Source organism: Humulus lupulus, chromosome 5, assembly GCF_963169125.1.
Source record: "Humulus lupulus chromosome 5, drHumLupu1.1, whole genome shotgun sequence".
Lineage (NCBI taxonomy): Eukaryota > Viridiplantae > Streptophyta > Magnoliopsida > Rosales > Cannabaceae > Humulus > Humulus lupulus.
Window position 1 is genome coordinate 20,373,669 of NC_084797.1, and position 71,194 is coordinate 20,444,862.

At 35.9% G+C, this 71,194-nt stretch overlaps 5 protein-coding genes and 4 long non-coding RNA genes across 10 annotated transcripts; 6 read left to right on the forward strand and 3 right to left on the reverse strand.

Moving 5' to 3' along the window:
• The first annotated feature begins 20,725 nt into the window (after positions 1 to 20,725).
• On the forward strand, positions 20,726 to 21,935 carry LOC133780305 (uncharacterized). Its single transcript, XR_009869221.1, has 4 exons — positions 20,726 to 21,091; positions 21,204 to 21,331; positions 21,440 to 21,556; positions 21,822 to 21,935. It is a non-coding gene; the product is annotated as an uncharacterized LOC133780305 (long non-coding RNA).
• A 355-nt stretch (positions 21,936 to 22,290) lies between these two features.
• LOC133778931 (uncharacterized) lies at positions 22,291 to 22,929 on the reverse strand. Its single transcript, XM_062218941.1, has one exon. The coding sequence runs from the start codon at positions 22,927 to 22,929 to the stop codon at positions 22,291 to 22,293; it is 639 nt and encodes a 212-aa protein (XP_062074925.1).
• Positions 22,930 to 23,668: 739 nt separating this feature from the next.
• Positions 23,669 to 26,245, forward strand: LOC133780306 (uncharacterized). The gene is made up of 2 exons (XR_009869222.1): positions 23,669 to 23,944; positions 26,016 to 26,245. It is a non-coding gene; the product is annotated as an uncharacterized LOC133780306 (long non-coding RNA).
• Positions 26,246 to 27,961: 1,716 nt separating this feature from the next.
• LOC133780307 (transcription factor SPEECHLESS-like) lies at positions 27,962 to 30,529 on the reverse strand. Its single transcript, XM_062220124.1, has 3 exons — positions 29,941 to 30,529; positions 29,264 to 29,860; positions 27,962 to 28,368 (listed from the first exon to the last, which is right to left on the reverse strand). Exons 1-3 carry the CDS (start codon positions 30,415 to 30,417, stop codon positions 28,303 to 28,305), a joined length of 1,140 nt encoding a protein of 379 aa, XP_062076108.1. The 5' UTR covers positions 30,418 to 30,529; the 3' UTR covers positions 27,962 to 28,302.
• A 6,942-nt stretch (positions 30,530 to 37,471) lies between these two features.
• LOC133780308 (uncharacterized) lies at positions 37,472 to 38,379 on the forward strand. The gene is made up of 3 exons (XR_009869223.1): positions 37,472 to 37,745; positions 37,858 to 37,934; positions 38,026 to 38,379. It is a non-coding gene; the product is annotated as an uncharacterized LOC133780308 (long non-coding RNA).
• A 1,513-nt stretch (positions 38,380 to 39,892) lies between these two features.
• On the forward strand, positions 39,893 to 41,059 carry LOC133780309 (protein MOR1-like). Its single transcript, XM_062220126.1, has 6 exons — positions 39,893 to 39,993; positions 40,115 to 40,239; positions 40,319 to 40,429; positions 40,511 to 40,660; positions 40,820 to 40,894; positions 40,979 to 41,059. Exons 1-6 carry the CDS (start codon positions 39,909 to 39,911, stop codon positions 41,003 to 41,005), a joined length of 573 nt encoding a protein of 190 aa, XP_062076110.1. The 5' UTR covers positions 39,893 to 39,908; the 3' UTR covers positions 41,006 to 41,059.
• A 269-nt stretch (positions 41,060 to 41,328) lies between these two features.
• LOC133780312 (uncharacterized) lies at positions 41,329 to 42,691 on the forward strand. Its single transcript, XR_009869224.1, has 5 exons — positions 41,329 to 41,636; positions 41,827 to 41,893; positions 42,006 to 42,068; positions 42,234 to 42,335; positions 42,421 to 42,691. It is a non-coding gene; the product is annotated as an uncharacterized LOC133780312 (long non-coding RNA).
• Positions 42,692 to 51,217: 8,526 nt separating this feature from the next.
• On the reverse strand, positions 51,218 to 55,602 carry LOC133834589 (dihydrofolate synthetase). 2 transcript variants are annotated; one of them, XM_062264254.1, is made up of 10 exons: positions 54,998 to 55,602; positions 54,445 to 54,542; positions 54,176 to 54,326; positions 53,715 to 53,777; positions 53,377 to 53,538; positions 52,851 to 53,042; positions 52,634 to 52,733; positions 52,284 to 52,424; positions 52,029 to 52,166; positions 51,218 to 51,724 (listed from the first exon to the last, which is right to left on the reverse strand). In XM_062264254.1, the coding sequence occupies exons 1-10, from the start codon at positions 55,289 to 55,291 to the stop codon at positions 51,372 to 51,374; spliced, it is 1,692 nt and encodes a 563-aa protein (XP_062120238.1). In that variant the 5' UTR covers positions 55,292 to 55,602; the 3' UTR covers positions 51,218 to 51,371. The 2 variants fall into 2 exon arrangements, with proteins under 2 accessions (XP_062120238.1, XP_062120239.1); XM_062264255.1 differs by having other exon boundaries at positions 52,284 to 52,415; positions 54,998 to 55,600.
• Positions 55,603 to 59,659: 4,057 nt separating this feature from the next.
• On the forward strand, positions 59,660 to 63,114 carry LOC133834590 (uncharacterized). The gene is made up of 4 exons (XM_062264256.1): positions 59,660 to 59,794; positions 60,143 to 60,724; positions 61,091 to 62,225; positions 62,549 to 63,114. Exons 2-4 carry the CDS (start codon positions 60,199 to 60,201, stop codon positions 62,730 to 62,732), a joined length of 1,845 nt encoding a protein of 614 aa, XP_062120240.1. The 5' UTR covers positions 59,660 to 59,794; positions 60,143 to 60,198; the 3' UTR covers positions 62,733 to 63,114.
• The last annotated feature ends 8,080 nt before the right edge of the window (positions 63,115 to 71,194 follow it).

The window sequence follows — 71,194 nt, forward strand, 5'->3', positions numbered from 1 at the left end:
AAATTAAGTTCCTGGTCTTAACCAGGTCATAAAACTTAGAAGTTGATTTAAATCTATTGATCGTTGTTCTTCTTAAAGAGCTCGAGATATGGATAAAAGTTAACGTGAACTAAGTTTTCAAATTAAGTTCCTGGTCTTAACCAGGTCATAAAACTTAGAAGTTGATATAAATCTATTGATCGTTGTTCTCCCTAAAGAGCTCGAGATATGGAAAAAGATCAGCATAAACTAAGTTTTTCAAGAAATTGTAGCCGAAATGCGTAAAGGCAAAAAAGAGAAGATCAATTAAAAGCGTTAAAGAAAATTGTCTCGAGGTGAAAGCACCTCATGAAAAGGTTACATAAAAATTATTTAAAAAATATTGGGGGGCACAAGAAAAGAAACGCCCTAAGCTCCGCCAGGTGGTCCCTTGGAGGTCGCCGTCTCGCCTTGCTCGGCGGCACCAGAGCCTTCCCCGGTCTCCGAGGGCGCCTCTTTATCAAGGCGAGCTTGGAACTTCACCAGCAAGCGCGCCCAGAGACTCACTGACATGAAAGAGAAGTCTACATCTGGATTGTAGACCCAACAATGGTAGAACAGATCTTCCATGGACTTTTCCGAAGTTGTCCGCTCGGCCTCTAGGGCAGCCTGGGCGACCTGGACCTCAGTCTTCGCGGCGTCTAGGTCCGTCCTCGAGGTGGCAAGGGAGGTCTCAAGCTCTTGGACCTTCGAACGAGTTTTCTCCAGCTCGACCTGCGAGGCCGCCAGGGCATCCTTGGCCGCTTGCAGGGTAGTCTGATGCTCGTCCCTCATGTCCCCGAGCTGAGTTTTAGTCCTGATGATGCTCTGATGAAGGGCAACAACGCTCTGCGAGGACGGAAAGAAAATTTCCTTAGAAAAAAGTAGGGCAAAATATGACAATGTAAAAAAACCACAAAAAGGGTAAGGTTAGCTTACCGTCATGGCCATGCCTAGTGAAGACTACAGCACGCCCATCGGGCTCATTGTCTCGATGGCCCGAAGCTCCTTCTCGGTGAACTTGTATATGTGGCTGACGGCGTAGTTCGCCGACTCATACACCGTTCCCCGAAAGGCCTCAGGGATCTTCTCCAGGTCCTGGGGATTGACTGGGATGCGTACATCGGAGGGTACGATGGCCGAAGTCCCGACCTCCGTTCCTGCGTCCCGGGCAGCGAGTGGAGCTCGCGGAGCTGGTGGAGGAATATTGCTTCCCCCTGCAGCAGGAAGGACCGGTCCCGCGACCTGTGCAGTTGGGGCTTGATCCTTCTCCTTCGCAGGGGTCCCGGCGGCGTTCCCTCCGAAGACCGCACCTCGCAGGCTCTCCTCAGGCTGAGACATCTCTTCTGCCAAAGCAAAAAAAATGGTTAGTACGAGAATTAATGATTATGCAAAAACAAAATCGAAGGGGTAAAGAAAAATTTAAGTATGTGTACTAAGGGAATCCTACCCCCCGAGCTAGAAGAAGAATCTAAGTCGATTACTTCCCGAGCTGGCGCAATTTCTGGGTCCGGGTCTGACTCAGGGCTAGATTCCTCTACATATTGCCTAATCCCTAGGGCTACGACACCCCTCCGGAGTGATGGCCATGTGCGAAGGTTGGTCCCATACTCCTCGAATAGGATCGACCTAAAGGCTAGGGTGTTATCTACTACTACGATACCCCTAGGTCGGCTATCTTGGTAGTCCAGCACAATCCGGTCGACGCAATGGAGCAGAGTTGTGTTCAGGTCCGGATCACTTCGATGATGATGGACGAGCTGCCTAGGATTGAACCTAGCCAGCCGGGGGTCTGCTGTGGCCCTATCTAGACTCCTAAACATGTAAGGGTTACCTTGGCCAGAAGGACCCGCGGCTGCTCCGAATTGGATCCTCTCCTCGCCCGTCCCTGGGACGACCTCTAAGGTTCACTTCCTATTCCTCACGAGGGGAACTTCGTCGCCCTCGTCCTCCTCATCCTCGTCTTCCGCGACCTCCTCCACGATGATGGGTCTAGTGTCGCGAGTTGGGGGAAGCCCCCGGGGCCTCCTGAGGTTCATATTAGCGACGACCACCCAAGATGACATATTGTCTTCCACTACACAAGCTTAAAGTACAAGTAAATCAGATTTACCTTTCTTTTTCAACTCTGAGAGATACTTTTTACAGTTTCTCTTCCAGTGACCTTCAACTCCATAGTGGAAACATTGTCTTTTTGGTTCTTTTGACTTTGAGTTATTGTCATTCTTGTTCTCCTTGGCTTTTGGTGCCTTCTTGTTTTTTCTTGGACTTCTTGCCCTTTCCTTTGTCCTTATCATTGCTCTTCTTCATCTTCTTGGATTTATCCTCAGAGTTTGAAGGTTTCTCCTCTACCACATTTTCCTCAGCCTCTTTTCACTACATCAAAATACCCATTTTGTGTCAGTCAAACGTGTCGGTCAAAGCAGTTGACTAATGTAGTTTACATAGTTTGAGCATTTGTGTTAATTGGCAAGTGACACGAAATAAAGGGCATTTGTGTCATTTATAAGACTGACGCAATTAATCGAGCGTGTTTGTGGCGGTTTGCAACTGATGCAAACGAGCTCATTTGTGTCAGTTTTGCACTGACATAAATGAGCTCATTTGCGTCAGTTGCAAACTGCCACAACTGTTATTTTTCAATTTTTTTTAATATTTAAAAAAATATGGGCCCATTTATCAACCCAAAACTTTCATTAACCTAATCCTGACTCACATCTCTTTCTCTCCCTCTCTCTATCAGCCGCCTCACATTTCTTTCTCACCCTCTCTATCCCATGGTCTCTCTCCCCGCTCCCTCTCTCTCTCTCTCTCAGATCTCTCTCACACTCTCACCTTTTCTCTAGACCTCAGCTTGAATTTCAACAAGGGCAGTGTAGTTGGTGATTCTCGGTTCATACCGATTACCTTTGGGGCGCTTATTCTCGGAGGTCGAGGGTTCGTTGTTTGCCCGCTTCCCACTATTTCTACCATTTCCATTCCCGTTGCCTTTGCCGTTGCCATTGGGTTTTTCAGACCCATTAGCGGCTTTGGTGGGCTCTTTCTTTGGGCCCCTTGTTTTTTGTTGGCAATTTCCCTTTGTTGGCAATCGTGTCTTCGAGCTTGATGTATCTATCAGCTCGATCTAAGAATTCTTGGGTGCTTCTTACCCCATTCTTTCTGAGGCTACTCCAGAGGGGTGAATGGTGTCTAACCCCAGCAGTTACGGCCATCATCTTACCTTCATCGCCCACAGTTTTGACTCCAGCTGCAGCTCGCATGAAGCGCTGAACATATTCTTTCAAAGGCTCTCCCTCTTTTTGGCGTATCTCAACCAGTTGGTTTGCCTTAGTGGGGTGCACACGACCCGCATAGAACTGTCCGTAAAACTCTTTTACGAACATTTCCCATGATACTATACTAGCAGGAGGGAACTTAAAGAACCACTCCTGGGCAGTGTCAGACAGTGTTGCCGGGAAGATGCGGCAGCGGGCATCTTCTGACACCTTTTGTATATCCATTTGTATCTCAAACTTATTAACGTGAGATACTGGGGCTCCATACCCATCGAAATTTGGCAGTGTTGTCATCTTGAACTTACTGGGGGTCTCAACCACAGCAATCCTCTGTACGAAGGGGATGCCTCTTCTCCGATCGTACTCAATGTGGGATGTTTGCCCCCCGTCCAGCTGCTGCACCGCCTGGTTCAGGGCATCGATCTGAGCTTGAAAAACTTCTGGGATTGCTGGGGCCTCTGGTGCCGGGGGAATGTACTCATCGTGCCTTTCACAGCGGTCGTTAAGTACGTCCCTCAGATCATCGTCTCTTCGTCGCTGCTTGCTGGCTCCCAACCAACTAAAGACGTTATTTTGCCTAGGCTGCCCCCTAGCGTTATGGCCCGCTGTTCGGTCTTCTCTAGGTGGGGGGCTCCTGCCTCCACCTCTTTCTTCATTCCTCTAACCAACATTTCTTCTGCCAGAGTCGGCTTCATTGTAGTCGTGGCCATCTCTGAATCGTGGCTGACGATGGTGCGACCAACTATTCACTTTGTTGCCTCCTTGGACTGGCATTTCCCGAGCATTAGGGGGAGGCCTACGCTAGTCGGTGGGTGACCGCAGAGCCTGTCTCGGAGTTCCTCGTGTTGGCAGAAGGAAGTTGCCCCCTACTCGGTGGATGTGGCTCTTCATCCCCTGGGCGTCTAGGGCTGCGGGGTGGTTGCCCGGCCTTATTTTGCCTCGGGCGCGGGGGATTGCCTCGACCAACCTGAGATGGAGGCTACTGATCAGGATCCCTAGGTGGGACATCATCCTGAGCCACAGGTGGCTGCTCCATCCTTTGAGGGTTACTGGCTGGAGCGAAGGGCTAGGATTAGGACCCCTTTGAGGTGGCCTGTTTGGTGGCTGATCTTGCTGGGAGGCTGGCGCAGCTTGATTCCTAGCTAGCTGGATGGCTGCTTCAAGGGCAACCATGGCATCCCTCTGTCGACGATCCATCTCAGCCTGCCGCTCGCTCAACTCCTGACGCTGGCATTCTATTTCTTTTTGCTACGACGCCATTATCTCTGCAACATTCTCTTGATTGGCCCTCAGATTGGCCAACTCATCCTGCAACACCCTTAGTGTTTCCTTTAATGTTTTAAAATCCGACTCCTCCTCATCAAACTCCAAATGCGGTTCGTCCTTAGCCACATTTGGGGGAGAAGGCTGGGATGATGCAGCACCAGCGGCCTGTCCGGTATTCTTGGATGTTTTTGCCATTAGATTCTTTCACAATCTCTCAATGAAAGCACCAGAATGTTGACCCTCAAATTAGCCAACGACGCAGAGTCAAATATACGACAGGAAATAACACGACGCTTGAAAAGATAATCTAATGGAAAGGAAAAAACACCAAGAATTATAGTGGTTCGGCCCCAGTGATTGGTAATGACCTACTTTATGATATTTTTATTATAGAATCCTAAAGTTGTGATCAAGGAACTAGGGTTCTTGAGTTTCACAGACCTTAGTTGTAATACAATCAGATGGTAACAACTCACCTTAGCTCCTTTTCTCTCTTAAGCAAAAAATCTAAAATGAATCCAAAAGTCCCTTCCTTGAGCTATTTCATGCATATTTATAGGCTCAAGGAGGGTTACATATGATAACGTATCTTATCTTATTCTCAATAACCGCATATCAAGGATAATTATGAAGAAATGTTCAAATACAGTTAATATTAGATTACAACTTAAGAAGAAAATAAATCGGGCTTCATGACCAGACTGGTCGTGACAAACATTAACTCCGACAAGGAGACACGCTTCTGGTCAATAGCCGAACAACACCTCTGCCTTTTAATTCTGCCACGTGTCAATCTATGTGTAAGTAATCTTTGCCACGTCATCAGTGATCTTTTTTTGGGTAAACAAATTGTGTAATTGGTTATTTTAGATAGTGTTGAATTTTGTTTTTCAGTTTTGGAATTTGTATTGTTAATTTAATTAAATTTGTGATTTTCAATTTTGTTTATGTTAATTTAATTTAATTAAATGTTATGTAATAAAAAAAAATGTATGATAGGTTAAATATATGTATATAGATGTGGATATGTTTATATGTATATAAATGTGAATGTGAAATATATTTTTAAATTGTGTGGTAGGTTAGATTAATATGATTAGATGTTTATTATAATTTTTTGTTTTCAATTAAATATCAGATGATATAAAATATTAGATGTTTTAAAAAATGCATATGATAGGTTTAGATATTAAATGATATAGTTTTATTTATTAATATATGTATGTTTATTTTTTATGTGTATATGAATGTATGTATAAAAAATGTGAATATGTTTTTATGATTTAATGTGAATGTGAATATTAGAATTTAAATAATAATTAGATTATTATGTTAAATAAAAATAATTAAATGTTTATAAAATGATTTATGTTGTTGATATGAGATATAAATCTTTAAAATCAATTATATGTATGTTTTGGGACTGGTTTTGTAGTTTTTATACATGTTTTAAATTTTGGGATAGGTTAGATTATAGCTGTTATGCTGCCGAAATTTTAGTAGTTTTAGAAATATTAACATTACAATTTAATTTTTAATTAATTTTAAAACAATTAATTAAAAAATTATAAAATGTAAATCAAAATAATAATATTAAATAGAAAATCATGAATATATAATTAAAAATAAAAGTACAAATTTTAACAATGTAATTATAAAATGAGTTTTATTAGAATTTTTATGATTGTAAATTTTAAATCAATTAATTAAGAAATTATAAAGTGTAAATCAAAATAATAATATATATAATTAAAATAGAAAATTATAAATATATAATTAAAAATAAAAAGTACAAAATTTAACAATGTAATTTTAAAATTAGTGTTATTAGACCTTTTATGATTGTAAATTTTAAATCAATTAATTAAAAAATTATAAAGTGTAAATCAAAATAATAATATTAAATAGAACATTATAAATATATAATTAAAAATAAAAAAGTACAAATTTTAACAATGTAATTTTAAAATTAGTGTTATTAGAATTTTTATGATTGTAAATTTTAAATTAATTAATTAAAAAATTATAAAGCGTGAATTAAAATAATAATATTAAATAGTGAATTAATAAATATATAATTAAAAATAAGAAATACAAATTTTAACAAAGTAATTTTAAAATTTGATAATATATTCATAAAATTTACTAATGCATTCATAAAATTCAATAAGATATCATAAGTTAATTGAAACAATTAGTGCTTTGGTGATAAAAAATTTATTACCAAATAAAGGTAGTTTTTTATGATTATCACATTGTGATAATTTATTTTCCACTTGAATTAGTTATGACGATTGACAAGAGTTGGATAACTAATAGACAACGTAACTCTGATGAGTTTTGGAATGGTCTTCAAGCATTTATACAAATGGCCAAGAATCATGTGAATGCTTCAGGAGACGTCAGATGCACATTCGTTCAGTGTGTCAATATGCTGAATCAGAAACTGGATGTGGTGGAGGCTCACATACACAGATATGGGTTTCTACAGCGATACGTGAAGTGGACCTACCACGGTGAAGTTGATATGCCTCCAGTAGTGGACGACGGGGCTCCAGTGGAGGGTACAATGATATCGAGATAGCCAGAAAGAATCCACTGGAAGACATTGACAACAAGAGTTGGCAGAAGTTGGTTGACCTTTTCACCACTCCACAGTTCACGACACGCTCAAAGGCAAATGATGCCAACAGAGCAAAACAGAAGTATCCAAGTCTCCATGGATCGACTTCTTATGCTTCTGCTCGATTCAAGAAGGTAAATAAAAATATATAGATAATTTGAAATATTTTAAGTTATCCTAATAATAATTTCAATATTTAACTAGGATTTTGTTAAATTTTATTTTCTAAAGATGAATCTTCAGACCAAGGAACTGTCCAGCATTATCGATACCTTCCAAGACATGCATAATCATCCGACACAAGGATGGGTGAACACGAATGCTAAGGATGCATATGTAAGTAACTTTCTAAGTTTTGTATCTATGTATATTATTCAATTATATTATGTATTAATTGTCTTGTTTCTAAACTGCAGAATGCCTGGCAGCAAGAAGTCCAGACACAATCCCAATCTCAGTCTGAATCTGAAGCAGGAAATGCCAATGTCAATGAGACACAAGTTGTCTCAAAGGTACTTGGTCAACGCCGTGGCCACAACCAAGGTATTGGATGAAAGTTGAAGGGCACTAGTACATTTGCCTCAAGCGCCACTAGATCCTCTTCACAATCAGAGGCATCACTGTTTTCGTCCACCACAGTTGGCCCTCCGACGATACCACCTGAGGCTTTCCAGTCCATGATTCAACACTTCAATCAAGCCTTTATGACCCAGAACAACAACTTCCAGCAAATGCAACAATATTTGCAAACAAGAAATCCGAGCATCCAACCTCCACAATTTCAGCCTGTCAACTTAGACATGACCATGATACAGTCCATGATGGCAAGCTTTCAACCACAACAGCCACAGCAGCCACAACCACCACAACAGCAACCACCACAACCAACACAACAGCCCAACGATAATGACTTTGGAATTGATTTTGATGACATTTAGTTTTATTATGTTACTATTTTTAAATTATTAATATTTTTTGTTGTTTTTTTTATTTTGGAGACAATACTACTTATGTTTTGTTATCTTACATTTTGGAGATTATGAATATTGTTAAATTAGTTTTATTATTTAATTAATAAATTGGTTTTATTTATTTATTTAATTAATTAATATTTAATAATTTATTAAATAAATTTGAATCAATATAATTAATTAAATATATTTTTTTTAAATGTCGTCGCTGTATATGGAGCGGTCGACGGACCTACAGCGACCACATGTCGTCGCTGTAGAAGTTTTTTTAAATTCAAATTTTCAAATCTTTGCACCACCAACAGCGACGACATGTCGTCACAATATCCCAGTCCAACCGAAAAAAAGGATTTCCTACTGCGACCGACATGTCGTCGCTATAGTAAAACCCTGCTGCGACAACTGCGTTTTATCGTTGATGTAGATTGCTACACATACGGAACTATAATGACATCGTTGTTGCGACGACATGTCATCGCTATCTACCTACAGCGATGACAAAAATCGTCACTGTAGAGCCTTTTTCTTGTAGTGTCTTTTCATTGATCCATCTACATTCCCACACACCAGACATGAATCTTTACTTGCATGCTCATTGTAAAATAAACAACAGTCATATTTACACACATGAATCGACTGGTATCCCAACCCTAACGTGTTTAGTTTCTTTTTAGTCTCATAGTGTGTTGCAGGAATTTTTTTTTTTTTTTCAGAAATGCAAACTTCAATAACTTTAACAATTAATCAAATGAGTTGTTGGCCACTTCTCCCTCACTTTCATATGCATCAACTTCGCTAAAAAGTTTAGAGATGATATCCAATCACACCCAGGATACAACTCAGCTTCAATCTCATCGAACAACTCATTGTAATATTGACCCATCCGACTGCCTTGCACACCATCTGCTTCGTCTGCATTTGTCAGCAATACAAAATCGTCAATAACATCTTTCATCTCATCCATGTCTTTATTCTCCTCGACTACCTCATCGGGGACACCTAATTCCGCTTCCCCATGGTAAATCCACTGTTGATAATTTGCTTGGAAACCCCAATCAAATACATGAGCCTCCACCGTATCCACAGTTTGCAATCTAGCATTTGAACATCTAACACATGGACATGGGTTCCTCCCGTCACAATCTACATGTTATTTCGCCATTCTCAAAAAGACTTGGAGACCGTTCCAATAAGCATCGTTGTAACGATTTCTCATTGTCATCAAACTCTTATCAATCGTTGTCTATGGTACAAAAGTAAAACATCATTAAGTAGAACTGACTATGTGTGTGTAAGTGTTCTAATCCGCCTTTTCACTTCATTTTTAAAAGGGTAAAGAACCTATCCCATTCAGGTTTATAGTATACCTATAATTTAATCTACACTCTTTTCATTGTTTCGTTTGTGTAAAAATTTCGACAACACCTCCTTATGGTTCTCATAAGTGGGCAGACTAATATTAAGTATGCCCACCTATGAGAGAAAATAAGGAGACATATACCAAAATCTCTACTAACGAAATAACAAAATGAGTAATAGATCAAATTATAGGTATACAACAAACCCAAACTATCCATGCAGACACAAACTATCCTGGATAATTCGGAGAAGCATATTTATGGCTTCTTCGAACGAGTCTAAGGCTTTTTATGATTAAAAATAATAAAGAAAACATTATCACTAGGTGATAATTTATAACCCTTCTATCATATCTTTGGTAATAAAAATTTATGACCAAAGAGAAAAATAACAAAAATAAAATATTTTGTCAAAACATTTTATGATGTCTTATAAAGTCTTATGATTAGCTCAAATTATGAGGTCACATATTTTAAAATTATTGTAAAAAGTTTAAAATTAAATGTTAATGTATAATTACATATGTATTTATGAAGTACAACTTAGTCGAGTTTAGTTTTATTCAATTCATATTGTAATTATTATTATTTAATTATTAAATTAATAATTTTATTATTTACTTATCTTATTAATTATTAAATCAATACTTTATTATTTAATTATCTTATTAATTAAGAAATTAAAAATTTATTAGTTACTTATCTTATTCCAAACTCCAACACCCAACCCCAAACCCCCAAACCCCGACCCCTAACACTTGACCCAAACCCCCAGACCCCAACCCACTAATCACGACCCCTGACCGACAAACCACGACCCCAACCCCGACCCAGACCTCGACCCCTGACCCACAAACCACGATGCCTCAATGTTTTTGTATCATTTTTTTAAAAAATAATTTTTTTTATTCAATTAGTATTATAATTATTTCTTCTAACTCTACCAAAAATTTGGTAGCATAACAATTGTATTTTAACATATCTCAAAATTTTAAACTCTGCAATGAACACTCATAAATTCCCAAAACAGCTCACAATATACATATTAATAACAATAAACTTTTCAACATACACCATAAACACATATCATCAACCAAATTGAAACATTAATCTTTCATGTTCACATATTAAATCTACATACAACTAAATTCCCAGTATTAAATACAAATAGATTCACCCAAATTAATACATACATAGAACAATCTAATAAAAACTAATACATATTCACACATATATATATATCAGATTAAAAAAAAATTAAAAAAAAAATTTCTTAAAAACAAACCTTGGTACATACCGTGCACTAGAGACTTGAACACCAACAACACCCCAATAGAAAGCTTTTATGTTCTCATTCCACAAACAAAATCCAAAACCAAAGTTAGTCAATTAAAATTAAATCATAAATTTATACACATATGCACATATATACAAATTTGAAATTTAAACAAAAAAAATTTAAAAAAATTTTAAAAAAAAAGTCAAACCTAGTTTAGCAGTGGAGGTTGTGGAAGTGGTGGAATATTTTTTAGGGATTTAGGGAAAATTTTGAAGGAGAAAGAAGGGGAATAATGAAGAAGGGGTGGGCTTGGGTGGCGTGGCGGTGGAGGGAGCTTTTCGCCTTTGCAATGGGGATTTCGGATAGAGGCAGGAGATGAGGTCAACAGCAGGGGTTACGTAGTGGAGGGGGTGGCGTACAACAAGGCGAGGGCTGGGGTACGAATGGGTGAGGGTTTTGGGTTTGCGGCGGCTGGGTTTCACGACTGGTTCTCGAGGTCACATAGAAAGAAGAGGAAGGAGACAATGGCTGATTTGATTTATCGAGGTCTTTTAGCAGTGACACCCATCGCGCGCTAAAATTTGCCACCAATTAAAAAAATGACACCATTTTTGTAAAAAATAAATAAATATGTAGATAACTATTGGCGGCGACTAGTAGCATAAAAAAGTTAACCGCCCATTTTTCCCTCAAGAAATTCGTACAACATTAGCGGGGATAGGTCGCTACAAATAAAAAAAAAATTATTTGCTGCAACCATCAGCGACGCACGTATTCTCAAGTAGCAACAGCAGTGCCGCTGTTGATAACTCCCCAAAATAAAATTGTAATATCGACAGTTATTAGCGGCGACAAAGCTTTGGCACTGCTAATAACCCTATTATTAGCAGCGACCTTGTGTCACCGCTGATAAAGTCGCTGCTAAAAGACCTTTTTCTTGTAGTGATTTGTCAGATGTTATGAGCATTGGAGTGTGTTCTGCTTGAAATCAGGTGGAAATAAGGAAAGGGGGTAGGGGTGCTACTGTTTGTGAAATGAGTTTAGCTTATTGAGATGAAGCATATTGCCTTATTTTACAAAATATCGATGAAGTTCAACCCTACATCGAGTAAGTATTTTATTTGAATTTTGAGATTTATGAAGTTTGTGTTTTTTTTCATACATTTGTTGTGAAAATGGATCAAGACCACTTATCCCACTAAGTCGAAGAACCAAAAATGGGTACAAGATGAACACTATCGTAATTTTAGTACTTGGTTGGGAAAACAAGTATTATGTTTGTTTTGCTTGTATGTTTGATTTGTTGATTTTATTACATGAATTCTTTTAACATTATTTTTTTTGTTTTAGGTTATACTTGAACTGATTACGAGCACTAACCAAGTATCTGAATCTCTGAAATGGATATCACGATTTCCTTTATTGAGTGTAATTAAGTATCAGTCATACTATATAAATAGTACTCACTTTAATACAATTAATCGTGATTTAAGTAGAAAGACACAAAATAGTGGGGTCACGGTTGTTGCTAGAACCTTCCAAACTTCTAGTTCGAAAGATAAAAATTCTGTCAAATGTGATATGACATTCTATGGTGTATTATATGAAATTTGGGAAGTAGATTATGTCAATTTTTGAATCCCTTTCTTTCTTTGTGATTGGGTAAAGAGTGATAACGGGGTTAATGATGACCAATTAGGTTTTAAACTAGTTAAGTTAAATCGATTAGGACATAAGTCTGATAGGTTTATAATGGCATCACAAGCTACTCAAGTATTTATATGAGTGATCCACTAGATGCTTGATGGTCAGTTGTCCAAAAAACCCCACCATAAGATTATAACATGAATAATTCTAGTGGCGGTGATCTTCATCTTGATGATGAAACTTTTGAAATTACTCCACCACCTATAAATTCGACCGTTGAGGACGATAACACTTGTTTCTGAATCGACGGTGAAGGGCTGTGGATTGATAATTGAGTATGGTATACTTTGATTTGTTTGTTAATTTATATTCATTTGTGTTCGTTTTAAATATTACTATAAACATGTTGATAATTTATTTTTGTTGTTCAACTGTAGGTTTGTTCGTTGATATAAGTTACAAAGAGGACAACCGAAGAGGACAATCAATTATACTTGAGTCGTCACGTAAGTATTGTTTAATTTATTACTTATTATATAGTTTAATTTAAATTTTATTGCAAAATCATATATAATTCAAGTCTAACTAATTTTTTGAATTCATATGTATTTCAAAAGCACAATGGTGTACCCGCTTGAAGAAGTCAATGTCGTGCTAGATGAATGGTCGGAGTCAATTCTACCTCATCTCAGTGTTTGATGAGAACTAGTGTTAGCTAGTATGTACCTCCTTCATATGTCGATCTTGACTTAGATTAGTTTACTAGTTAAGTTATTTTTTGTCTTTGACTTATATTAGTTTACTAGCTATCTTATTTTTTATCTCTAAACAATGGTAAAGTTAGTAGATGTTGATTATTAGAAATTAATTTAGTCATTGTTTTTCCTTTCGATCATTTCATATGATTTTTTTGAATCATATATCTCAATCATTGTATATATAGTTTCATATCAATATATACTTTTGATATGTATATACGTGTTTTTGCTTATGTTTCTGCCTTTCTCCTTCTGTTTTGCTTCAAGTGGAAAATGGCTGAAACATATTGCATAACACAATTTTTAAACATATTCGCGTTAGTTCTGCATAGGCGCAAACCAAATTATCATTCAGTAACCAAAGCTTTTTGGATAGGTCAATCATGTCGCCAGCAACAACGTCGGTTTCAAAACTGACGCAATTGGAAAAATGGCCGGTCTGTAACCGACACTAAATCGCTATTTTTTGGTAGTGTTGTTTACATTTTTTTAGCAGTGTTTACACTCTTTTTAAACATATTAGAAAACTGTTAAAACATTATTAATACAGTATAAAAAACTCGGTTAAAACCAACAAAAATTGTTAAACTCACATTTATAATATATAAAAATATATATACTGATTACTAGTATTATATATGTATATTTAAGTGATCATTTGCCATTACATTAAATAACTCATTTTCGTGCCTAAATTTTAATTGATTTGCATGCTAATTATTTATGAAATAGTCAAGTAACTATACATACGTATATATTTGTACATACTTAAAAAGATCCATTTTTGTGTATAAAATTCTCTTTATTTTCCCTGAATTATTTACTATATAAAGTTATGGAATAATTTTTTTTGTTATCCTTAAACAAAATATATTATATAGGCTTCTATATATATAGATTTAATATATAGTTGGATGAAGAATGGTAAGATAATGTTTTTTTTTTCCTGTGAACGTATATATACAATGGAACTTTTATTCATTTAATTTTAAAATAAATTTGCTTGTTGTAGAAAATGAGTTATGCATATGCTTTTTAATTACACTGATATAATAAGACAGATTCTGAAGATGTTTTGAAAATTGTATTGAAGTATTAATTAGTGGGGACTGTTTGTATGCCTTCTTTATACTGTAAAAAACAGAAATTTGAATGAGCAAATCCTATTCGTTGATGTTGACCTGTCAAACATACTGTTTAGTTTTGATTTTTATGCAAGGGCTCTTAGAAACCAAGCTAACTTACATGCATGGTACCACAAGAATGTTGTCTCAAACACTTGAGTGAGTTAATTAACCATCAATATTTTTTGGAAAAATAAATAATAAGAGAGTATTTTGTAAGATTTTATAGAAAGGTACATGTTAGATTATTGGGAAAATTACATTTTGGATAACAAAATATGATAAGATATATAATAATAATACTATTATTTCTAATTACACTTTTAAACTTATATCATATACGGTAATTACATAAATATTAGAGTATATAATTTTATTTGGAATGTGTTTAATTATGATAAATTAATGATGATTTTGATTTTTTTCACAATTATAATGGTATTTATTTTATTTTTTAAAAAAGTTATTAAAAAGGTAAGCTGACAAGACTTACGTTGATATTTGGTATATACATTAAACAACCAATTTCAAAAATTATTTCAGACTTCTCTCATTCATTTAAAAAAACAACCAATTTCTATGGAAATAAAACATTTATTTTATTTTTTTGTCCATTTCGATTGGTTTTTTATATGCTTTAAATTTAGTTTTTTTAAAATATACTTTTATTAATATTTAATATTTTAATTATATTAATATTAAAATGATTATTATTCATCAAAAATATATATATATATATACTTTTATGTATATTTATTTATAAGCTTTCTATTGAGTATGTATAAAGAAATTTATTTGAATATGTATAAATTATCATTAAAATATACGAAGATTAGTAGTTTTATATAAATACGTTTAACTCCAACTAAATACATTAAAATTAATTAGTTTATTTTAGTGATTATTTAATTCTAATGATTTAAACTATTAAGAATAAATTTATTTCTTATGAACAATTTAATAAAACAAACCAAATCATTTATTTTCTCACATTTTTTAAATTTTGTTATATATATTGTTTTGGTTAATTCATGATCATGTTTATTTTAATTGTAAATAAAATAAAATATACAAACAAGTTTAATTTAGACATCAAATTTAACCAATTAGTTTATTTTATGTTGTTATATGTGCATCAAACTAATTGGTTATAAATTAAATAAAACCAATTAGATTATTATATGATTTTATTGTTCAATTAAACAAGTAAATAAACTATATTGTTTAATGTAAGTTAAATTGTCACTAAAATAAACTTTTATATCTACCTAAGATGCATTCACGTTTTTTTTTTTTTTTTAACAACATAAATATTTATTTTATTCAATATGTATAACCTAACCAATTTTTTTATTTCAGTATGTTAATTTTTATAAATCGTTCATAAACTTTTTTTAACGGATTTGGTTGTCATGTTGCATTCCAAAAATTATGAAGAAAAATGTTTACAATCATACAAGTATTTTTTTTAATAAATACTTGTTTATTTCTCAATGACATTCAATTCAATGTTTTTGTTTAAGAATATTAAAATCCAGATTTCTATTTGAGAAGATTTGTACATATCATTGAACATAATATATTATTTTATATTTTTAATTCTATTTATCTTTGTGATATCAGTTGTATTTGTTTATTTCCTTTTTTGTTTGATTATTATTGCATAATATATAGTTATATATATAAGACAAGTTATTATGTGGTTGAAACAACAAAAATAAAAGTTTTATTTGTATGTAATTAATATAATACTAATATTTTTTATTTTGAGGTTTGTATTATTATTTTTATAATAAGAATATATGGTATTATTTATGTATATCATTTTATAATCTAGTACCCTAATAAAAAAAAAAACCCCTAGAAAATTAAGAGAATCTTTCTCTCTCTCAGCTCTTTGAGCTGGTGCCATGGCGAAGAAGGGTAAGGTTCTGGTGAAGTCAACAGGGAAAGAAGAAGAAGAAGAAGCAAGGGCCTTCCTTGTCGGATGTTGTCAAAAAAGCGAAGTCAATGGCTGAGGTGCTCGGTGTGGAGGCTATTGATTTCTCTGATGGAGAACTGGGGAATGAGACGGAACCTCCTTCTCTGTTGCCGATGATACAGGAAAATGAAGATCTGGTGCTTTCTCCGGAGGAGACATTGGCGAGCTTGCAAAGGCAAGATGATATCAGGCAGAACTTTTCAAATTTCCTTTATGCATCGCATCGCTGTGCAAAGGAAGTTAGTGAAGGTAAGTGTCCAACTCCTCCTGTGCTTAGATCTGGGTCTGTAGTTCAAAATCTGAGTGTTAAATTTGGTAATTCTGAGACGGTTTCTGAGGGGAAGCAGGGGATTAAGATAGAGTTAGAGGATATTGAAGAGGAGGTTAATTTTTGGAATTCCTCTCTAGTTAGCTATGTGTTGGGAGCGAATCCCCCTTTGTCTGTTCTGGAGGGTTTTGCTAGAAGGGTTTGGCGCACTGGAGGAGTTGATAAGGTGGGTGTACTCTCTCCTGGAGTTTTCATCATTCAGTTTGATTCACTTGAAAATAAAGATGCAGTGTTGGAAGGAGGATTTGTTTTTTTTTTTATAAGAAACTAGTTATCCTCAAGCCATGGGATTCTAATTCTGATTTTAAGAAGGAAAATGTGTGCAAGGTTCCTACATGGATTCAACTAACAGATTTAGATTTGAAGTACTGGGGTGAACGTTCCCTATTCAAGATTGTTAGTCAATTGGGCAAGCCTTTGATGGTGGATCAAATTACTAAAAATCAAGAGAAGTTGAACTTTGCAAGACTTCTAATTGAGGTTTCAATCAATCAGGATTTTCCTGAGATGATTTTGTTTGAGAATGAATTGGGTTTTAATGTCTCTGTTAGTGTGCATTATGAGTGGGTTCCTGCTTATTGCAGTCATTGTAAAGGTATGGGACACAAAGCTATTGATTGCCGCAGGAAGGAGGGTAAAAAGCAAGAATGGGTTGTGAAAGCAGGGGAGCTAAAAGCAGCTAGGAAAGAACAAGGAAAGCAGCTTGTGGTAGATGATGAAGGCTTCCAAGTTGTTTCAAAGGGAGGGAAACATAAAAATAAAGGCTCGAACATTATGACTGTTACTAGCAATAGCTTTCAAGCTTTAGAGAAAGAGAAAGGGGAATGCTCAAAGGATTTAATGGTAGAGGCTATTAGTGGAGGAGGGGGAGTACCTCCTCTATCCAATGGATAGAATTATGTCTTGGAATGTGAGGGGTCTCAATACCCATCATAAACAGAGTGAGGTTAAGCAATTAATCTCCTATTATAAGGTTGGGTTGATTGGGCTCCTTGAAACAAGGGTCAAGGCTCATAAATTGGGAGCTGTGTACCTTCATATGTTTTCGGGTTGGTGTTTCACTTCGAATAATGCGTGGAATAATGGAGGTCGTATTGTGGTGGCTTGGAATCCCACTATGTTTTCGATCTCTATTATTAAATGTTCTAGCCAATTAATTCATCTTTTGGTTACGCCATTTGACAAAGGAAATGGATTTTATGTCTCGTTTGTGTATGGTTTTAATGAAGAGGAAGGGCGGGTTGAGTTGTGGAAGGAGTTGTCTGATTGTGTCACTCACGAGCCTTGGCTGGTGCTTGGAGACTTCAATGATATTCTGAATAAGGAAGAGAGGATTGGGGTGAAAGTCAAGTACATCAAGTCGGTGGCTTTTCAGCATTGTATAGAGAGGTGTAATTTGGAGGATGTCAAGTTCACTGGAATTTTCTTTACTTGGACTAACAAACAGCAAGGAGATGATAGAATATACTCTAAAATAGATAGAGTCATGGCTAATCAGAGGTGGCTTGATTGGTATATAGCAGCAGAAGTTGTGTTCTTGAATGAAGGCATGTTTGATCATTGCCCAGCTATGTTGTCCGTTTACCTTGATGTGGGGAAGGGTAAGAAACCTTTTCGGTACTTTAAAATGTGGAGCTCTGCACCTAGTTTTTTTGAGCAGGTTAAGCAAGATTAGAATGAGGTGGTGTTTGGAACCCCAATGTTTCGAGTTGTTATGAAATTGAAACGATTGAAAGTTTTACTTAAGGATCTGAATAAAAAGGGGTTTAATGAGCTTCATTCGGCACATATCAAAGCTTTACAAGATCTCAAAGACTGCCAGGACCAATTAAAAGGAGATTTGCTTAATGAGCTGTTGATCACTAAAGAATCTAAGGCTAGGAAAAAATATTCAGAGACACAAAAACTGTATTGCTCCTTTCTTCATCAAAAAGCAAAGGTAAAATGGCTTCAAGAAGGAGATTAGAATACAATATTTTTTCATGCTAGCCTTCGGGATAGAAGAGCTCAAAATAGAATTTACTCGGTTAAGACTGAAAAAGGTGTTTGAGTAGACAAGTCAGAAGACGTTGCTTCTGTTTTTCTCTCTTATTATCAAACTTTGCTGGGGTGCAAGCTGGAAAACAGAATTCCAGTTAACAAGACTGTGGTTAGACATGGGCCGGTTGTGAGTGATTCTCAAGCTCGATTATTACTGGAGCAGTTTTCTGTGGAAGATGTAAAGCAAGCAGTGTTTTCTATTCCTGGTATAAAAGCTCCTGGTTCCGATGGGTATTGTAGCTATTTTTCCAAGATTGCTGGGATATTGTTGGGGCCGATTTTAGTGAGGCAGTGTTGTCTTTTCTCCACACAGGCAGGATATTAAAGGAAATTAATGCTACTACCCTTACTCTAATTCCTAAGAGTAAGTGCCCAGATAATGTCAGTGATTATAGACCTATTGCCTGGTGCAATGTGATTTACAAGGTGGCCACAAAATTAATCTGTATTCGTTTAAAGCATGTATTGCCAGAGTTGATTGCTAAGAATCAAGGTGGTTTTGTTCATGGTAGATTTATTGCGCACAACATTATGATTTGTCAAGACCTTGTGCGTCATTATGGTAGGAAGAGTTGCAAACCTAGTTGTATGATTAAACTTGATCTCAGGAAGGCTTATGACACCATAGAATGGGGATTTATAGAAGAAATGCTTGATGCATTTCAGTTTCCTGGTGAGTTTATTCAACTTATTATGAACTGTGTTAGAACTCCTAAGTTTTCCTTGATGTTTAATGGTGAGTTACATGGTTTCTTTGACTCCAAAAGAGGTTTGCGACAAGGTGATCCCATGTCCCCCCCTTTTATTTGTCTTAGGCATGGAATACTTGTCTAGAATTATGGGGAAGGTTGGGAAGAGAACTGATTTTAGATTCCATTATCGTTGTGAGGACCTTATGTTGAACCACCTTAGCTTTGCTGATGATGTATTATTATTCTGCAATGGCGACTTCAAATCGGTCCATTACATGTTGCAAGGATTGAAGTTATTTTCCAAGACCTCGGGTTTGTTCCCAAGTGAAGCGAAATCAGCCATTTATTGTGGAGGCATGGAGGAAAATGAGGTACAACGTCTTTTAGATGCCTCTAGTTTTCAGCGAAGCTCCCTGCCTTTCAGATACTTGGGAGTGCCAATTCGTGCTAAAAAAAATTTCTGCCAAGGTGTATTCGGTTCTCCTCGAGAAAATGACTGGGCATATAAGACGGTGGAGCACTAGAAATCTGTCTTTTGTTGGGAGGATCACTCTTATTAACTCGGTTCTCATATCTATTCACTCATATTGGAGTCAATTATTTCTTATACCGAAAAGAATTCTGAAGGAGGTCAATGTTATTTGTCAGACTTTCCTATGGCACGGGACAACAATTGTTTCAAGTCTGGGAGGGATTGCTTGGGAGAAAATTTGTAGATCTAAACAGGCTGGAGGGCTTGGCTTCCGAAATATTCTGGCCTGGAATAAAGCAGCGCTTGGGAAGTATGTCTGGGAAATTTCATCTAAGAAGGATGATCTGTGGGTTAAGTGGGTCAATACTGTGTACATAAAAGATCAGATTTGGTGGGATTACTCTGCCCCTTTGCAGAGTAGTTGGTACTGGAAGAAAGTGGTTCACTACTACAAAATAACCTTTACGCGACACTTTTTTAGGACTCACACATAAATGCAAGTCCTTAAAAGTATTTCTGGAGTTTTTAGGACACTCATTGGGAGTCCTGAAAAAACACAATTTAGGACTCGCAATGAGTGTCCTAAAAATATATGCGAGTCCTAAAAAAATCTGGGCTAAAAAATGAGTGTTTTACTTAATAATTTTAAGGACTTGCTTTGGGAGTCCTTAATACTCTTTAAGGACTCACTTTGCGAGTCCTAAAAACATGATGACTTTTAAAGACTCGTTTTGCGAGTCCTAAAAGAATATTAAGGACTCTCAAAGCAAGTCCTTAAAATTATTAAGTATAAGAGCATAAAAACACTCATTTGTTTTGAAAATATATAATGGGTCAAAATACACATTTTGGAAATCTATTTCAGTCACACACAAGATTTTTTTAATTTAAATAAAAAATAAATTGTGTTAACTAAAAAAGAATTTATATATTAGATATTAGTTTTTTTCAATTAAATAAATAAGAAAATTTTAAAATAAAAAAAATATATGAAACATCATTTCTCTCTCCCTCTTTTCCTCTATCTTCCCCGAAGCCTCATTCTCTCTCTCACTGTGTTGCCTCTACCAGGCCCGAACGGCCATCGTCCCATCGCCGGAGCCGTACACGCGCCAGCCCAATCAAACCGTCGGCCCTCAAAACGTCGACCCCCGCGAGCTCACCACCATATGCGCTGCCCAGGGCTGTCAACCAACGGTCCGAAGCCAACCGCCTCTTGCATTTTCCGGCGAGATTCCAACTACCCCGAGCCTCTTGTTTGACGATCTGTGATTAGTTAGGTAGTCATACATGTTTTCTAATGTTATTTTGGCATATGGGTTTGTAATGTTTTATCTTAAATGGTTCTCTTTCTCACTTTGTTTTCTCTCACTTTGTTCTCTTTACGGCAAGGCTACGACGGTGACGGGGAAGAGGTGTGGGTCTGGGCTCGTGGTCTTCCTCGTCTCAGATGCGGGCTCAATGGTGGGGATGGGGATCGACGTGATGAGAAGAATCATCTTCCTCAGACGAAAAATGACGTGATGAGAATAATCATCTTTCTATTTTCTTACATTTCAATTTATATTTGTTTGTATATGTGATGAGAAGAATGATTGATTATTGACGGTGTTGGCTTCATTACTCAGATGAAAAATACTACAAGTCTTCTGATTCCATCAAATGTAAAGACGGATCCAAGAAATTCACCAAAACCCAGCTCAACGACAACTTCTGCGACTGCCCCGATGGCACCGACGAGCCTGGTATCATCTTCCTCTCCTATATTTTACTGAATTTGATTATTTATCTATATTAGGTGAAAGATGCATCTGATTTCTTATGGGGATGGGTTTTTTTTTTGTTATTATACTTGCTAACTTTACTGCAGTTTGTATATCATTCATTTGGTTTTTCTTTTCCCTTTCTTTTCATTGCATTGTTTGGTGAAATGTTATACTTTTCTATTGGGTGTCTATGTGATTTACTGATTTTGATAAATGCTATGCATATTTGTTTGGTGGGTTGTAGGAACATCTGCTTGTCCAAATGGAAGATTCTATTGTCAAAATGCAGGGCATGCTCCTAAAGTGTTATTCTACTAGAGTGAATGATGGTATATGTGGTAAGTAGCTTTAAATTTACTACTTTAATAACTTGTATAGACGCGAGAACCAGTTTTTCCTTCCATGTTCTATTTCCCTAGTTTAATTTTCTTATATTTTGAGTTTTTTCTTTGGAGAGGATTGTGATTTTAGAAGAAACTATGTCATTGATCAGGGATAAAAAAAAATCTTATTGAATTAGTAATGGGTATTCAATCGTAATGAACCTTTTTTTTCTCTGATTATCATGTTTTCTTAAATGTGGCGTGCATGTAGGATGTAATATAGAATTATTAGATTTTTTTTAAAAAAAATTTGGTAAATAAGATCTGTGTATTACTAACTTTCAATTTAGAACTCAACAACCAAGGTAAGAAAAACCTGACTGAAAACTATTACAATTTCTCAAACCAAGTTCTTTCTATCAACTGAACATTGTTAGGCATTATACTTCTAATTCTGTACTTTACATTAAATTGAATCCTTTGAACAATTATATTTGCTGTATAAACTTTTTGATTCCACAGTGCCTCATTTCTACACCACCAAATCTGGTATATCATAGCTGCCAACGCCACCATAAGGACTTGTTTCCTGAACTGAGATAACCTGGCTTTAGCAATCCATCTCAGCAGCTTATGCGTAGTAGAAGCTGCTGTCTTCCATTCCAGCCAGCTTTTGATTTTCCTCAAGCAAGAAGACCTCAAATGACAGTCAAAGAAAACATGTTCTCTTGTTTCTCTGTTACTACCACAGATAAGACAAAGATAATCAGTGGTTGTGTTGAATCTAAACAGCCTATCTTTCATTTGTAGCCTGTCTAGAACCGCAAGCCATAAGATAAATCGATGCTTAGGTATGATGGTTCTATTCCAAACTTCCCTATACCAAGATACTTTTTCATGATTTAGAACAAGAGCTTTGTAACCTTCAGCTGTCCTATAAATTCCATTAGGACAGAAATGAGTCAAGTTAAGCTCTTTGAACTTCTCTTTGACTTTAACAATTTGCTTCCAATACCAACTAAATTCCATTATTAGATCTTTTTACTGAATTGTTGTTTTGAGCTGGATACTTGTCTTCTCTAATCTGCTTTAACTAGTCCTTAATCTCAGACTGCTGTGATGGGAGTGATGAGTATGATGATAAAGGGAAATGCCCTAATACATGTTGGGAGGCTGGGAAAGTGGTAAGGAACAAATTGATGAAAAAAATTGTGACTTCAAGAGGGTGTTGCAATAAGAAAGCATGAAATTGAACTAGCAAAAACAGCTATAGCTAAGGATGAGGCCGAGCTATCACAGCTACAAAATGAAGAGAAAACACTTAAAGGACTTGTCCAGCAACTTAGAGGTATGATCTCCTCATTCCCTATTCATATTTATTTTAGCTAAGTTGGGTAGTGAACTTATGATAGATGTCATTATTCATAGGGTTTATGCAAATTATTTCAACTTGCATATGGGTCAGTTTCTTTTAATGAACTTCCAATGCTCAATGAAGTGATATTTTGTATTAATGAAAAATAAGTATGGGTCTTGGGAGGTGTACATTCCAAAGTTTATTTTTTTCCATGTGTAAGTAATATAGGCTTCTCATGTTTTTATTTTTCTCCAAACCAATACAAAGCTTACCTTATTTTGAGCAGCACGAGAGCTGGAAGTTGTACAGTGTTAGAATTTTTTCTTTCAACATATACATATGCGAAACAGCTACATCTACTTATTGTAGTATCATAAGGAAGAATAAATTATCAGTTTCTTTTTCTTGTGTGATGGTTTTGATTGCTGGAGTCTTTTTTAGTAGTTCTTGCTATTGTGGATTTTATTCCTGCACTGCAGTAATAACATTTAGAATATTTTTTTGCTTGAAATTGGTCTGTTATTATAAGCACTATGAATTGCTTTTGTAAATATTCTCACTGCCTTTACTTCTCACGTTTGCCACTGTTAATAGGATGTTGTGGACGTCCATGACAGTTTAGCTGCTGAAGCTGAACATGTTGATGCTTCCAGAAAGGAAAGGTCCTCAGTTCAAGGTGTAGAACAGGTAATTAATACCAAACATGTTTCATGTAATTAGAAATTGATTTCAGTTTTATTTTCATATATTTTAAAGATTTTTATTAGAGCTTATCTGAGTTTGAATTATAAAAAAATAGTTTCCTAGTTGAGTTAAGACTTCTTATTTATGGCTATATGTAAAATATTTTTGTACTTAGTGGAGTTTGAATATCTTAGATATTCATCCGTAGTGAAGTAGGTTCTGGGAATTCTATGTGCTGCAGTGATAACGGAAGGTTGAAAACTTGCATGTCTTAGTGAAGTAGGTTCTGAGAATTTTGCGTGCTGCGGTGATATATGGATGAAAACTTGTGTGTTGTTTGATTTGTTTGACATGGCGTTGATTGTGACATATGGCTAGGCTAGTAAATTAGGAGATATGTTGTCCGATTTTCTATAGATTTTTTTGTACTTAGTTTTGTGTGGAAATATGAAAAAGATGGCTACCACAATGATAAATTTGTGATCCGGATATTTAACATTTGACCACCTATTAAGTTGAATTTAAATTTTGCTACTAATCACAAAATTTGCTTAATCCGAGCCTCAAAAGAGCCGATTTAGAGTAACTATGTGATCACAGATCTGTGCTTTCGAGATTATAAGTGCAGGATAGGTCTTTCTAGAATTTGAATCAAATCCTCATCTTTTCTCTCCCAAAAGAGTAAAACAGGTTGCTGAATAAACCCCGTCCATGAGATTTTAGAATCATACATATAATATAACATTCTGAAAATTAATCTTAGAAAGATCCTTCAACGGTGTTTGTTCTGCCACTTATTGTGAACCTTTAACTAAGCTTACGTTGGTGATTGTGGCCTATTTTCTTACCTTTTTAACCTAATTTCTAGGGTTTATATGATTTGAAATAGATTTAGGATATATGATATTTGGTTTTTAGGAATATATATTTATATAGCATGAAGAAATTTATTATCTAGAATCAACGCTTGGGGTTACTTCACAGGCAGCTGAAGTGAGTATTTTTTTAAAAAAAGATTTGATGGTTTTAGTTGCGTAGAAGGGGTTTCATTAAAGGCTTGAGTTGTCTCTAACTCTTGATGATATTTTTCAACCTCTTTCAATTGTGCTTGTATATGGTGTTTCTGGGTTTAGATTTTGAATTTTTTTTCTTCATGTTTTCCTTTTTATATTATTTTTCTATTTGTAATAAGAATATAGTTGTTAATGTCTTTCTGTTCTCTTATACGTACTTATCTCTTATACAACCATTTTGTGGTTATCTGAAATTGGGCAAAATCAATATACTCTGCTTGATGCAACCTCTACTCTTCCTCTCGCGTACCAATTGCCTTTCTGTTATTTTTTTCACTCTTATATTTCTTGTTTCAACTTTCAAATTGGTATGGTTTTGGTTTTCTTTTTAATTAATCTTCCTCTCTTTGCATGTAAATGTGTTTTTGGTGGATTGAGTTTGTTTCTTCTTATTAGTAATTATAGGTTCCGTTTCGTGAAATAGGTGTAATTGTGGGGAGGATTTTGATTAAGTTATATGTTAAAATTGATCGTATTTACAATGCGAAAAATTGTTTCATAAAATGTCCCTAGCTAAAAGATAAAAAAAACCAACATCAGTTATTGCAAATAAACAAAGAATTTGATGTGCAATATAATAGTTTTAATATCTTTTTCCATCATAAGCTCCAATTACTATACATCCAAGATAGGATTCAAATTAGTGATGTTTCTTTCTTAATTAATCAAGTAATTAAATAGTACTAATATCTTATCACTTAAGCTCCTTCCCACTTGAACCATAACATCATAATAAATAATAAGTATGCATTAAAGTTTTAATGAAATTAGAGATTAAGAGGTGGATTATGATTAAAAGGGTCTCTTAAAAGATGCTTAATTAGATGTTTAATTTAGTCAAAACTATTTGATTTGAATGCAATTTGCGTAGCTTAATTATGCATTTTCACTTTGATTTGATTGTTAAAAGCCAAATGATGATGATGATGTGTGTGTCTACTTATTTATAAGTTTGAATTATAATATATTTATAATTAAATAAATTTTTTTATAATGTGCAGGTCTATATTGAGATGCATTTCTTTGGCGTAATACTAGACAACATTGACAGTTGAAGTTTTTAGAATAAAAAATATATTTCACTAACATTGTATAAATTTCTTGTTTAATATTTGGTGATGATATAATTTGATTGTAGTATAAACTGTCATGTAATATGATTTTGTAAGCCGAGTAGATTAAATACTGAAATGATATTTTTGAGTAATTAATAAAAAAATATTTTGTTGTATTTTCTTTTGAAATTTTAGAAATCTAACATATATAATACATTTTGTACACTCAAAGGGATATATTTTGATAAATCAAAATGAAAATTGTAGCTGCATTTTTTTTTTAAAAATTACTTTTAAGGACATGCAAAGCGAGTCCTAAAAAATTACTTAAAGCACTCAATCAGATTTTTTAGGACTCGCAGCGAGTCTTAAAAACTTATTGAAGGCACTCAACCAGATTTTTTAGGACTCGCAATGCGAGTCCTAAAAACTTAATTAAAGGCACTCAACTAGATTTTTTAGGACTCGCAACGCGAGTCATAAAAACAGTCTTTTAGGACTCGCAGCGAGTCCTAAAAACAGTCTTTTAGGACTCGCAGCGAGTCCTAAAAAACCTTAGTTTTTAAGGCTCTCAAATAGAGGACTCGCAATGCTAGTCCTAAAAATCATTTTTTGTAGTAGTGGTTGCTGTGAAGGATAATCTTAAAACTTTGGTTGGTGAGCATCAATTCTCGGCAAGATCATACAGGATAAAACAGGGATACGAGCTTATTTGGCCAGAAGCTGATAGATTTTATTGGAGTAAGGAGGTTTGGAGTAGATTTAACATTCCCAAACACATGTTTATTTATTGGCTGGCTGTCCAAAATCGTCTAAAAAGTAAAGACAGGTTGTTCAAGTTTAGTATAGTGCAGGATTGTACTTGTCTTTTGTGTGGAATTGAGAAGGAATCTGTTGCCCATTTGTTCTTTGAGTGTGCTGTTAGCAAAATGTGTTTGCAGGAAGTCAAAAACTGGCTCCATTGGCAAGCTAAAACTGTTTCACTTCAGCAACTGGTTAGGTGGAATGCTCGTGCTAAGATAAGCAAGTTCAAGAAACTCTGCTTTGCTTCTTGCCTTGCCGCCCTGGTTTATCATGTTTGGCAAGCCAGAAATGATGCATTTTGGTCCTTAAAAGTAGCTAGAATTGATTTAATTGTAAAAAGGATAACTAAAACTGTTAAAAATAGAGTTATATTTGTTTGGCCTAAGCATCTTGACAAGCAAGATATAGAGTGGTTTGAGAAATTATAGATTTGCATTCTTGATTCGATTTGTATAGTCATGTGCAGGCCTTTGCGTTAAGGTGCTATTAGTTTGTAAATGGTTGTTTTGTTGGAATACATCTTTACTGATTTCCAAAAAAAAAAAAAACCTAGATTATAAGAGAAATGTTTTAGAGAGTTGGAAAAAGAAATATTACATGGGTAGAGAGTGTTGGGTTTGGTAAGACACATGTGTTCCATATCAAAACTAATTAATAATAAGTGGAATAATTCTTGGTCTTACACGTTAATTAATATCTATTCGATGTAAAACCCCTGTAATATTTTTTTCACTAATTCCTACCTCCTTCATCCACTTTAGGGATCTTTTGTGTCTTGCTAAGAGAGACTTATCCCTGTGGAAAATTTTAGCATGCTTAATTGAGAATTTAGTAGAATTATAATTTGTCAGGAGTAGTGAACACATAAAATTAATTAATAAATATAAATGATTCAATTTTATTTTCATCATGTACATTCCAGAATTAATATTTATTAGTGAATTATCATATCTTATCAGTTCTTTACTGTTGAATTCATAGTGTTATCTTTCTTGTAAATTTCCAAGTTAAATATATGGCTAATCTACATCAAAGTCAAAGAAGTAATGTATAGATATGTAGAAGAAATAAATACATATAAATATAATTATTGAAAATTGGAATGGATCTACATGCATTAATCAAAAGCAAATAAGAAAAATATATGCTCAAATATTACAAAGATGGGATACCCGTAACCTAATAATTAATAAGGCTAATTAAGTAATTAATTTATGATTAACTGATCTACAACATGAATGCTAATATGCAGTACTAACGAAATAGTTCCCAACTCATCAACTAGTCTCTAGCTCTCCTCTTATTACTAATCAATTGATCAGCTTGAGAAAAAAAAAAAAATATAGAGATAAAAGAGAGAGAGAGGTGTTGTTAGAGCTGGAGATTATCATGATATGATATGATGATTGAAATTATATTAATTAATTAATTAGCAGAATGTTTGCTGGATTTGGTGAGCGAGTTCCTCCGCACTAAGTTGGCATTCAATTCCAATCTGGTAAACAAAGAAAAATACCCAATCATTAGTCTCATTAATTAATCAATGTACACTAACTTAAATATATAAGTTAATTAAATTCATAAATAAATAAAATGATATGCCCTTCATAAATTATGTACTTCGTACAATTTAATGACTGTATGCAAAATATGACACCCTTGTTTTCAACAATGTATTATGTAATTAATCATCGTTTTCGAGAGATATTTACAGTCTGCACATATATGACAACTTTTTTCTTTTTTTTTATCTTAAATAATTAACGTACACTTTATTTGACTCTATATTAAGTAAATTTACTCTGAGCTAAGCCAGTAGCAAGAGAACTCGTTATTATTTCAGGAATGAATAATATATTTGCATGTAAAATGTAGATTGTTCTCTTATAAAGGGATTTTATTTGGTGGTAAAATCATAAGACAAAATCACTGTACATAAACCGCCGGCTTATACATTTTTACAAAAATTTCCACCTATGACAATAAATACGTACACTTATTCTAAAGGCATATTAACTTTTGTGGGACAGTATATATTTGGCTAATTTTTATTTTAGAGCAAAAAACCACAACTGATTTGATTTTTTTTTTCCAGTGATTTGTCTTAATCATGTACTCTATATATAAAAGACCAGGAACAACTATTCTGTACGTTGTCTTAGAATTTGACTTAACAGTATGGTATGTCTGTCATTATTTTACGAATAATAATTATTAGAAAGAGAGTGCATCATCATGCAAATGTAGATTAATAAATAACATAACCTATAAACTGGCTGAACACTAGCTGGTAGTGTTTTTTAATAAAACCCACAAAAAAAAAGCACATAATTAATTGGAAAAAAGATAAAGACTTTTATCTTAAGAAAGTGTTTCAAAATTTATTATACCTTAATGGTGAAGGAATGATTAAGCATGGTTTCGTCAACAGTGTTGATATTGACTTTAAGAATTTCGAGTGAAAGGTCTTCAAGAGCAGCAATTATCTTCACAGCTTGTCCTGGAATCCTAGGAGATACCGTCTTTAGAAGAACATTTGACCCAGAAAATTTGACCTCCACGTCGGCCACGGCGGACTTGGAGTTGGCGAAAAGATCATTGGCGTTGTCAATATTGGAGGAAGTGGAAGACGATGTTGGAGAGGGTTCAAGAGAATAACTAGTACCAGAAGTAGTGGTAGTAGTAGTAGTAGTACTAGTAGGTATGGTGGGTGAGTTAAGATAGGTTTGTTGAAGAAGCCTTGGTGGTTTGTATGGGCTACTTGACTGAGGGGTTCTTGGGCTATTTGGTAAGCTCGTAAGCCGAGGGCTTAGAGGTGGTTTTCTAGGGCTAAGAATCACTGGTGAAGCTCTTGGACTCGGAACTATTCTAGGGCTCAACACTTCAGTGTAAATTTTCCTTTGTTTTTTGGCCTCTAAAGACTGTAAAACTTGCTGCAGCTCGTTGATGTAGTCGACTACCCCACCAATAATTGATGCTTGGTCTCCCTAAAATACAGATAATAAGTAAAACACATAATATAATAAGTAAACACATAATAATAATAATTATAAGTAGGCATACTCACTCGCTTGACATAGAAGCAAGGCATGAGAGAACGCAAAACAGTCAAATTTTCATTCATTTGTTTTCTCCGGTTTCGTTCAACAGCTATGTGAGACATCTTCCCTTGCCCATCTGATGGGTTGAGTGTCGTTTCCTCCTCCGACGTCGTCGTTGAGGCCTTCAACCTTTTGCTTCTTGGCAAAGTAGTGTCAAGCTCAGGTTCTGATGAGTCTTGAAGAGTGCTCGACGACGAAGATTTCTGAGACACCAGTCTCCTTGTGGACGACGTCGTTTGATCTTGTTCGCTTTCGAATTTCGATCCATTATTGAAACCGACGGTTTCTTCCAACGGAGGAAAATCCACCACATCGGCCTCTAAGCGCTCGAGGATACTGAAAAGATCGTCTCCAGAAGCTAAGTTGTTGACATGATCGTCGGAACCAAACTCATGATGGTCGTGATTAAAAAAGTCTGCGGTGGCAGATAAAGTAGCATCCATAGTGGAGGTAGTGATGTTTGGATAGTGGGAAAAGTGCAGGCCAGAATGGGTTGGTTGGAAGAGAGAAAATGACCCAAAAAGAGAAAATTAATGAAAATAAAATAAGAGTGTCGAGATCAAGAAAAAGCATGCATGCAACTAAATATTGAGTGTGAAATATAGAGAGAGATGATGATGAAGACAAGGCTAGGGCGGGCAGAGTGAAAGGGACTAAAGCATCACCATTATTAAATATAAATATAAATATATATATTTTTGTTAATCTCTCATTAATCTATTTTATTGATTATTGAAGATTTTTTTTTATAATATATATTTATATTTGGGGGAGAAAATAATATAATGAGCTTTTAATTTGGACAATCTAATTTATAGCAAAGCTGGTGTATGCAACTACCAGTGGCAGACCAGCAGGGACACTCACGCAGCAAAGTGTTGAAAGTTAATACATAGCATATGTAGGCATGGACCCCTTTCTTTCCATGACATACATTTTTATTTGTACTCGTTACTTATTAAAAATGCTCTTTCACTCACTCCTTTTTGGTACATATATTAAAGATTAGTAAGTGACAAAATTAATTTGCCCAAATCTTTATTTCCAGTGACAATTTGTACTCACAACATTGATTTTTGGTAACTACAAAATATTACTTTTATTATCACAATAAAAAATTAATTGTTTAGATACAAGTTGTTATTAATGTTTACAACCGATCAAAATTGTTGTCTAAAATTATATTTATAAGTCACAATAAATTATGATTTTTGTGAACAATTCTCTAAAAGTGGGTAAAAGGTATAAATTAGTTGTACTTTCCAAAAAGATTCCACTTGATTATATAAATATATATATATATATAAATTCTTTTTATTCACTACTTCATCATTATATTCATATCATCTATTACTATATGAAGTACATAAAGTTTTATTATATTGTTAATGTGATTTTTGTTACGTACGAGATGATCACATCGGAAAACATTTTTAATCATTAATTAGATCCTTATTCAAAGTTGTAATTGGCTTGATATAGTTAACCAAATTTAAAATGTTTAATGAATTAAACTAATATCCATACATTTTTTTAAGATATATATAACTAGACACGTTTCTATTAAAATCTCTTTCTTAATTAGCCATATATGTCTTAGTTTAGGATGATTATTAAGAAAGAATCATCATTAAAGGTAATGTTTTTTTTTTCTTTCGGTAAACATACACATGGGAATTTTTGTTGGTGGAGAAAATGAGAAAAATCATGTATATATGCTATTAAATTACACCAATATAATAAGACAGATTTTGAGGATGGCTTTGAAAATTGTGTTCAAGTAGGGATTTAATTAAAGGGGGGGCTTTTTGTATAGCTTCTTTATATATACTGTACAAAACAGAAATTTGAATGAGCAAATCCTATTCGTTGATGTTGACCTATCATGTACATATACTGTTTAGTTTTGGTTTTTATATATATTGAAGCTCTTTTAGAAACCAAGCTGTATGGTACCACAAGAATGTTGTCTCAAACACCTGGGTGTCTTAATTAATAACTATCAATTTTTTGAAAAATAATGAGTGTTTTCCCCTTTATTTACTGTTTTTTTTTTTAAAAAAAACTTTGAGAATTAATATATTCAATTTGGCAAATATATTTCACAACTTTTAATTTGATCATCACAGGTGTACACATATATATAATAGTTTTCCTAAGATCATTATTTTAGGCTATATACTATAATCCTTAATTTGAACATATTCAATATAGACTTATCATTCATTAATCAGACAAGAACAAAGATATACTGTAATATATATATATATATATGTGTGTATGTATATTTATAGATATAGTACACTGTACATATGTGTGTATTTATTTTTGGTTTGGTAAGATAAATGAATGATATTCATATTCATTTGTGAAGAAGTATAAATATGGATAGTAAATATGTAAAAAACTGAACTATACAAGAAAAATATAACCTAATATATACATTCTGATTCAAGAAAATACCGGCGCATTAGGAAACTCTGAACAGAAAAAAGTAATTAAAAGGCCATAAATATAATTAATAATTTGCTGCAGAAGTAATAAATTCCCTGGCATGCAAAACGAGCGAGTTCCAGTAGTAATTACTCTTTACGTATATGAATTAAAACAGAATATATAGAAATATATATCATTTTTTTATAAACGTTATACTATTTAATTGTACGCGTGGTCCTACATATATACATACGTATTTTTCTTTATAAATATATATATATATATTGAGTAAAATTGTGAATATAGGGATACAATAATGATAATACAATCACAATGTTCTGACCAAAAAACGCAGCCTTTTACGGTGGCTGCAGATCAGTACAGAAAAAGAGGTGGATTTTGGCCACTTTCATCAAGATTTCCTCTTTCTGTATATATTCTTCCCTTTCTTCTCAGCTCTTGTTTTTTGTGTGTTTATTACCATCTCATCTCACAGTCACACAAAAAAACATGTTATTCGATCATGAGTACGTAGAAATTGGTGATGTGACAAAAAATGTAGACATCTATCCGTATAAGAATGGATTTGTATATAAGTAACGAATTACTGTTGATCCGTATTCTAATATATGTGAAGAAAATTTTGGAAGACCAATATCTTTGGTCCGTACAATATATATAAGCTAGGAAGAGAGCCAAAAATATATGTTGCTTTGCTTTGTTGGTAGGTAAGCAGGCTTGATGAGAAGAAGACTATGCATGTTGAGACAATTTTCATTTAAAACGATGTATACATTGCTACTTGTAACCTCAACATTGACACAAAGTATGGGACCTTGCACATCTGAAATATTCTACCAATCTTCAATCTTCAAATTTTACATTTTTCTTTCTTTTCCCGCCTTTTAGTTACTTATATCTTGTTTGCATATATATACTTAGGGTTATTTGTTCTGCATTTAATATAGAGAAGACAGTGATTGTAAAGATAATATTGGAGTGATTTTAAGTTTTATTATGCATACCTTTTAAAGAGTTATTTTGAAGTAATAATAATAAGTACTGATTAGTAACTTTCTTTTTTTTTAAAAAAGACAAATCATATGAGGCTTTTCTACGGTAGGAACCTAAAAAAGTTCCTATTTGTAGAAATTTTCTTTGTTTTTAGCATATTGATAAGTTGTAATCTTAATTTTTTTCATATCACGGTCTATAACTTTTCACAAACTTTTGGAAAATTCTGAATAACATGGAGAAATTGAAATTTAAATAGCTTGTTTCACACGCTTAACAAAATTACAAAAGGTTTGTTTGAATCATGATTTCGGTATCCTAAATTATCTAGAATTTTTTAAAAACTTGTGAGGGATCTCCTATAACTACAATGTACACCATCATATAAAATATTAATATTACAACTTTTCAATATGCCGAAAACAGAAAAAGTTCCTATAATATATACCTTCATATATGATGAAAGATGATATGCATATAATACTAGGGGTAGTACAATAAACAAGACTTTTGGAAAGCTTCACTACAAGAAAGATGGTTTTTTCCAACACTTTTTGGGATTGCGCCGGCAAAAAATATCTCTTTTCACGACATTAATTTGCGTCGGTAAAAGTGGTTATTACTAGCGCAATTCTGAATTGCACAGGGAAAAAACCTTTTTGTCGACGCCATTACGAATTGCGACGACAAAAAATGTGTGCACTTTTTACGGCATAATTTTTGCTGGCGCATAAGGCATTATTGTGTCGACAAATGTGATTTTTTCCAGAACCGAGTTTTGACGGAGGCACTTTTACCTAAGCATTACGCAATTGCGCAGACAAAAGTCTTTTAAATATGCCATCAAAAGTCATAAACATGTCGGCAAAATATAAAATTGCGTAGACAAAAGTATTACATAATAGAAATACACAATTTATTATATTTTTTTAAGTGACTAAAGTTTAATATGGTATCTATTGACTCATTTTTTCGTTAACTCGTCTAACACCCAAATAATAATATTGAGAAGATTTGTGAGAGCTAAATAAAGTATAAGAGATGTTTCTAGTGTCCAGTACTAATGGATTAAGAGAGTTTTATAGTGGTTCAGCCCCAAAAAGATGGCCTACATCCACTTAGTCACTATTATTCATCTTGCCAGCCGTGGGTTACATTTGTAAATAGCTTTTAGCTATTCGCCTCCATTAAAGATGGAAAGCTCTATCTGTCAAAAGTTGTCACCCCTGTCTCTCCTCCCTCTGATTCCTACTTCCTCTTATTTATATTGAGAAGTTAGGGTTACATTTGAGTGGGCTTAATTTATTGTACTTGGCCCAATAATTAGACAAAGTAACAAGTGATTGGGCCTTAGGCATGATTTGGGTCGATGGGTAGCGACACTCCAAAAATGGGTATAACAATTGCCCCCCAAGTCAGTCTTCATTCTTGCATAAGGCTGACTTATCGCGTGAATTCTCTTCTTCACGAGGACAATATCTTCAGGCCTTGGACGTATCATTGCTTGACTTCGTCGGGCTTTAAATAGTGATTCTGGTGTGCATAGCCTCATGAGTCTTCTAGTATGCCATTTGAAATGCCTCAGACCTGAGTGTGGAAAATAGTGACTATAAAAAGATATGAGCTGCTCGTAGGCTATTTGGGCGAGCTTTGTCCGAGAAGCCTCATTCCCGAGCCATGCGAGCGGTTCTAAGATTTGAGATAGACGAGATGCCCTAGGTACTGAGGACCAAGCAAGGCTATTGCTCCAAGTTCTAAGGTTCTGCAAGAACCAAGCAAGGCTATTGCTCCAGGTTCTGAGGACTTCTAGAAACCGAGCAAGATGAATGTTCAAGGTTTCGAGGTTCTCTAGTAAACAAGCAAGGCTATTGCTCCAGGTTTTGAGGACCTTTAGGAAATTAGCATGATGAATGCTCCAGGTTCCGAGGTTCTCTAGGAACCAAGCAAGACTACTGCTCCAGGTTCTGAGGACCTCTAGGAACCGAGAAGGATGAATGCTCTAGGTTCTGAAGTTCTCCCGAAACCAAGCAATTGTATTGCTCTAGGTTCCGAGGACCTCTAGGAATCAAGCAAGATGAATGCTTTAGGTTCCAAGGTTTTCCAGGAACAAAGCAAGACTACTCTCCAGGTTCTGAGGACCTCTAGGAGCCAAGCAAGATGAATGCTCCAGGTTCTGAGGTTCTCTAGGATCCAACCAAGTCTATTGCTCTAGGTTCTGATGACCTCTAGGAACTGAGCAAGATGAATGCTCCATATTCCGAGGTTCTCCAGAAATTAAGCAAGTCTATTGCTCTAGGTTCTGAGGACTTCTAGGAACAGAGCAAGATGATTGCTCAAGGTTCAGAGGGTCTGTAGGAACCAATAAAGTCTATTACTCCAGGTTTCGAGGACCTCTAGAAATCGAACAAGATGATTTCTCAAGGTTCAAAGGGTCTGTAGGAACCAATAAAGTCTATTGCTCTAGGTTTCGAGGACCTCTAGGAATCGAGCAAGATGATTGCTCAAGGTTCCGAGGTTCTCCAGGAACCAAGCAAGTCTATTGCTCCAAGTTTCGAGGACCGCTAGTAACAAAGCAAGATGATTGCTCTAGATTCTAAGGTTCTCCATGAACCAAGCCAGTCTATTGCTCCATATTTCGAGGTCTTCTAGGAACCTAGCAAGATGATTGCTCCAAGTTTCGAGGTTCTCCAAGAACCAAGCAAGTATATTGCTCTAGGTTCCAAGGTTCTCCTGGAACAAAGCAAGTCATTTCTCTAGGTTTCGAGGACCTTTAGGAACTGAGCAAGATGAATGCTTCAGGTTCCGAGGTTCTCTAGGAACCAAGCAAGGCTATTGCTCCAGGTTTTAAGGACCTTTAGGAACCGAGCAAGATGATTGCTCTAGATTCTAAGGTTCTCCATGAGCCAAGCAAGTCTATTGCTCTAGGTTTCGAGGTCCTCTAGGAACCTAGCAAGATGGTTGCTCCAAATTCTGAGGTTCTCCAGGAACCAAGCAAGTCTATTGCTCTAGGTTCCAAGGTTCTCCTGGAACAAAGCAAGTCCATTTTTCTAGGTTCCAAGGACCTTTAGGAACCGAGCAAGAAAAATGCTCCAAGTTCTGAGGTTCTCCAAGAACCAAGCAAGGCTATTGCTCCAGGTTTTGAGGACCTCTAGGAACTAAGCAAGATGATTGCTCCAGGTTTTGAGGTTCTCTAGGAACCAACCAAGACTATTGCTCCACGTTCTGAGGACCTCTAAGAACCAAGCAAGATGAATGCTCCAGGTTCCGAAGTTCTCCAAGAACCAAGCAATTTTATTGCTCCAGGTTCTGAGGACCTCAAGGAATCAAGCAAGAAGAATGCTCAAGGGAAACTTTTCCCTTTTGACAATCACTACAAGAAATGTGATCTTTATTGGTAGGTAAAGGGAACCTTTACCCACCAATATTTATTTGTAAGATTTATTGGTAGGTAAATATTGCCAATATTATAATATTTTAGAATGATGATTATCTACTAATAATATGGGTAAGTAAAGAGTGTTACCCTACACATATACTGGAGGGAAATTTTTTTGCATTTGGCGCCAATGTTTCCCTCTTATTATTTTAATTTTTAATAAAAATGATGCTGAGTTGTGTGATGATGTGTTAAAAATATCTTACATGTCATCTTACTTATTTTTAACATGTCATATTATTTTTAACAAAGGGTACAAATCTTAAAAACAAATAAACATTACAAAAACAAAAATTAAAATTAAATTAATTCTAACTACCAGTAAAAACAAAATCATAACACTACTACAAAATACCCTTTACAGGACACTTTTTTAGGACACGCACATAAATGCAAGTCCTTAAAAATATTTATGGATATTTTAGGACACTCATTGAGAGTCCTGAAAAAATACAATTTAGGACTCGCAATGAGTGTCCTAAAATAATATGCGAGTCCTAAAAAAATTTGGGCTAAAAAATGAATGTTTTAATTAACAATTTTTAAGGACTTGCTTTGCTTTGGGAGTCCTTAATGTATGAGTACATAGTGTATGCTTCTATATCAAAATACAAAACAAAGTGCCATGAATATATTTTGTTTCGCGCGAAAACAAAGTGCCAAAAAAATTTCATTTCCCTCTCTGTGCCATGAATATATTTTGTTTCCTTCACTTTTAGACCCATACTCGAAAACCCCCCAAACCCCAAACACAGAAACCCCAATGGAGAGACCCATACTCGGAAACCCCCAAACCCCAAAGGCAGAAACCCCAACGGAGAGACCCAAACTCAAACCTCAGTTAGCATCAAAACCCCAAACGAGAGACCCAAACCCACGGTAGAGGTATTTCTCCCTCCCTCACCTCTTGTTTTTAATTTTTTTTTCTCAGCTACTTCTTCTTCCTCCTCAATCATCTGTTTTTTTTTTTCTTGGGCTGCTGGGTCATCTGGTTCAGCCATCTGCGGTTCTTCCGAGCTCCATCGGATACGGCTCCTCCCATCTCCCTCTACACTTGCACGGCTGACTATTAAGGTATATATATATATATATTTAGTTTGATTTATTATTAATATTGTTAACTTAATTTATTTATAAATATATGCATATATGTATACAAGCACAGTTTTTGGCTGGTATTGGTGGTGGTGGGCTTGGGTTCTTCGCTGTGAAAATGTCACCGATTCCACTCTCTTAATTTACTAGCACAATTTTTTTTTTAATCGCAATCGCAATCCCTCTGCACTTGCACGGCTGAATTTGATTTGCTACATTCAAGGTTCATAATTAATCAATCTCAGTTTCTTTATTTGCTAATTTTAAATCTTTACCATTGATTTGTGATGTTGCATTTGAAACAAATGGTCGAATTGTTTAAAAATATAAGGGAGATGATGTTGCATCACACATTCTCTTTGTCTCTCGCCCATTACTCGATGACTGTGATGAAGCCTAGACACCTCGTGTTGTGGCTCACTGTCTTCAGGTAAGAGCAACTCTATGTCGAGCCCTCTCTCCACTACACCAAACACCCATTACCATAACACATGATTATAATAGTATTTAAAATGAGTTATTGTATATGTGAAAAATTTCGGGCGGCAAAGTAAAATAAAATACCTCCAACCAAAACGACTAAGTTTTTTCTAGTTTCATGTGTACCCATTTCCCCTTACCCATTTCTTCTTCTTCAATCTTTCTCTTCACGAAGGCTAGTACTAGTAGCTCTCTTGGTCTCTCTCAGTCTATCTCTCTCGGTCATTCCCGTAGGCTAGTAGCTCTCTCGGTCTCTCACTCCCCTTCACGAAAGACAAATCCTGAGAAGGGCTTCACCACATTCGAGTTAAGGGTTTCTCTGATTCAAGACGAAATTACTACAGTTGAAATTTCTTGTTTCAATTCGTGAAGAACAACGAAGGAGCTTTACGGTACAGTCTCTGATTCTAATTGTTCATCACTCTAAGTTTTTACTGTAATTTCGTTTTTGGTTTTTTCATCATTGATTTAATTATTCATCAATCATATTTTCTCTTTGTTAATCAATTTATATAAGTTAAACTCATATATATATATTCGTTTTTTGGTGTGTTTTCGGATAAGAAAAAATGTTCGCATATAAGTTAAACTCATATATATATATATATATATAGAGAGAGAGAAAGAGAGAGAAAGAGTGAATATAGGACGTATCTGGACTTGCTTGCTGTTTTAAAGTATATATTACTAAGCTTTAAATAATGCATTAAAGGTGTTTGACAGAATGCTTCAATGAGATATATGAGTAATTGCTTGTAAATGAGTAAATGGGATTCTTGGCCTTGAATCCTTTCTTAATTTGACTTTGTATGCTTCTTAATTTGGCATTGAAATGTGAGATATACGACACTTGTTTTTGTTAAAAATGATGTTTAAATACATGGTTGAGGACACTTGTTTCTTCCATGAAGGGTCTTCTAGTACTATTATAGCCAACAAAACCCATGAAAATAACTAGTAGCTGCTCTGTCCATAAGTATAATGTCTCCGAATAACCCAACACTATATTTACAACACTGCTCTGTTTACTATTCCCTATGTCTTGTTTGGTCAGTAGATAAAAGGACTCCATATATTTCTTGTTTTGCAATGAAGAGAAGAAAAGTAATTTGTGTGCTGCGGTATGAGAAACTAGTACACAGATAATTACACATATACACACACATACACGCTTTAAGCAGGCATGTAAGTGAGTTTATTCCCCACAATAATTCTGGTGGATGAGTTGGCACATTGATTATAATATTTTCATTAACCTATAAACTATTTTTCTTTCAAGATAACAAATGAAAGTGGTGGCAAGAACTTTTACTCTGTTCTGGGATAGATTTAGTACCAAAACCAATATAAATGTCTGCTTCTATGTTGGTTTTCTGCTAGCATGAACTGAAGTCTTTATAAAGCATATGCAGGGATTTGACAATTGTTATTTAACATTTGAAATTGCAGACAACCTGCTGGCTGGGTTTGAATATGCAGGGATTTGACTATTTATTTAATGACTTGGTGCAGGATCTAAATAGATTTATTGATGAGAAGAGTGAAAGCAGAGGAGCTGGTACACTCTATCATGTGTTTAAATTCTCTCTCCCTCTATTGTTATTATTTATTATTGTACAGCTATTCAGCCTCCTTTATATCCTCCCATTTGTTAATTATTGTTTAATGTTTATTTTTAGCTGAATTGTTTGGTGCTCTAAGGGGTCGTCTAGGTGACAGCAACAAAAATTTAGTCATGGCAACATTGACATGCATTGGCAATGTTGCATGTGCAATGGGTCCAGCTGTTGAGAAAGCAAGCAAGGTTGATTTCTAATTCATGATCGCTAATTTTATGTAGTGTACTCTTTAAATTTGAATGTGAGTGTATTGATTTCTTTCAGGGCATTTTAGCGGATGTTTTGAAATGTTTGGGTGACAATAAAAAGCATATGAGGGAATCCACATTGAATACTTTAGATTCTTGGCTCTCTGCTGTTCATCTTGATAAAATGGTAAGTTTTTTTTTTTGCTCTACGCTGTGGAAGCTGTTTAGTTTTTTTGTCTCAGGTGGCATGATTGTATACTTCTTGCAGGTTCCTTACATTGCAGCAGCTTGGACAGATGCAAAACTTGGTGCGGAAGGGCGCAAAGATCTTTTTGAGTGGTTGTCAAAACAACTATCTGGGTTAACTGAATTTCCTGATGCTGTACAGCTACTAAAGCCAGCTTCCTCTGCTCTGACGGTAATTCTGACTTGTCAAAAACAGTGAAATATTCTTTTGACTTGTTTGCATTGCTAGAATATTTCCATGCTGACAATAATGTGCATAGAGATGTAAGAATCATGATGCTAGTTCCCTTTCCATTGTTTCTGGTTATGACTTTATGAAATTTTCATCCAGGATAAATCATCAGATGTTCGTAAAGCAGCAGAGACATGCATTGCTGAAATCTTGAGAGTTTGTACACAAGAAACTGTAAGTGCACTAGTAACTTTTGGTACTATTTTGACTCATTGGTCAGTTAGTGCATGAACACATTGTTTGAATGTATTATTTCAGGTTGAGAAGCTTGTTAGGGATGTTTAGGGACCAGCTTTAGCTTTTGTTCATGACGTTTGAAGCATTATGGTAATTTTCAAGGTAAGGCTGTTGGGTACTTGGGTCTCTTGCTTGTATTTTTTTTTTGGTGATTTATACCAATAATAATTATTTTTTTCCAGAATCTTTTGAATGGTTTAAAATATTTTTTTGGTTGTTGGGTTGGGAAAAATAGACCATTCTTAAAACCTTATAAATTAAGTTCATTTTAACAAGTTGGTAGGCTTTGATAATGATACCGCTTGTAATTTTTTCTGTTTGGATTTTTTTAAATGCATGCAATGAAATATGAATATAATTTAGTAATGCATTTGAACTATCTAACATTTTCTTTGCTTGAATTTTTTTAGTGTAAAAGTTGAATTTGTCAGATTAGTCTTAGTGTCCAGTCTTTAAAGTGTAATTGGAGAGCTGATTATTGAAATATAAACTGAACTGCAATTTGTTGGATTCAAAACTTGGACAGTGTATTATACTAAACTATTCGGTTCTTATCATTACAAAATGATTTGTTGTTGTCTATCCTTGTGCATATCTCTACAAATTTTTATTCTCCAAATATGAATGTTGTCAATGAGAACTTCCTCCCTCTGCTCAAACGCCTTGATGACTGCATAGCGTAAGGGGATGCTATTTACATCATATATATTTATGTATCTATTTTTGCTGCTTTAGTTGCATTCATTAAATATTACTTGTATTGTACCATTAATTTATATGTTGATTTAGGGAATTACTAGCATATTTTGTTGAGACATTTATTTTCTCAATCAACTTGATGACCTTAAACATTATCTGCTTTATATTAGGTATGTAGAAAACAATCCACAGTATGCTGAATCCGGCGTTTACTTACTCAAATTTCGACAACTGCAGGTAGAAACAAATTTATGCAGATAGTTGATTAGATAACGTTACATTTTTGCACATTCTTCCACTAAAATTTGTTTCCATTTCCAATAATTGAGTAATTTTTTTGTTATGACAGTCTCGAGCATTGGGTATGATTCGCTCTCATGTACTTTCTGTACTCGAAAGTGCGTCTTCTCAGGTAAAATAATGTAGGGGTTGAATTAATGTGCTCCATTGTTTTGTGCTGTTTTGTTGGGTTGGTCGACCTCTGTTTCTGTCTCCTTTTGGTCTTAAATCAAGTGCTCTGTTTGTTACCTAAAAAATTAAACGTTTTGGTTCTATATGGTTATTGTTTCTTCATCAGGTTCAGTCAGCAATCTAGAGCAATAGTAGCAGCAAGGCATCTCTTGCTGAGGGTGTAGAGGCATCTGTTATATATGTTCGTTTCAAGGCAGCGGCAAGTGAGGTACTGTTTCTTTCTTAGCGATTCTTTATTATTAAGACTCCTGTTTGGTCAGTAATGATATGTAATTAAATCTCCTCTGCTATAGGTTCATGCGGCCAGAAACTGCACAGGGCATATTTGTTAACTTCAAAAACTTGTACCATTACAATGGGAACAAGCTTCCTTTTGCTGCTGCTCAAATTGGCCAGGCTTTCAGAAATGAGGTTCTTAATTTTCTTATCTTTGGACTTTAGCACTTATGTTTGCATAGGATGCTCATATTATTTCTAATTTGTAACAGGTCTTTGTAACTAGTATTTTGGTCCTCTCCTTCTTATAAGAATAGAAAATAGCCCTGTAATGTAGCTGTTGCATTCCTTAGAAATTCTTCTTTTGTGCCCAAAACTGTGTCCCATTGATCTGTGACAGTGTGGCTATAGTCATCTGGTCGTAGACCAGGCAAGCGCTTATAAGTTCTTCGACCCTAGGGTCGGTCTAGCATTAATGCCATAGAGATTCAATGCGTAATCATCGACCTTAGGGTCGGTCTGGCATTAGTGCCTTAAAGCCACTCAATGCACGATTCTCGACTTTAGAGTCGGTCCAGCATTAATGCCATAGAGCCATTCAATGCATGATTCATCGACCTTAGAGTCGGTCCCTGACTAGTCAGTGTCATACACAAGTAAGTCATGCCGCCAATCGTATACCACATGTTCCATATCCATAGACAAGGTATTCAGCATGCTTACTAAACAGATGCCAGTACAATTAGGACCATGCACAACCACAGAGGCTCAAGCTCTGAACAATATCATACCCAGTATACAAAGCATGTCCTAATCACATGTTTCTCATGCATCATATGCAATATATCCAGCAATCCAACATGCACCAATAACAGCCATGCATGTCACGTTTAATAGTCAACCAACATGCATCAAGAATAGCCATGCATGTCATACATAATAATCAACCGACATGCATCAATAATAACCATGCATGTCATACTCAACAATCAACCAACATGCCTCGATAATAACCATGCATGTCACATATACACATGGTGCAGTTTTCTTACCTGAAAGTCGAGCTAGAATGATTTAAAGAACGACCCTTGAGAACGATCAACCTTTAGTCCTTTAGCGGTCACCTAGTCATAACCAAATATAAGATACCATCAATAAAAAATGGTCAACATAAGTTTCCAAACCAATATCTAGCCTCCGGGACATCAACCCCCACTTAACCGGGTACTAGGATCAACCCCGAGGCCTTAAGGATTGAAACCCCAAGCCAAAAGCTCTTAAAAACACCCAAAACAGGGTTCTGAAGGAATAGGGTAGCGCTACAGCGCTGCCCTTCTAGCGCCCCAGCGCTCAAGGCAGAACCACAAACCGCCCAACCTCCCTGCACTGGGCGCTGTAGCACTACCTTCAGCCAGCCAATTCCCAGAATTTCCTTCCATCGATTCCACCATTTCTAACCCAATCCAAAAGCTTCCAAACATCAAATTAACTCCCAAATGAACCAAAATACCATCTCCACATGTCCTAGGGACCACAACCCCAAGAACCCTAGCCAAAATTCCAACCAATTCCCAAGTTTCCAACCCACAAAACCAGCTGAAACTTAACTTAGAAAACAGAGCAAAATCAAGAGTTCTAGTGGCTAGAAACTCACCTTAATCTTGGCAACACACCCTCTTCAATGGTGGAGCACAACCCTAGCTTGGCTAAGCTTGGTTCCTTGGCTTAATTCCTCAAACTGAGCTTGAAAATCCAAAGAGAAAAGAGGAAGAAAATCTATCGGGAGAGAAGGAAAAGAAGCTATGTTTTTGTTACTCTTCTACAGCCTTAATGGCTGATATATATCCTTAAGGTCAAAAGACCATAATGCCCTTAAGCCAAATAAACCCCTCTAAAAGCTTCCGAGGGTAAAACCGTCCTTTCCCGCCTATCTCGTTAATTATAATTAACGCTCTCCAATTCCCACTATTCTCAATATTCCCAGATACCAATAATCCATATCCCATTACCCTTTAATTCATGGTAATGCTCTAGTCATTAAATTCACCCCGAGACTCACCCCGAGCCCCGAACTTAAACCCGTTATGACTAGACCGAACACTTACATCTCATGACCGTCTCATGTCGATAGCTCGAACCAATCCACCTTATAATGTGGCTATATGAATTAATCACAATCACGCACCCAAAATATACAATTACACCCACAGTGACCAAATTACCAAAATGCCCTTATAACGATAAATACTCCCATATGCATGCATTCACCATCTTATAATAATATAATTTACGTAAACATGCATATAATCATTAAATACCATAATAAATCAATTATGGCCCTTCCGGCCTCCTAATCAAGGTCCTAAACCTTATTAGGAAATTTGGGGCATTACACATAACACTTAAATCATAAGATAACACATAACATAACATATAAAATCCTATCCTATTTTCCTTACCAAAATACCGGGATATGTGAACAGGTTTGGGTCCTTGGGACACTCCTAAAAACCATCAAAGGAAGGTGAGTATACTGAAGAAAAAGGAATGAAAAGAATGGACAAACTATACCATCAAGAATATACTTACCAAAAACCTTATGTTCAAGATCTTAGATTTCCTATCCAAAAATAAAGAATAAAGTTAGGATGCTGAGTAAAAAACTATAAGAACTTAAGGAAAACAATACCAAATGCTTCTATGACCGATCTAAACCTTGAACCAAAATGTGCTATAAACCTTACTTCCCAAGTGTTTGGTAAGCTTATAATCCCCAACCCAAGTGTTTACACTCTCAAAAATAACCTAGCAGCTTGCAGCCTCTGAACTTAGCTTGATGAATGAATAAATGGCTGGGTACTAGGTCCTATTTATAGAGTTCAAGAATGAAAAGATCTTCATTTAACTTGAATAAAATAATGGCTTTTTAAGTGAAAAATATTTTAATTATCGTTCAGCAGAGGCTGAAGACTCGGTCAGAAAGATGCTGGACTTATCAAGAGGTTGGAGATTAAAAAGAGAACGTTTTCAAAAACATTCAAAAATATACCAAAGGAGCCGATATATCGCCCCTTGTAGGCGATATATCGCCTGGGCCAGCATGCCCGAGGCTCGTCGAGGTGATCGTGCGAAGTTACGTGTTTTCTGTATCCCCGTACTGCGATATATCGCCCCCTATAGCTGCGATATATCGGCATACGCTAAATATTTAAATACGAAATTGCACATTTTCAGCTTAATTTGAATTGAGTAAACAGCCTTGACTAAGTCCTCTAACGTTTTCAAAGCTGCTGACAGACCCTAGGATATTCAAATATTAATATTAATAAACTTATTCCTCAAAAATACTTAATTATCATTAAACATACACATGACAAGTGTTACTTTCTTATTGGATCTAACTAAACCTTATAAAATAATAAATATCACCATCGATATCAGTCATATTAATCAAACCTTAGGTTAAAATTAATATTCTTAAACTATAGGTTAAACTTAGAAAATCAACAAGTGTTACGACGAGTGTCCAATTAAATCCCGGTCTGAACCAAAATCCACAGTCATAAAAATACTATAATTATTACTATTGCTACTACTATCTAACTAGTTAAGTAAAGTTCTTGGACTCTACAATGAGGACCTCCAGTCATCTCCTGAGCAGAATGCAAAGTCTTTTTCATATTGTCGTATCCCTCCTGAGGAGTGTCCTCAGACTAAGACAAGGTATTCCCCTATTTAATTAGTGTATTTTGAAATCTGAATATTAAAGTTATTTTTATCTTCTATTGACACAAAATCGATTATATACAGTGGGGATTGTGGTATGTTTGCCATCAAACATATCGAGCATTTGGTTGCCAGGCTACCACTCGATACCGTTATCGATGAGAACATCCAGCATTTCAGGACCAAGTGGTGTGTGGACATATTCTATCAGAATTTGTCCCCATGATGCTCTTTACATTTTCTTGATACACCTCTTGTATAGTATAGCATATAGTTAGTTTTGTATATTGTTTTTTATCAAACAATATTTTTTGAAAAAGTTATTAAATAAAAAACTACTAAATTCACATAATGTGTTTGCCTCGACAAAACTCGATGGGTCAAACGAACTACCTCGATAAGCCTCGATAGCTAAAAAATAATACCAACCAAATTTGCCTCGATAGGCCTCGATAGAGTCATAATAATAAATGCATATATTTAGATCAAAACTAACGAAGTATTAGAAGAAGTACTGAATATAATAAATGCAGCAAAATCAATTGAATAATTACATAACACAAATTTTTAAACCCTAGCCTTACATGACTTCCTATTGTGCCCACTACCACCACATCTGCTACACTTACATGGCTTGTCGATCTTTTCCCCGCGTGAAGCATAGCGGTTTGTCTTTCGCCTACCCACTTTCTGCTTCCTGGGCCTTCCTACAGGGGTTTTCTCAACGGGGACGCCGACAACCGTATCTCTGATGTGATCAGGGATTACCCATTCATCCTCGTTCCCAACAGGGTAAATAGTATCTTTATAAATGTCCCTCAATGCCTCGATTCTATAGTAAGGGGAACACAATGAGTAAATGTTTATGCTTCTTTTTCTGGCTGCAGCAAAAGCATGTACACAGGGTATCCCAATGGTTTGGAACATGCAACAAGAGCATGATTTTGTGGCCAAGTTCACCTCACCATCACCATTACCATCGACCACAAGAAATTCATGATGACCAAGGACTTGGACATCCAGGAAAATTGCTTTATCACCTATTTGCTTCAAATCATTTTCCATCTCAGGTGATAACACAATTGTTGCTTTTGCAGCTCTTTCATGTCTATCTGCAAACCAAGACTGAAGAGTGAATCTTATGAATTCAAGAAAAGTGGCGACTGGAAAGCTCCTTGCCTCTTTGGTTTTATTGTTGAAGCTTTCTGCGTAGTTACTCGTCATGATATTGTATCGGTTACCAGGAGAATAAGCTCTGCTCCACCTTTCAAAGCCAATTCCCTCTAGATATTGAGCAATGGGCAGATCAATTACCTTAATCTTGTTAAAGAACTTGTGAAATTTCGTTCTTCGAAATGCGTACGCTGCACACCACATGATGTCTTGCACGTGGTCAGTTTTGAATTTTGCCACCACATTCATACAGATGTAATGGTAACATGCACCATGATAGGCAACTGGGAACACAAGCTCCAAAGCATGATTAATGCTTTTATGCCTGTCCGATACAAAAGCAAGGTTCTCAACGCCCCCTATGGCTTCCTTCAATTTTCTCATGAAATAAGTCCAAGAGTTATGGTTCTCACTGTCCACCAATGCAAACGCAAATGGAAACAACTGGTTGTTTGCAACCAACGCAACAGTACAGAGCATGTGGCCACCATACTTATTCTTCAAGAATGTGCCATCCGCACAAATTACAAGACGACAGTACTAGAAACCACGCCTAGAAACACCGAGGGAAAAGAAGCAATACAAGAAACAACCATCTTCTGCTACAAAATCAGTAATTGTACATGGGTTCTTATGCTCCAACTGACACAGGTATCCAGGTAACTTGGAGTATGATTCCTCAGGTGTCCCTCTGACATACATAAGAGCTTTTTCTCTGCATCTCCACGCCTTCTCATAGCTCATTTCGACCCCAAAATGGTGCTTCATGTCCTCCCTTATGTTGTTTTCCATGTACTGAGTACCATCGGTAGTAAATTTCCTCTTGATTAGGTGCCCAACAACCCACGGTGATGCTTGATGGTGGTCTTTATCTCGAATTTCTTGTGCGAAAGTGTGTACTTCGTTGTATACAGTAATCTCGAACATTTCAGATCGCATTTTTTTCTTACCCCACAATCTCCAACCACAATTAGGATCCTTGGAGGTAATGTACCACACATCATTCCCAGATTTCTTCACCATAAACTCAAAACTATTCTTCATCGCAAATATGGATGCTTTGGTTTTCAATTCAAGCTTGTTCTGAAAGAACTTGCCAAGGTGCAATTCTCCTGAAGCTTTGCTGGTTGAGGAATGATGTTGATGTGAGGCCTCTATATCCTCTTTAGTGAACATGGGAGCACTCCATGTTCTATGATCTTCACCTAAGTCCAATGGAGAACTCCATTTAAAACTATCATCGGTTCTACTTGGACCTAGACGATCTTCTATTCTGCACTCCTCAGCTACCATAACATCTTAACTCTGTGTTGGCAAATTTGCCCTAATAACTGGCCCACCAAGATCTGTTGCATCAGCAACAGGAACGTCGTTGACATAAGGATCGTAGCCATTGAGATCGTACTCCGCCATGTCATGCAAATTTTGCGGATCTCTAACAAGGATATCATCATGGACTATGACGTCTGGATTTGTCTCAGGAACATATGTTCCAACCTCACCATGAGTTCCTTTGAAACCATGACATGGAGGAGAAATGTTCTCTTCAAATCGAACTTCTTTATTAACGCTGGCAGAAGCCAATGCATTTCTTAGACCTCCATTATTAATCAATGTTACACATAGAGGAATCAGTTTCTCTACAGATTTCGATGCTAACCCAATGAATGCACGCACGTGCCTATCATTTTTTATAACGGTAGGTTTGACAGATTGTGATAGGCATGTGTACGGGACCTCAATTTTCAAGTCATGCACACATTTATCCACTTCAAGCTCATCATACAGAATGTCAAGCAGTTGCTCATACGTCACACCCTTCTCCACATGCAGAACTTGATTTTCAGCATCCCTGAAAATCCAATCCTTATTTTCCAATTCCCAAACACCATTGAATGCAACAAATATGGAAACAGACGAATCTGTATAAAAAAAACAAAAAAAAAATAGGTCAAAAATTAAAACTATAATATCAAACAACATAAAATCGATTCATATCGAGGTCAAACTATTAAACTATCGAGGTCAACCCATCGAGTCCCATCGAACCAAACACCATTGAATGCAACAAATATGGAAACAGACGAATCTGTATCAAAAAAACAAAAAAAAATAGGTCAAAAATTAAAACTATAATCTCAAACAGCATAAAATCGATTCATATCGAGGTCAAACTATCAAACTATCGAGGTCAACCCATCGAGGCCCATCGAGTCCCATCGAATCCCATCGAGGCATACACTTCATAAATTAAGTTCTATGCCTCTATCGAGATCCATCGAGGACTATCGAGTCTCATTGAGGTACCCAGTGTTCCTAAAGTCTGAGGTTTTTATCGAGGTCCATCGAGGACCATCAAGTCTTATCGAAGTAACCATTTTCCCCCCTAATGTGAGGGTTTTATCGAGGTCCATCGAGGTCCATCGAGTCCTATTGAGGCAGACAAAAAACCCAGAAAAAAAAACCAAGAAAGGAACGAAAATTCATTCCGAGAGTGAAAAATTACAATAAAACATGAAGGCATACACAGATCTATTCGAAATAGCAAAGGCAACGTTGATAAACAAGTTTCCTCACTACATATAACAAATATATACTTACCCCATACGATTTTTTATCCAAAATCCAAAACGAAGTCATTGCCTTGAAGGGATTCACAACTTGCCCTGAAATAAGCTCGAAAATTTGTATAGATTAAGCTGCCTTATTTTTTTTTTGTGTACAAGAGCTTGAGAGATAGAGAGGGAAAACGTGAGAGATAGAGAGGGAGAAGACAATGGGAGAAAAAGAGAGGGAAATTTATGATATAGGGGCATTTTTGGGAATCCAAAGAATACTAGAATAAAAATGTGAGGTTTTTTTGGCTTGGTAGAATTTTATTATACAGTATCACTTAATGCATTAAAAGTCAAATTTCCCTTTGAAAATTAGCTCATGGCAAGGTAGCGAAGTTCTATATTGGCAGCTTGAGGAAAGGTTTCAGTAGCTAAGCTAGAAGAGTGTTTTGTAGTTAGTTTGATTTAGGATTAACCTTGCTCCCACTCTTGCTTTTGGTTATGGGTATATAATTATTTTGTATTTTATGTTTTATCGAAATACAGATTTGATACTTTGTGTTTTTAATAATACTCATCTAGTATCTGTAATTTAAAATCGTACATATTTGGTATCTTGAACTCAAATTTAAACAGAAAAATTTTATCAATATGATTAAACTGCCATCAATTATATATAATTAAGTAATTAAATTTGAATTTAAAATTTATATAATTGAGAATAGTTTAGTCATATTGATCAAATTTAAGTACAAAATACTAAATATATATATTATAGAGTACCAAATAAATATTATTGAAAATAGAATACTAAATATATATTTTGATACTCTTATTTCTTCTCCCTTCGTAGTTATGTGAGACCTTTTTTTTATATAGATGTAAATATGCTTGGAGCCAAGTATATTTCCCATTAATTATTACGTCATTGCCTACAGCCTACAAGTTTTACTTTACTAAAGGCAGTTGTCAGATTTGGATTAGATAATATTTTTTTATATGATAACACAGCTAATATATGACAACTGGTTGTATGGCAACGTTGTAATTTCCATTGTTTCACAATGCATAATTAATTTAAGACACTTTCAATTTTGCCCTTAAACTAATGAATGTGCATGGTAAAATTGGTGCAAGATAATTTCAATACAGGATATGCTATTAAATAATTGAGGTGAAATCTCGTCGAGTTAATTCAGAATAGCCAGATAAATTACAATTTAAATAAAAATTTTATGAAGTCATGTTTTGTTCTAATAGGATAATGAATGTTTTATGGAATGCATTTTTCCTTATTTTTGGCTCAAGTAAATAATGCAGACCGAGTTGCAGTATTTGTAGGTTGGTGTTACAATTCCACTCATTTAGTGTGGTTATTCTTTAAGAGGTGTTTATCCATTGTTCAACAGAAAGTTGATAATTAACTAGTAACCAAATGACTAAAGAGAAAAGAGTACAATTTTGATTGTCCACGACATGTTATACAAAATATAAATTAAATTCTCAGTAAAATGTGGTTTCTATAGTCAATTCATTTTTGAGGGTTGGTGGTGTAAAAGTAGAGAAAAGATGAATCAGCCATGAAGAGTAGCTAATACAGACGACACAATATGCAAAGATCCTGTAACTACAACAACGCCTGATCCATTCTCCGTCCTACCTCTCAGAATCTGATTTGCAATTTTCATTGAAGACAAATATGAAGGCTCAGATACCAGAACGATTTTAGTTTCCCGATGGCTTACACTGCCAGCAAATTGATCTTTAAATAGTTCTTTGGTTTCTGCCATTTCAACTTGAAGAGTAGCTAATCCCAACTCATTGGAAGCTTGGATCCAGCAATCTCTTAAGAAAGAAGCCGACGTTGTCCGAGATCTCCCCCCAGCAATGCTAGCTTCAGTCAAAAGGACAGCCTCTAATTGTCCACCTGATAAGAAGTGGTCATCTAGCATATTAGACCTATCATGGAACATTTTGGGCCAGAACACAGTAACATAGTGCAATGACCACAACACCAATCACAAGGCTTAATACATTATTCTACAGATAACCTGAACACCAACCTGTGATGGGAAGAGTATTAAAAGTTCAAATTTTACCATAATTACCCACCAAAAAAGCTTATGTGATAAGCCTATCTACAAATATCCTAATTGGATCATAACAAATGTGTTGATCTTTGTAATCATCCCACTAGAAAAGGGAAAGGATACAATTGCTAAATAAAATACCTGAGAGTGAGAGGAGCTCTCTTGCAAAACCTACATGATCTTTATCACTGGCCATTGCAACTACAAGAGCCAAATGTGCACCAGGGAAAGTCCTTTGAATAGTATCCACCAATGCTTTAGCAGAGTCTTTAGTGTGGGCTGAAAACAATAAGGAAACCGTAAGAGATGAAGCTATGCAATGACATTGAGGTAAATCCACAAGCGAAACACTAATATGGGAACTGAAGCAAAGTAACATATATAAGCAAGAAGAACCTCCATCCAGCATTAATATTACATTCGACAGTCCCAATGCCTCAGCTTCCTCTGATGTGAGGAATTGACTCCTTCCGAGCAAGCATGTAGTCTCTAAACCAGCTCTAATAGATTCATCAGAAATTTTCCATCCTGAAATATCTACAACATTATTATGGTATTTCGTACATTTAGTCTGTGTAAGTGCACTGGTGTAATAAGCATGTTACATGCTAAAAAGTTTTCATGAACTTGGGGAGTCATTAGAACAAAGTACTAGTCTGGTACAAACACTAGAATTGATGCAAGCAATTATGTATTCATATGAATCAACAGAAACAATATAAGAAAAGGAACTTAGGTGCTTCAACCTAGATCACGCAGGCAGAGTGCTGTGCAAGTGGCAGTGACTGCATTTTGAAGCTGGTGACTTCCAAGCATGTGCAATTTCACATCCAGTAACTTGAAGGGCTGAATAAATAATATGATAAAAGCTCTTTGTAATGGCTCAAAAGGTCAATATTCAAGATACCAGAAACATTGCATAATTACCACATGTCAATCATATAATTAAATATAAGGGCGTACCGGGCTTAAATCCCTGTCAGCTTGTATCACTATATCACAAGATTGGCAGGGTCTACCATCAATCAAGCTAATGCCGTTAATTTTACTACAATTAACACTATCGGAAGCAGATGCTACAGGTGATGACATCAAAGATGCTTTATCTCGAAGAATTTTCTCAATATGAGGGAGAAACGGCCCACCCAACACCACCTGCAAGTTTAAGCCACTAAATGTAATGTATACAATAAATATCATCTTAAACAATAATAAAAATGCACATATAAAAGAACCAAAATCAGTAGACAATTGCATGATAAAAAAAAAGAACGAAGCCTACATAAAAATAACTCATATCAAAATAAATACTGTAAAAAATTTCAAGTGATGGCCTAGCAGGGATGCTTTTCTATTAGCTTGATTCTTCTCCATTCTCATTTCTACCAAAAACTATATAAACATTTCGAAGGTAGAATAACTTCTATGAAAATTTAATAATATATATCAATTAATATCTATAACAATTTCAGAGGTAGAATCAACTAACTGGGCAGCTGTGTTTGATGATTCCAGACTTCGCCACTGCAATGCTTTCCAAAGAACCCCCAAGTGCAGCCAAATGTTCCTCACCTATTGTAGTAATAACCGATGCAGCAAGTTCAGTGCTACAGATCACATTGGTTGCATCTCGTGCACCTCCCAACCCAGCCTATTACATATAATTATAAACAAAATTAGCAACATCAAAGTCCTTGGGAATTTCTTTCTGGTGACACAAAACCAAAAGTGAAGTTGATTCCATAACAAACACAACACAATAAAGTTTTTATGATTACTTGAAATGCAATTAGGGCAGATAGAAATGACCCAGAGAAAACAAATAACCTCAATAACTGCAATGTCAACATTCTCTTCAGCAAATAGTTTGAATGCCATAGCAGTCAGAACCTACAATGAAGTAATAAATCGTCAAAACTAAAGCAGCAAAGAGCATAAATTATTCAAACCATTATTAGATCATTGTAGAGCACATGCTTATAAATTTAATAGTTGCCAATTTTCTTAATTCAATATTTTGAATAAATCAAGTGGCAGCATGAGCCTTTTGTCCTTCTACTTGTGACAAAAATCATGAATCAAACTTGCCATAGTCAAGTTAATGAAAGGAAAGTCCTGTGGGGATTAAAATTAAATACACATAGGAAAGGCAACCACTTAAATCTAAATCAACTTCAGGCTTCAGACTGAACTTTTGGGAAATAAGAACATCAGAGTTCGATCGATATGAATTTCAAAGCAATAACAATATATCACATCAAACAGAAGCGATGTCGTGCAATTGATACCTCAAAATGACTTATATGCCCATTTTCAAGTTTCCTCGCCTGGTCAATAATCTCTTTCATCCGATGAAAAAGAGAATTTAAGGCCTTAGTTGACACAGGCTCACCGAACCTTCCCAATGCCATCCGTTCTCTAATAGTATGAATATGTGGGCTGCATTGAAAAAATGAAGCCTATTTCAGATAATTATGAGGAAAAGAAGAGAACAATCAGGGAAAGAGTTGACCATAAATAAAAGTGTGAAGACAATAATGAAGGCAATAAACACTACCTTGTATAACAACCAACTGAATAGCCTTCTGCCCTCAAAATGTTGGAGATAAAGGCCGCAGTAGAACCTTTTCCTTTGGTCCCGGCAATATGAATGGCCTAAAAGTGCTGTCATGCTCGTCAATCACATATTGCTCAAGTTCACCAAAGTATGGAGGCTAATGACAAAAAGTCATTGATAGCAAAAGTTGTACACAGTAAAGCGTATAAAGTGCGCCATTTTAAAACATCATATTTTATTGTGGCTTACTCTGACTAACAAGATACATTTTTGGCAATGATCTCTATGAAGTTACGATGACCATAAATTATGAGTTACGCCGGAAAAAATGGAAGGATGTTAGGTTGATAATCCTAATAAATTCAGCTCCATGTAATCCCAAATTTCAAATCTTTTCATGCAGCCAAACAATTGCAAAATTTGACTATGTACCAAATTCTTCGGTTCTCAACTGTGAGTGTGTGTGCGTGTTTGAATTGCTCAATTGAACAGAGCATAGATACATCGACATTTAATTGGGAAGAAAAAAAAAAGGAATTATAAAAGTTGAAACCTTGAAGTTGGAGTGAGGATTATCAAGTAGCTTCATTAACGTTCTCATCCGACCTAAATCGAACCCATCTTCAGAATCAGTCCCTGCACCTTTCGGAACCCCCAATTTCTCATAGTTCTTAAGAGAATCCAGGTACTCCATGAAGTCCTTGAGTTCTAGCTCTTCTGTTGAACGCGTACATAGGCCCCGAAACGACATTCCCAATGATGACCCCTTCCAGTGTTTACTGCAACTGAGAATGGGGAATTGTCCTAGGAGCATGAGACTAGCTTTCATAGCCATAGCCATAGCCATAGCTACTCTTTCTTTGTTTGTTTTTTTTTCTCCCACTCTCAAACTCCACTGCGTTTCACTTAATTTGTTCTTTTTATACTTTTTCGTAAGACGCACCGTATTGTGCTATAGCAAGCAACCAAACAACTCCGCCAGTCTTACTAATTGAGCTCAGAATTTAGAACAGTAACTCTCTCTACTTTATGGAAAGAAATCGAAACCCATAAAAGAAGAGAGAGAATGGCTTTGTGATTAGTCCTATGGGAAACGCTTTCTTCACATGGTTATGGATATCATGATTGATCTAAACACAAAGTCAGAACTCCGTTGCCATTTCAGCAAAGAAATAAGCATTGCTTCTACTACTCTCTCTCTCTCTCCATCAAAGCTTGTTAAATGCTCCCTTAATTTTTTTACTAATAAATTTTCACACTTCACATAAAATATATATAAATATATGATATACATTACATATATATAGTAGTAATTAGCAAAAACACCATGAGTTTCTCTAGAGATACAATAGGGGGTAATTGAGGTCATCAATAAGTGAATAGTTACTTTTTCAATGAATGAATTAAAGAATTGATTCAATCAATAGAATAAAGAACAAGTATCGGAAAGTAAAGAACCCTAGCAGATTTTTATAAGATTAACTTATAAAAAATCAGTTGCTCCTTAGGTCACAAAGACTAGGTAAATCACTTCATTGTAGTAAACTTTTGTTCTTTACAAATTACAAAACAAAAATGTCAATTTACTAAAGAACAATCTAAAACACACAACAAGATTTACAATTTTCCCTAAGTTGAACCTCTCAGTCAACTTTCTATACTTCTAACTCCCTTAGAAGAATGTTCGAAATCCCTCAGTACAAAAACTCTGAAATCCCTTCAAAAATTCTGGAACAGATCCCTCTGTTCTTCTCCTTGAAGAATCTGGTAAACAAAGAAGTTCTAACTAGGAAACCTGCATAAAAAATGTTAGAGAGAAAAATAACAAGAACAAAGAAACTCTCTGCAACAATAGAATGGTTAGCTCAACTCTAAAAACCTAAAATTGAGCAGTATATAAAGGCAGGTAAAGAACCTAAGAGAAAAACCTATTAACAAACTAAATTGAATTAGTTAAGACCTAACTAAACAAACTTCACCCATGTGACAAATGAAACCACGAAGATCTCCAGATGCAACCAAAGCACAGTCTAGATGCATTTGGGATCATGATTTGCCAAATAAAAAATATGTAGTAAAACATGGCTATAACAATCTTCTCCTTAGCAAATTATGATCAATAACAAAACAAAATCTCAACACAAACAGTAACCAATATCAATACTAAACCAAAGGAAACAAAGTTAAGTGAACAAAGCATAAATGTTCAACAACACCACTAGACTAAATTGAGACAATAGAAACTAAACAGAAATAACAAAAGTCATAGAAACAACAAAAGATATGACAAACTACAACACCAATTTCTCCCCCTCAGTGATCATAATCAAGGAACAACTGTCTTGAGAAGAGGTCAAATGAAACAGGAGACGACTGGGATTTCTCCCCTAAATTGGAGACTCCACCTGAATAATAGGAATTGTGAACTAGTTATGTCTCTTGGAGGACAAAGCTCCCCCTCAACAAAAGAATGGGAGACACTTCAAGACTATATTCACTCTTGGAATTGTAAAGAGAAACAAAACTTATAAGGCTCTTAGAGAAATGTTAGTGATATAAGCTCTCCCTTAAGAAAGTGTTTGGCAAAAAAAAAAAAAAAATAGAACAGCTAAACAAGGCCCTTACTACAGCGAAAAATCCAATGAACACGACTAGAAACAAAACAATCAAATATCATCTATTCAGAGCGCAGGACCCCAAAGAGACTTAATAGTCATCTATTGAGGGCGCAGGACCCCAGAGAGATTTATTAATCATATTTTCAGGGTGCAGGACCTCATATTGACTTAACAGTCATCTACTCAGAGCGCTGGACCCTATAATCATTTATTTGTACTTGCCTGCATGCATGAATAAGGTTATTACTGATAAGCATGCTTATAATGATTTGGTGACATGTTATGTCTACTTATGAGCATGTGTGAGTTTTCTTGTTGAGTCTCGGCTCACGGGTGCTATGTGGTGTAGGTAAAAGTAAAAGAAAGTTGGATCATTCTTGAGTTGGAGAGCTTAGGTGACGATGTGTACATATGCAATTGCTCGACCACCACGGTCAAGGGTTTAAAGAGGAACTAGGGTTAAACCCTATTTTCCCATTTAGGTCGGCTGGTTGTAACTCTTTTATTGTAATTAACCTTTAAAATGTATTTTGGGATCCCAATGTATATAGTAAACATTTTAGTGAAACGTGTGTATCCTTGACCAAAAATTTTAACCCTAAACCGTTAATCACATTTATTTACACGATTATGGCCAAATGACTCATTTAGCGAGTTTAACACCGTTTAAAATATACAATGTAACGGTCCCTGGGTATTAGGGTGTTACAGGGACCTCTTTCTGTTTAACCAAGATCTCCTAGATTAACAAGCTTGGTGTTTGCATTCTCATCCTGATTCTTTGGTTAGTAAGGTGATGAAAGGGTTTTATCACCACTCTGAGCCTTTTCTTCAATCCAAAGCTTGAGCACTGCTTCCTACATCTGGCGTAGCATTCTCTGGGGTCGTGAACTCATCAATAGTAGTACAAGATGGCGAATTGAAAATGGGCGTGATGTATCACTCTAAAAATACATATGGATTCTTAGAGGTTCAAGCATGCTGTCCATATCCCCTCGCCTTCTGCCTCCTGAGGGTAAGGTCGACTCTCTCCGCCTTCCTTCTGGTGAGTGGAATGTAGCTTTGATTAATCAATCTTTCATATAGGAAGAAGCTAAGGCCATTATTTCTATTTTGGTATCCATTTCAGACAAAAAAATTACTTAGTTTGGCATCATGATTATTCGGGCATCTGCACTGTTCGAAGTGGTTATTGGCAAGTTGTTAGATTACATGGGATCGGCCAAGCTGAATCCTCCCATGGTGTGCCCAAGTGGTGGAAAAGACTCTGGTCCCTTTGCCTGCCTCCAAAAATCAAACTTTTCATTTGGAAGGCTTCTCATAATTGGCTCCCCACTTTTAGTAACCTCCATCACCGTGGCATGAATGTGGAGGAGATTTGTACAGTCTGTATACAGAGGTCCTGAGTCTAGTTTCCATGCTGTGTGAGGATGCTCAGGGTTGACTACTATTAGAGATCATGTCTGCTCTAATATTACCCTCCCATTTTTCGACATATAGACATATATGATTTTATGATGAAACTTTATGATTACCTGTGTGACAAGGCGCTAGAAAGAATGCTCACAATATTATGGAGGACCTGGTATTGCAAAAATAAATTTGTGAATGAAGGGATAAAGCTCAAAGATGAGATGGTTTCTTCCTGAGCTCTTGACTACATTCATCGATACCATTGTGTTAACAAATTCACTTATGATGAAGCTTGTCAAAGCCATGGTCTTATTATCTTGGCGTTGGAAGCCCCCCTCTACTCCTCTCTTGAAGGTAAATTCAGACGCAACTATCTCTAATCAAACCAAGAGAGTGGGCCTTGGCATGATTATCAGGGATCATCATAATACTACTATTGCCTCATCCGTTTGCCCTATCTATGCTACTTTCTCTCCAGCTACTGTTGAGGCTTTGGGCATTTTGAAGAGCCTCCATACCTGAAAAATTTTGGCTTCCTTAAGCATCATCATGGAATCTGATTGTGTCTCAGTGGTATAGGCTATTAATAATAAGTCCTCAGACCATTCTTATATGGGCTCTATTATTAGGGATATCATTGTTATTTGTAATGAGTTTATTGATGTTTTATTCAAATATTGTTCAAGAGTCACTAACAGGGTGGTTCACTCTTTAGCCAAGTTAGCTTTATCTAAAGATGTCCATATGTTATGGCATCTTTGACATCCTTGTTGTATTGACCCTTGTATTCAAGTCGTTGACTGTTATTAATGAAATCTCCTTGACACTCTTTTCCCTCTTGAGCTTTTTCCCAAAAAAGTTTTGCTGTTGGGGTTTTGGCGATGCCAAGTTTTTCTTTAAAAAAAAAAGGTTTTTCTTCTTTTTCAAAGTGTTATTTTAAATTGTTTATTATTATTTGTTTTTTAAGAACATATTTTAAGTTTTATTAGTGTATTAATATGGACAACAAAATAGTCTTTAAAAGAATGATTTTGACTGAAAAAAATAAGTGTAGGGGCTGATTTGGAATGAAAAGTAAAATAGAGGGTTATTTTAAGCTTTTTGAGAACCTAGGGAACAAAATGGTATATTCCTTTTTATCTATATATATTTTGTTCCCAAAACGGACCGTCTTGTGCTATACGTTACGTGTAACGATTCTTACTGAGGAAGCCAGATACTCAGCCAGTCTTGTAAAGAAGAGCGAAACTCAGTAAACCCCTGCCGAGAGGGAATGGTTGTGATTAGTCTAACGGAAAAAGCGTTCTTCACATTATTTTGTAAGTTTCATTCTTTTTGTTCGATTTTTCAGTCATGTAATTGTAGTTTAGTAGTTAGTTTCATGAAAACGAAACATTATTTTCTTTTGGGTTTGTTTTCCAACTTATAACCACTGTCTAGAAAAGATGGTTCAGAACATTTTGTTTCTGTTTCCCTAGCTTAGTGTGTAAAATTAGTCATCTGGGTTTTGATTGGTTTTGTTTGGTTGCTAATAAACAGTAATAAATGATGCGACTTCCCAATATTTTCTCCCTAGTTTTGATTCACTTTCTTGGTGGGTATTATATAAAAGGAATTATTAAATCCATATTTTTAGAAATATGATTATACGTATGTTTGATGATCAGAGTTTGTTGTTGTAATCAAAAGAGCTTGTTGGTGAAGTTGTTTTGGAGCAAAATATATGAGGACTGAAGCTGAAATCAGGTGTGTGGAGTTAGAGTTGGAAGTTCAGCAGAAGGCTAACGAGTATGAAGCACTTAAAGCCAAATTTAGGGCATTGGAAGCTGAAAAGCTTGCTACTGAGGAAAAGCTAGAAGCTTTAAAAAGAGAGTTTGATGAAATGAAGGATCGTAATTGTTGTCGTAAAGATGAAACTAAGGAAGTTTGTGGAAGAACCAAGAGGATAGAAAGAATAGTTGATCTGACTAAGGATGACTGGGAAGAAGAAGAAGATAAGGTGGCTCTTCTGATGATTGAGAATCGAGTTTTGGAATTGGAGAAGAAGAAAGCTGAGAGAGATGTCAAGGCTTGGGAGAAAAAGTTTGAAGAACTGCAGGAGTGGATCCTACATTCTCAAAAGCCATTACTTTCAGGAGGTCCAGTGGTTGAAAAGACAAGGGGGAGCAAGAACAAAGCTATGGATCTGGCGGATGTTGACTCTCTCTGTCGTTCCCCTGGTATAGGGGTTGATGATCCAAAAACGGCAGGTATAATCTTACTCTGTCTCTTGTACTCTTGAGTTTGAAAAAAATAAAAATAAAATATATTAGCATTCATGTATAACTGCAAAAGCTTTGCTAAAAGTTAAGAGTGGTTATAATTGTTTTTATTATGCTTATTCAAGTTATAAGCCCCCTCATTGAATTTGTTTGAGGAAAGTGCGATTTTCACAAGCACCTTAAGAATCAATCTTTATTTAGCAACATCATCTCTTCTGCTAGTGGATTTTGATTACTTGAGATCATCAGGATTCTGTTCTTGTAATTCTTTATATGATCATAATGGCACTGTACTTTTCATGAGTACCATTGCTATACAATATTACGATTTTTGTCATCTTTCAAATTGGGCAGGTTCAACTTCTTTTCACACACCATGTAAAGATGATGCTTATATTAAGGAAGAAGTAAAAGGGGTTAGTTTGGAGTCTGACTTGGAATTTACTACCAGTCAACAACTTAAAAGACAACTGGTATTTGAGCAAGAGAGTCCTAGTAAGAAGATAGCTCCATCTACACCTGGTGGTGCTAGACCTTCAGCTCTCACCATTGTTGATATTTTGGATAGTGATGAGGAACCTGATAATACCAGTGTCAAAATGCCTGCTGTCAATCAGGGAAGTGGAAATGAAGAGGCTGTCACCCCATTAGTGGGGAGTGTTACTTGTGCAATAGAAATGACTGCTGATACAAATTCTCAGCAGAACATGGAAGATCTTTCTGCATGCAAACAAAAAAATATACATGTTTCTACTCCCAAAAGAAAACGAGCTTTAAATGTATTTATGAGTGACACTGATGCTGAGAGCAACAGTGATGATGATATGCATGCTTCTACTCCCAAAAGAAAACGAGCTTTAAATGTTGTTATGAGTGACACTGATGCTGAGAGCAACAGTGATGATGATATGCCAATTGCCAAACTCAAGAGGATGAATCACCAAAATATTGTCCCTGATCAAAAGGGCTCCTCTGAGAATGCTACTACTTCTGCCGTTGACGTAGGAACAGTGACCCCTCGAAGAAGGCGATTGGTAGCATTAAAGGAATGCAGAGGAAGAGATGTTGCAAAAAAAGAGTCACCTAATAATACAACCGAAACTAAACATCTTCGAGGAATTCCTACAAATGCGGATACTGAAACTGATGAGTCGCTTGGGGTTAGCTCGGACAGTGAAGGTGAAAGCTTGGGTGGCTTTATTGTTAATGACAGTGATGTATCTGGAGGTCATGAAGCTTCTAGTGTATCAGGAGATCTTTCAGATGACAAAGTATACTTTTCTGAGATTTTATCTAATCTTCAAAGGAAAAAAGATAAAAGCTTTAAGTGGGAGTTTGAGGCAGACATGCTTGCTGATTTTGGGAAGGATACTGAACTGTGCATGAAGGCTGTATGTGCCCTCTACCGCCAGCAAACTTCTGAGGAGAAGATCAGCAAGGGAACATTGGTTTATAACAATCGTGGATTTAGTAAGGTTGACGCCCTCAGGTACTAATTTGAACCTTGTATATATGAGAGTTATATTGCTTAAATGCATTTTGATGCATACCCCATTCGTTTTGGATAAAATGTTCTGACTAGTTATCTTTTCAATACATATACTGAGTGTAAGATTTTTTTATTTATATAAACTTCTAGTAATCACTTCCAATTGATACATGTATACTCTTTCTAATAGGCTTCTTTCAACTATGAATATCCATCAGCCATCTTTTTCTTGCTTGTATTCTATGGTGGATGGATTTATAATTTCCTTGGTTTTATGAATTGTACTAATTTTCCTGATATGTAAATCTTTCATTTTGCTACAGGGGCACGAATTTGGCTGTTTTTCTTACTGATGGAGACGCAGAAAGCCATTTGAGAAAAACTGTGGAGGAGTTGGAGAAGTCTGATCCCAAGGCTGTCAAACTGTGTAGAACACTTGCAACAAACTACTCTAAGCAGCTTTTTGAAATATACAAGAACAAAGAGGATCCCTTCTTTCTCCCTTGATTTGCAATATAAGTTGCCCCTATAGTGTGGAGAAAAGTAGAGACATTAGAAGTTAAGAAATACAGACCAAAAGTGGCTTCTTTGGGATGAAGTTGGTCTATTTTAGTTTCTTTTTAGGTTTGTATATGTAGTAGGATGTCTATGAAAGAAAGGGGAGTTTGAAGCAGCAGTTTCAGTCTTAGTTAAAAATGTTGATAGTTCTAATTGTAAAGCTTGCTTAATATGTGTTTATTCCTGTAATGGCCTCAGAATGTTAATGATCATTGTATTTTGAGTGATATTATTATCTTTGGATGATGGGGTTTCAATATCTTTGCCACTAGTGTCATTGAATTAAAAATGATGACACAATGGTTGTGAAATTTTCTACTTTTGAGGCTAAGTGAACTCAATTGGTCATGCCACTTTGGTTGTCAGATCTTGTAAGTACGATCATCTTTAGCCAATGTTCATTCATATGTATTGATCAAACATTAACCTAGCTTAGCAACTTGGAAAAAACAAGGGTATGGCTTGCATAGAGCAAAATCCATCCACATTGGTGGAGGCATAAAATAACTTGAAATTTGGAAAAGAGGGATTTGTGGTTTCAACTTTCAATACTCTAAATTTTAGAAAATTGCTCCAACCCTTGAAGACACCAGCAATAGAAACAACCGGTTGAGAATTATGAAAAAGGAAAGGAACCAATTACTTGTACTGGAACAGAGAAAGGAAAGCAATGATCCACATGGAAACACTAAATTAGTTGTATGGTTTTATTATTAAATAAAGGTTTTCTTTTTGGTTTAATGATTAAACAGTGGTTTTATTATTATTATTATTTTTTGGCGCAAGTATGCATAGTTTTTCTCCTTGTATATGAAATATGAATGACACAAGGGGACTGATTGAATTTAGGTATTATATATAAATTGCAAATAATTGAGAATTTAAATTTACGGCTATTAAATAGATGTTATGGAAATAATTTGTGGACCACATTTATAATTAAATGTATAATTATTGTTTTTATATTTCTATCTCCTCTGTATATAGTGAGATTAGGGAGTTACTTATTTATTTTTTGAAAAAAAAAAAAGAAAAAAAAAGATGCATATTGAATTAGAATATCCATCATTATCATCAAAATATGATTCCGTTATTATTTTATTTGATGTTTTTCTTAAGAGGGTTAATGTTTTTTTCTAGAATATCAGATTATCAAGTTATCAAAAGCCTTTTGTTCATTGCATTATGTATCTCCAAAAAAAACATGAAAAAGGTTGACCAAAGAGACCGAACTCCAAGTTAAGGAGATGATTGCAAAGAATAAAACAGATATATCATCACCAATTACAATCATAACCACTAAGACTTTTAAATAAAAATGGAACAATCCCTGCTGGCCATCAAGTGGCCATATTATATTCTCTCTTTCTCTCTCTCTCTCTCTATAAATGAACACTCTGGATCTCTTCTTATTACAGCTATGCCTTAATTTACAACACCTAAAGAAAACACAAAGCTACATAAAGAAATAAAAAAACAAAATGGGAGGTGGATAGGTCACATGGGCATATGGGACCCCTAAACAAACGGCTGGACCCCACATTTTTTGTGCATGAAATAATAATGTATGGTGGTCTGTCTTTCAAAGGAAACGAAAGGAGTAGCCCATTTCTGATCCCATGTATAAATAAACGCCATGCCTTCATTTGAAAACCGCATTCCAAAATCATCAAATATTCATAAATTCCATTACCACCACCAATCCCATTTGACTCTTTTCTCTCTCTTCTCTCTCTTATTCAAAGATAAATTTTGTATAGGCAAAGAGAGGGACAGAGAGAGAGAGATATCATGGCCTTTTCAAATGCGTCATTTGGAGTGGTGGTGGTGGCAATCGTTGCGGTCATTTACGCCATGGTTTTGCCCGATGTGGCTCGCGCTGCCCCATTCCCTGCTCCGGCTCCCGCTCCCACCAGCGATGGTTACATTTTCTTTCATCTCTATTTTTATATCTATGTTTCATGCTTATTATTCTACATGTCTTCTCTCCATATTACACACTTGCAAGTTTGTTTTTTTTTTTTTTAAAAAAAAAAAGCAAAATGTATCTATATATATATATATGTATAATCATAACACAATGTTTGATTTAATTTTGTAAAAAGTATTGGTGCTGTTCGGTAACAATTAAAAAATAATTTTTTATTTAATTAATTAAAAATTTAAAAATTAAATATAAAATAGTGTTTGATAACTTTATTTTTATTTATTATTTTTTTAAATTTTAAATAAAATTTATTAAATTTTGAAAATAGAAAATTTTAACTCTATTTTTTTAAATCGTTTTTGACTTTTAATTCTTTTTTTTTCTTCTCTTCTTCAAATTAGCACTTCATTTTATATTTTATATTGATAAACAAAAACAAAAATAGTTATCAAACATATTTTTATGTTTTAAAAATAAAAAAATAAAAATAATATTTTCATTTTTGTATTTAAAAAATTCAAAAATAAAATTTTACCAAACACAACCAGTGGTACTGTTTGGTAACACTTAAAAAAATAATTTTTTAATTAATTAATTAAAAATTTGACAATTAAACATAAAATGTGTTTGGTAACTCTATTTTTATTTATTATTTTTTTAAATTTTAATTAAAATTTTAAAAATTTTGAAAATAAAATTTTTTAACTTTCAAAATTTTTTTAAACCGTTTTCGATTTTTCTTTTTTCTCTTCTTTAAATTAACACCTCATATTGTTAAACAAAAAAATAAAAATAAAAGTTATCAAAGACGTTTATTATTTTTTGTTTTTAAAAATAAAAAATAAAAATAGTTACTAAACATATTTTTATTTTTTAAAAATAAAGAAACAAAAATGAAAATAATATTTCTATTCTTGTGTTTAAAAAATTCAAAAACACAACCATTGTTATTTTTCTTTTTTCTTTTCAAAAGAGGGAGAATAAAATAGGCATTGAAGCAATGAAGCTATCAAGCTTTCTCTTTCTTGTTATAGTGAATATTTTACAAAACAGCTAACATTACCATGCAATTGATTAAGATATAATTATAGTAAACCCGGGTTTACTATTTCAAATGATAAATACTAATTTTATTATTATTATTACTTATTTGATCAAATAAATAGTATTTGTTAAAAAATATATGTATTATATAATGATATAAGCGTTGTTGAAATATTTAATTAATTATTTGATTTGTGTCTATATACAGGCACCGCGATCGATCAAGGAATAGCATACATTCTAATGTTGTTGGCATTGGTGCTCACTTATCTCATTCATTAAACATTAATTATTTGATATCTTTATTCCTACAATCAATCAATCAATCTATAGTATATATTGGAAGAAATGAGATTGTGTATTTCTGATCATGGGGAGAAATGACTTGATGTAGGAATTTTTCTTTGGACAGTTTTGTTCTCATTTAATGAATTTATTTCTCTATTTGTAATAATTTACCTCAATTTTTTAAGTGCATGTTTTTTCTCAAGTTTTAAGAGGCTTAATTTCCATGTACCTTATTTTGTATTATTATATTTAGTGAATTGAATTTAATATCATACAAGTATGTACGTGGTGGACTAGGATTTATTATATATAGCAAGTTCTAATATGTTCAATAATTATATTAATTATACATATATATTTGATAAGAAATTAAGCCAACACATGATGCTACAAATATAGATAGATGAATAATAAGGCTGGTAATTTCCCATACAACAAGAACGACTTTAAAAACTACATAAAATAATGAGAAATTTGAGGGGAAACTCTCTAGATAATTATTTTTGTAGCACTTAATAAATACATGTGTAAAAAATTTGACAACAATCCCCATTTTGCAAATAATAATATGTCAAGATTTAGGAAGTTGACTCGGCAACACGTGTCAAATGAGTATGGTGATGAGGGACTAGACCTGGTCAGTGTGTGCAATTAGATTATGCACCTAGTGAGGGTTAAGCTAAAATGTCAATTTTAAACATTGAAACTAATGTCAATATTGAAATTGTCTATTTCATGCATGGATAAATATTAAAACAAACACGCGTCTAACAAGCCATTTAAATTCTAATTTTAGTTTTCTAAATTATTCAAAAAAATTTGAAAATTTGTGGGAAATTCTCTAACTACATTAATTACATTATATACCATCTGTAGATGCCAAAAATCCACCAAGGAAAAAATCTCCAGTCCTTGGTTGGAATACAAGGCTAAAGGTCACTTAGTCATGCTATCGAGCTCGAGCCTAGTTTGGCCCTGCTAAGCTAAGGGGCCAAAGTAAATATTGCAAGAGGGCGGGTGCACAAGGCCCTCACATAGTGAGGTCCGGCGTGCCCGCGCAAGGTTGACATGCTCATGGGTCAAGATGCACTCACATGCGTAAGGGTTGTCAAAGGCACCCGAGACATACGCCTACCTTCGTACAAAGGGCACTGAGCCATATATGTCGAGGGCACCCAAGTCATATGCCTTGACCGCGCGCCTGCAGCTCGCACAACGAGGCACAACTAGCCTCGCCCGAGTGCATCTCGCGAGGTACGGCCTCACCAAGGAGCCTCGCACAGCAAGGCACAACTCGCCTCGCCCCCCACGCGTCTCGTGACTCTGTTGCGCGCCTGGGCCTCGCACAACGAGACATAATTAGCCTCGCCCGCGCGCGTCTCGCGAGGTACAACCTCGCCAAGGAGCCTCGCCTGTGCGCGTCTCGTGACTCTGCTCCGTACCTAGGCCTCGCACAGCGAGACACAATTAGCCTCGCCCGCGCACGTCTCGCGAGGTACATCCTCGCCAAGGAGCCTCGCGCCACCACCGTCTCGCGACCCTGCTGCACACCTGAGCCTCGCACAGCGAGACACAATTAGCCTCGTCCGCACGCGTCTCGCGAGGTACAGCCTCACACCACCATGGTCTCGCGGCTCCCATGGCCTCGCACAACCATGGTCCCACGGCCCCCAAGGTGCCTTGCACCACCATGGTCTCGCGGCTCCCAGGGCCTCGCACCACCATGGTCTCGCGGATCCCATGGCCTCGCGCCATACCTCGCCCAGCTGTGTCGAGGTGCCGTGTATCTGTGCCGCACTTCGTCTCGCCCAAATGCCTCTATGCCATGAGGCCAACGCCTCGCGTACTCGTATGGGGTCTAAGACCTCTAGAAGGGGCATACGAGGAGCAATAAGAGAGACCCAAGAACTATTTGGTATCAAGCCGATAGAGGTGTAGACGACTGAGTATATCGTTCATATTAACACACAAGCTTTCCTACACTTAGTAGAACGTGGAATAACTTTGAACAAATAGATGCCTTGGAGATGCGAGAATCACCATCAGGTACAAAGCACCCGTACGTGTACGGGTGCAGGACGTACGACCATGTGGAAGACAGCAGCGTGGCCCTGACATCTGTGTCATGCGAGTAGTGGAGGTATGACGTGGTACCAATGCAGGAGTACTTTTGCAGGTCCCTGACATGTACTAGAGCCGACCACCACTAACATGTGCCACAACCCTGACAATGTACCTATGTAAAATCTTGTCCCCTAGGACCACGATGTACCAGGAGCCATTAGAGCTCCAATATAAATAGACTTTCACCCCTCCAGCAAAGGGGTTGGAAAATTCATTGTACACAGATGCTATTAAACAATATACAAAGCCTTACTCCATTGTTGATCTTTGTTTATCTTTCCTCAAGCTTATTCTAAGTTCTTACATAAATATCTCCATACTTACCTTTGAGTTTTTCGATCTAATTTCGTTGACGAGATTTCGCCGTCAAAAGTTTGGCGCCGTCTGTTGGAAGAACAAGCATCAAGCCAACGCTCTTTCATCACTTCAAGAAAAGAAAGATGCCAAGGCGTTCACAACGCTTTCGGAAACTACAAGATGTTGAGGTTCACCTGAACAAAGAACGAATGAGGGCTTCCAGGAAAGACCCTCCTCCACCTGGGCATGGAGATATGCCGGAGGAGTGTCCTCCCCAGGGGGAGGAGAAGGAAGCATCATCCCTGGTTGTCCAGCCCGAAGGAGGTCACTTAGAGCCGCCAGTGTACCCACATCCCCGGTCCCCGGTGGCACCATGCTCAGGCTACCCAAACCCGGGTCCCTCGACGCACAGGCCAGACAAGAATCCCCAAGTACATTCAGTAAGTTCCAGTTCAAGAACTCGCTTCTACAAGGATGAGATTCGCGAGTTACATAAAAAGACTCGAAGGCTGGAAACCACGATAGAGAACATGCAGGAGGTCTTAAACGACCTCCTGCAAGGAAAGTCGAGCATACCCCCTCCTAAGTGTAAAGAGAAGGAGTGTGAAAAGGGGAAAATACTGTCCCCGCAGACGATGGGAGAACCTGACTTTCCACCCGTAAAACTTCCCAAACAAAGTACCATGAGGGACCTAGGCCGACGAAATGCCCCCAGGAGCAAAGGCGGAGGGAAGACGATGCTCGTAAGAACGAAGTAGAAGTCACCTCAAAAGAGGTGCCCCTGGCCTAAGAGAAGAGCTCCATGGGAAGAGGTCAGAAGTAAGAAACGCACCCTCCGTGACTCCCCCGAGGAGCACAACCAAGGTAAGGGATCAGCCTGAGAACTCGCAAGACTCCTTATGCAAAAAGAGGAGGGAACTAGACATCAAAATGTAGCACCCTCAAGGCAAGATTATCACCGCACCTGGGGGGCATAGAGATGATGAAGAATTTGACCATGATTCACCATTCACAAAGGAGATCCAGGTTGAACAAATCCCCGCCAACCTCAGAGAGCCTCGCATGACTCCATACGAGGGTACTACGGACCCAAAGTATCACTTAGACTACTTCAATAACTTGATGAGATTAAGAGGGGTCAACAACAGAGAAAAATGTCATTTCTTTGTTGTTACACTTAAAGGTGTTGCATACAAGTGGTTCAAGAGGTTAAGGCCAGGAACAATCAAATCATGGCAGCAATTTTCTGGCGAATTTCTTCAGCAGCACCATGCGGTCTGTGATTTCGTTATGCCAATTACCAGCCTCGCTAACATAAAGCAAGGCAAAAATGATAGTCTGAAGAACTATATCCATAGGTTCAATACGAAAGCAACAAAGGTGGGAAGTTTAACCAAAGCGGAGCTCAAGATGGCTATTACAGTCGGAGTTCATCCAGGAAGCAAGTTATGGGGTAACATGCTCAAAAGAGAAGTTTCTAATTTAGATGATTTCTTCGAAAGAGCACAAAAGTACATATGAGTGGAATATGGCCATAAGAACTCGCATGTTGAAGAAAGCGAACCTTCCTCCAGTCACCCTACTACCAATACATCTGAAGATTCCATATAGAAGGGGACGTCGTGCTAGAGGGGTCGCTGACCAAGTTTAAAATTGGACGAGGACCATCTAGCCATAAAAGTCCTGACCCGAGGGGAGATCACCTCAAAAATCGTAAAAGGGTCTCAAGGTAGACACTTGCAAAAAGGGTCTCAAAGTAGACGCTTACAAAAAGGGTCTCAAAGTAGATGCTTACAAAAAGGGTCTCAGAGTAGACGCTTGCAAAAAGGGTCTCAAAGAAGACGCTTGCAAAAGGGGTCTCAAAGAAGACGCTTGCAAAAAGGGTCTCAAACAAGACGCTTGCAAAAATAGTACTATGCCCAATGACGAGAAGGACGCTTCTCGCAAGAAATAATATGCGCGCGCAAAAAATATATAAAAGGATAACAAGAATCCAAAGGGTCAACATATCCTTACAAGTAATCAAGGTGCACCAACAGACACGAATCACACGCAGTAGAAAGGTCCCCAAAGGGAACCCTTTCAAAATGAAGCTATTGACCGTGAGGACTTGCGAAAGTCCCTCACAAAAGGAGGCAAGCCCTACCATGTGAGAGGGTTTCGTTGTGCAAGACCGCCTCACATGGCAAGGTCTTCATTGCCTAATAGTGTTGAATCACATCCTTCGCTGCTTTATACACCTTCGAGAATAATGCAAGTATCACACTCATGAAAATATAAGTATAAACATCATAATAAGTCTACAAGGACGTCTCAAGACCTCCTCATAGAGTGGGGGGCAAGTGTAGATGCCAAAAATCCACCAAGGAAAAAATCTCTAGTCCCTGGTTGGAATACAGGGCTAAAGGTCACTTAGTCATGTTATCGGGCTCGAGCCTAGTTTGGCCCTACTAATGTAGAGTCCAAGAACTTTACTTAGCTATTTAGATAGTAGTAGTAGTAATAGTAATATCTAGTAGTAGTTATAGTATAGTTTTGACTGTGGATTTGGGTTCAAGCCAGGACTTAGTTGGACACTCATAGTAACACTTGTAGATTTTATAAGTATAACCTATAGTTTAAGAATATTAATTATAACCTAAGGTTTGATTAATATGACTGATTATGAAGATGATAATTATTATACTATAAGGTTTAGATAGACCCAATAAGATATTAACACTTGTCATGT

What these genes read in the sequence shown, in the direction of transcription:
- LOC133834590 (XM_062264256.1), top strand. Translation starts at nt 60,199, where the DNA reads ATGAGGACTGAAGCTGAAATCAGGTGTGTGGAGTTAGAGTTGGAAGTT. An exon ending in TGATGATCCAAAAACGGCAG is followed by an intron (nt 60,725 to 61,090) that starts GTATAATCTTAC and finishes CAAATTGGGCAG; the next exon opens with GTTCAACTTCTTTTCACACA. An exon ending in AGTAAGGTTGACGCCCTCAG is followed by an intron (nt 62,226 to 62,548) that starts GTACTAATTTGA and finishes ATTTTGCTACAG; the next exon opens with GGGCACGAATTTGGCTGTTT.
- LOC133834589 (XM_062264254.1), bottom strand. Translation starts at nt 55,291, where the DNA reads ATGGCTATGGCTATGGCTATGAAAGCTAGTCTCATGCTCCTAGGACAA. An exon ending in TCAGTTGGTTGTTATACAAG is followed by an intron (nt 54,327 to 54,444) that starts GTAGTGTTTATT and finishes TTTTCAATGCAG; the next exon opens with CCCACATATTCATACTATTA. An exon ending in TCATCAAACACAGCTGCCCA is followed by an intron (nt 53,043 to 53,376) that starts GTTAGTTGATTC and finishes TTAAACTTGCAG; the next exon opens with GTGGTGTTGGGTGGGCCGTT.
- LOC133780307 (XM_062220124.1), bottom strand. Translation starts at nt 30,417, where the DNA reads ATGGATGCTACTTTATCTGCCACCGCAGACTTTTTTAATCACGACCAT. An exon ending in CTTGCTTCTATGTCAAGCGA is followed by an intron (nt 29,861 to 29,940) that starts GTGAGTATGCCT and finishes TCTGTATTTTAG; the next exon opens with GGAGACCAAGCATCAATTAT. An exon ending in ATCATTCCTTCACCATTAAG is followed by an intron (nt 28,369 to 29,263) that starts GTATAATAAATT and finishes TTTGTTTACCAG; the next exon opens with ATTGGAATTGAATGCCAACT.
- LOC133780309 (XM_062220126.1), top strand. Translation starts at nt 39,909, where the DNA reads ATGCAGGGATTTGACTATTTATTTAATGACTTGGTGCAGGATCTAAAT. An exon ending in CTGTTCATCTTGATAAAATG is followed by an intron (nt 40,430 to 40,510) that starts GTAAGTTTTTTT and finishes TACTTCTTGCAG; the next exon opens with GTTCCTTACATTGCAGCAGC. An exon ending in GAGTTTGTACACAAGAAACT is followed by an intron (nt 40,895 to 40,978) that starts GTAAGTGCACTA and finishes GTATTATTTCAG; the next exon opens with GTTGAGAAGCTTGTTAGGGA.
- LOC133778931 (XM_062218941.1), bottom strand. Translation starts at nt 22,929, where the DNA reads ATGGAATTTAGTTGGTATTGGAAGCAAATTGTTAAAGTCAAAGAGAAG.